This window comes from Mya arenaria, chromosome 9, assembly GCF_026914265.1.
Source record: "Mya arenaria isolate MELC-2E11 chromosome 9, ASM2691426v1".
Taxonomy (NCBI): domain Eukaryota; kingdom Metazoa; phylum Mollusca; class Bivalvia; order Myida; family Myidae; genus Mya; species Mya arenaria.
The window spans coordinates 61866802-61938890 of record NC_069130.1 but is presented as its reverse complement, the minus strand read 5'-3'; the positions used below and the strand labels follow the sequence as shown (position 1 = coordinate 61938890).

Below are 72089 nucleotides of genomic sequence, written 5' to 3'. Positions count from 1 at the left end.
TTTTTTTATGTTGTTTTTTTAACATCCTTCAGGTCTACATAAACTATTGATGTTATAACCATTAAATGCTTTAGTTATAAGAACAACAAACAATTTTATAGCAGTGGTTCAATCGGGACAGTATATAGTGTTGATACCATGGTGAAATCACACTGAAGAACAGCAGATTTGCAAAAACAAGTGCTTGTATCACAGAATTGAACCATCATTAAATTTCCATGTACACTCATTCAATTTGAAGGATATAGACTGATGTTTTAAGCGTTTGTACAGCAAATATATACTAAGCCAGATGAAAAGAGACATGACTGAATGATTTTAACACAGTTGACAATTGTACCTAACGTATCTTAGCAACAAGACGATATCATATTAATGTTACCAAGTGGAATCATCACAGAAAAGGTCCAGCAACACCAAAGATTATAGTACATGTTAATTTAAATCTTAACGTCCGTGTAATTCATAACATAAATACAATTCCATAATATAAATTTTATCTTTAAAACTTGTCTAGCTTGATGCACCAGATAGTAATTATAACTATCGTAGTCATGTTGAAACGACTTGTAAACAACTGTTTTTTTGCCATCTCCAGTGTACTTAGAACAGGCAATCCATTAGTTTTCACTCATACGTTTTCTTTATTCATGTATTTTATTTTACTGCGATGATTGTATCTGTTATGTACTTTCGGTCATGTATTTAACGCCATTGTGTCAGCTTCCAATACCATTTCACATGATAACAATAGTAACTGTGGTCAACATTGTGGCATCAACATGGTTGTCAATGGCTCTAGAATATGACAAGGGTATATGAATATAATGATGGTGAATGTAAATTCATTTGGACTACAATTCTACATTAGAGACTCAGGAATAGGATATGATGAGATCGCCGAACAGTCGGACGATGAGGGTAAACATATATTTGCTGTTTGTGAAAATTGATTTGTTGGTATTTCTTCATACCTTTGTCATATTGGTTATAATTGAACTGATGCATATACTTATATGATAAATATTCGCGCGTTTTTATTGAAATGTGTGCGTCTTACTGCTATATTGTCTTGTTTCCATGTAGTTATATTCTATTTTGTTTTGCTTCTGTCTGTTTTTAGATTTATATGATTTATGATAACTATATTTGCAAGTTAATTTTGATCTGCATGTTGCTGCTGTTGCTTTCGTGTTTGTTGTAGTTGTTGATGTTGTTGTTTTTGTTGTGCTTTTGTTGTGCTGTGAAGGGATCTGTGTAAAGTAGATATAGAAGATAAGGAGATATCAAACAAATGAAACTACCGCTACGAAACATACGTTAATATACTTAGTAGTAAGACGTCATAAAATTATTACTTGTTCATTGAAAAGCTTTGTCGAACCAAGGCTTTTAATCATATAAACGAGTTTCATTTTGTTGAAATTTGTCTGAGGACGGCCAAACATGACCTCACTACATAAAGCAAAATACCCTTTAAAAGCTGCACTCTCACAGATTGAACGTTTTGACAACTTTTTAAAAAAAAGAATTGTCTTGGAACGAGCCAATTTTTGCGAAGTTGCATGTAAACAAGTCGTATAAGACTGATTATCAAAAATAGATTGCAGATTTTTATATTTAAGTTAAAAAATTAATGTTTTATGCGTTTTTCTTAAACCGTTAGTTTAAGCCATAAAACATCAATTTTCGAAAGGAAATATGAACATCTATGATCTGATCTTTTGTCAGCCATCTTTTATCATTGGTTTGCAGATATTTACGCAAATATTTGCTCTTTACAAGACAAAAAATAAAAAAATGTTGTCAAAACGTTCAATCTGTGAGAGTGCAGCTTTAAATTAAAGCAAACGTTTTAAAACAATACCCAGTTATTTTTGTTGCGTGGGAACTTTTCAGACTTTATATCTAGACTCGAATTCTAACAATAAAAATGAAACACCAAGATTTACAAAAGTTGTGGCCAAATGTCATAATTCAATACACATATCTTTATGTTGACATTTTACGAAAGGTTGATGCATTTGAATGAAGAATAAATCAAGTTTTTATTTTTATTTTACATTATTTATATCTGAATTTCTTGTAATGTTCGTTGCAAGCTTCCAGTACACATTTCTCTTCATTACAAATGGAATTTAAGAGGCAAAGGAGTAATAAAGAATCATACTTGGTTCTACAGTATGTTGAAATCACAATTATACTCTAGATATATGCAATGCAGACGACGATGATAAAGAGGATACTATGTTGGCAATGACAGCGGCAAAGAGACCCAACACCTATATTCAAATAAATGACAACGACGTTATGTCTGCAGGTACTGCATGGTGTCTGTGGTTAAATGTCTATATTTAAATATGAATTAATTCAGAACGCAAATTCTTAGTAAGCGTTTGTATTTTTTTTTATAGAAAGAGAGCATTTAATACCAGTCTTGGTTTATTCAAACATTCCATTAACGTTAATGTTTAGCGCAAGAATGCCCCTTATGTAGACCGTTCCTTAACATAAGTCGTACACACAAGAACGCCCAAAAGTCAACCGTTTAATAACAGGTATGGTTATTGAAAGAATATACCCCTACGTTAACCGTTTAAAGGGTACGTGCAGGGACTCCCCGTAAACCGTTCAATAACAGTACGTGTAGGTGCAAAAACCCTAAAAGGTAAACGGTCCAATAACAGTTAGAGTTATTGCAAGCATGCCCCCTACGTTAACCGCTCAATAACAGTAAGGGTACGATAAAGAACGCCCCCTGGTAAACCGTACAATAACAAGTGCAAGAATGCTCCCGATGTTAACCGCTCAAAAACAAATATGTCAAGTTCACGAACGCCCAAAGGGTTAACCGTTTTATAACAGTACAGGTTGGTGCTAGAACCCCCCCCCCCCCGCGCACAAGGTTAACAGTACCATGACAGTAATGCTAAATGCAAGAACGCCCCATATGTTCACCTTTCACTAGTAGTATTAGTAAGTACATGAACACTCCCCCCCCCCCAGGTAAACCGTTTAATAACAGTAATGGTTAGTGCATGAATGCTGCGTACGTACATCATTTGATAACAGAAATGGTAATTACAAAATCGCCCCTTATGTCAATAGTTAAATAACAGTAATGGATAGTGAAAGAATATCCCTTATGTAAACTGTATAAAATTTGGTACACACAAGTACGCCCCCAAGGTTAACTGTTCAATAACAGTAATGCTAAGTACAAAAAATTTCACCAGACACCGTTCAATAACAGTAATGGTAAATTAAGAATGCCCCCTTTGTAACTGTTCAAAAACAGTGCTAGTAAGTACAAGAACGCATCGTTTGTAAATCGTGTACTGACCATAATGGTAGGTACAAGAATGCCTCCTTTGTAAACCTTGTACTAACCGTAATGGTAAGTATTAGAATGTCTCCTTTGTACACCGTGTACTAACCGTAATGGTTAGTACAAGAATGCTACCTTTGTGAACCGTGTTTTAACCGTAATGGTAAGTACAAGATTGCCTCATTTGTAAAGCGTGTTTTAATTGTAATAATAAGAACAATAATACCCCATTTGTAAACCATTCAATAACAGAAACGGTAAGTACAAGAATGCCCCCTTTGTAAACCGTTCAATAACAGTAATGGTAATTACAAGAACGCCCTTAAGGTAAACCTTTAATTAACAGTAATAGTAAGTACAAGATCGTCCAAAGGTAAACCGTTAAATAACAGTAATGCTAAGTACAAGAACGCCCACTGGGTAGACCGTTCAATGCCAGTAATGGTAAGTACAAGATCGCCCACTAGGTAGACCGTTCAATAACAGTAATGCTATGTACTAGAGTGCCCACTAGGTAAACTGTTCAATAACAGTAATGCTTAGGAATTAAGACGAAGTCATTTTTATGACACTTACTAATCATTCTGGATTAACTAGTATGCAAAAAATGTGTTATTGGAGTTAAAATGCTTGTGTTAAGCAATGTAATATTTTACACGCCATTCTTTTTCAAATGCCATATATAATGTATTTATCAAATACCCGTTTTACCATAAAAATATCCTAAATTTACTTATTTTCTATCTAATCAATGACTAATGATCGGATTCAAAATTAATCGATTAAACTGTACACATGATGATAACATATATATATATATATATGTTTTGTTATAACAAACCCTTTATTTATCAATCATTACTTTAGCAAAAACTATGTATTATCGTTTGATAATATGTAACGTGATAAAAAAACAACATTCAAGACGATACCGCCAACTGACATGTTTTTCTACTTTCAAGAATCGCGTCTAAATGGCTAATTATCTATGTTTAAAGATGACGACTGTTCTACGTCTGCTGACAACCATGGTGAAGAACCTCAATATGCAAATACACGACACCATGGAGGTTCAAGCCATTTTTTTTATTTTCTCCGTCTATATTTAAGTTGAAATGAATCAATACTTCAATTAAACTAGATATAATTTGTCCGTTTATATTTAAGTTGAAATTCCTAAATAAATCAATACTTCAATTTAACTAGATATAGATTTATGAATAGATAAAATTAGAAATGGCAATATTGCATATATCAAACATAGCCTTACGAGATGAACCAATAACGGGACGTCACAAGCAAGGATCAACTGTAGTTTTGCCACCCGCATACCCAGCAACAACACAAAAAAAGCCGCAAGCTGAGCCATTAACAGGACATGACACGCCTCGATCAGATGTGGCCATGACCCCAAATTACACTCCTGAAGGTTTGCAATAATATTTATTATGAACTCTTATAGTGTATTGGTCAGTTTGTATAACTAAGTCACTAATCATAGCCAGGATTACCAAGCCATGTTTTGATTAATGTTCAATCGTATTTATAGTTTATACTTCATCAAACACTGTTATACACTAAATCGCTATAACTTAGATTTCTTAATGGTTATGTAATTATAAGTAGGCAAACCGAATAAAAAGCAGACATTCGGAACTAGGAAGAAAACGGGGGAAACAGACGAGGAGAATAAACATTCTAAGTTTATACCCACCGACAATAGAAACTCTTTATCGTCAACAAGTTCAACGGATTCAGAAAACGCTTTCATCCTTGTTTCTGGCGGAGAAAGCCCTATTGTGCCGAAAGGTAAAAAAAATACTTATCTCCAGTGGAGTAAGGCTCAAACAAAGGCATTTGAACATCATCATAAAAACGTTTAAATTAGTTAAGAAAAGTGTATTATAAACATATTTCCCTGCTGCTGAAGATAATACTTATAAAGCAAAAATGTTGTATAACACAGGGCTTAAACGGGCTTAATCTGTATTGCATGCTGGTGTAATCGCTGATATTTCACACCAAAACATAACCATCAGTCAAAGCATGAGCGAAGCTGACCCGTTTCTATCCTTTATGCCAATATTACATAAACATATGCTTAACTTAATGATAATCATTTTAATACTATACCAATGGATTATATTGTAGTAAAGGCCGATCATCGAACTTCAACATTTGAGAATAGCTATGAAAACGTGCATCTCGAAAATGGTAAGTGCCAGAAAAAACATTCTCTGAAATAACCACAATGCCAAATTATTGTATGTTTGTTCACCATGTGAAATACTTTCAATATCAAGCAATTAATCAGTTAAATGTCAAAGCAAGCATTGTCCTTCTGAAGCAAAGTTGCTCTGGAATGAAGCATTACACGTTATCATATGTGTGTGAATTGTTCATAACATTTTATGATACACAATTCAATTTGTAGACGCTCTTGATATATCCTTGGCGAACCCCGAGAATGATGATCAACGTAAACATGGGCAGCACAACATTACCGGAGGTATATCATTACTATGAGCTAACAAACAATACTGGTATAATTTACTAAATCTATATGTAGCAGCTCCCTGAAATATGCCATTGAAATAAACTACTGTTCTTCTCTTGTATGACAATCACTAGTAAGCATTTAAGATGCAGTTTTAATATGTTGCATAAATATTCCTGTCCTACAGAACGAATACATTTCCTCGGCATTAAAAGGCTCACTGAAATCCTCAAATATTGCCTTCTTAGATACAGCTCTATGAATTTTAACCAAACAAACATCAATACAAATTGTTATTCCTGTCTTTTATAAGTGCACAAGGACCGCCGTCCAAAGACTAACACAAAAATGGAAAACAAGAACAGGTACCAAATGAATTCCGCTTCTGAAACAAATTCAGAAAACGCCATAAATCATGTATCTGGAAGAGCTGATCATTCTTTGACAGAAGTAAAGAAGAAAGAGGAGTTAGAACAACCTACACATGGGCAGCGCAGAATTCAAGAAGGTATACCAAGCCGTCTTAAATGTACATTGTTACAAACACTTATGGTAGAATTTACTAAAATTCTAGAATTACATTACCCTAGTATATGTAATATAAAGTAGATATCTGTTTGTCTTTTATATGCAGACATATACTAAGCGTTTGATGTGCATACATAAAACACGGAAGTCTTTTATCTCATTCTTTCAGAGCGAGAATTTTCCTACGAACTAAAATATTCACTGACATTCTCATTATTTACCTTCTTCGAAACACTTGTATGTATATGTACTTGAACAAACATCAATATATATTGTCATAATTGTATTTATGTAAGTGCGCAAGTATAGTCCAAAGACTGTTGTAGGAATGGATGACAATCCGGGGTACCAAATCGATACAAATTCGTTATCGGCTTCGGAAACAAAACCTGAGAACGCCATGGCGCATGTGGTTGGCAGAGAAGGAAATTCTTTGAAAGCATTCAACAATAAAGAGGCATCTCCATGGATGAAGGAGAGGATCAATGTTCTGGAACGATCTTTAAAATTCAAAACAACGATGGGGAAGGGACTTCAAAGAAGCTGTTCATCTTCAATATTGCAAGGTGCTCGTTTTGTAGAACTGTTTTTACAAAAAAGGCGGCTCCGATTGTACAGAGATTCGAGGGTTGTTAACCGTTGAGAAAAATTCTGTTCAAATCAAAAGATTCATGAATTCTGGTGAATTATATATATAAATACAACATATTCCTGTAGGTGTATACGACCTATTTATCATAATTCGATGTTTCAGATATTGCATGTTTTATTAAACCTGACGGGACTTAAAACCCCATTTAGATTTGAATAACAACTTTTCTGTACATACTGGTACATGTCTGAAGTTAGTCTGAACATATATTCGTGAATCACGACAAAGTCGGTAATATCATTTTCACAACAAGAGATACATTGTGTTTGTCTACTTTACAGAATGAAAATATGATCTAAAAGGAATAAGTACTCGCCCTAATTGTAACACTAGACAGGTTGACAAACACGTGCACGGGAAATGTGTACATGCAGTCGAATTCAACATTATTTGGAATGTTCTCTCTTAAAAGTACAACGTCCTCGTCCGATCGTTCATGTAACTCGAAATGTGTACAAAATATACATATCTGAATGGCGTATTGCATAAAAGTGATCCGCAAGAATACCTGTACAAATTGTCTTTCAAAACGTTTCCCCTTTTTTTCAAAATCGCTGCTTACAGGTTCTGCTCAGACAACTGTACCCGTGGTTCCAGGGGGCTAGAACCCCGTTACAGGACGAATCGCTCTATGAAAACTCCCAAGGTTGGGGATAACAACTATCTTATAGTACTGATCATTTTATCATTATTCCTTTATAATCAAATGGTATTGTATTGTAAGTGTTTATTTATCATTTCTTTCGAGAGCCTGTGCTTAGTCTTATTGCATAATCAAATTTCGCTTCATTTTCATATTATAAAGTTAGGCTTAAATACATGTAAATGTAAAATACAGTTTTGGGTAGTAGCCACCGTCCTTCTTTACAATATGTCAAATGAACCTAGTTGCACTTAGTTGCATTTAACGCTGTCAGTTATATAACCTGATGTGATATGATATAATTTTTTATATGAGTCAGTAGATAACAATTTACGAATAATTTAGATTTCTATACTATCTGCACATTGGTTTGGATTTCTCGGAAGAAGGTGATATTATTTTAAGGAATTACATACTTCATTGTGTGTATGTAAATTGACGTGTTCCTGTGTTATATGCTCGTTTATGACACATTTATTAATTAATCTTAGCATATAACTTTTCTCCTCAGATTTGTATGAGAATTCAGAAAGACCTTGCCAAGAAAAGTGAAATGTGACACCCAGCTACAACTAAGTGACAGTCTAGTGCGTCCACTGGTTACTTGGACTATCCCATTGGCTTATATTGCATTTGTTTCATCCGTAAATCTGTTTTGATTTGTAATAATCGGAATCATAAGCTGTACATTACCATGTATTTCTTTATTGTAACCCGTTTAAAACCGTTTTCTTTGTATTTTATCGTGCATACTTACATAGACCTTTGAGATTTGGATTATCATAACACGTATTCTGATTACCCATTCCATTTATGACTTTGACGTTAAAGCTATGCCATTAAATGGGGTTTATCTTTAACGTTTCGACTCCAGAATTTGTTTCCGTAGTTTTTTATATAAACATTTAAACATTTTGGAACTAGTTTGTACCTTGCGCAAGGTACAGACATGAGTTTACCAAGGGATATTTCGGGGTTTTTTGGTTAAAATTATATTTAAGGATTCGCATTGCAAAATCTATTCAATGATGCGTTATGGTTGTATGAGGGTACATATCGCTGTTTCATTTGTTTTACATTACTGTCTTGTCTTTTTCATAATAAGTATATACATGAAACGATATCATTTTCTTATTGAAACGAACAAATGTGTGATATGATTAGAAAATCTTCGTATGTCAGAAAACTTTGATAGCCTTCAAAGGGCAATTGACTTAAAGCTACCAAAGTCAATATGTTCTCATATTTTTCAACTCAAAACGCAATACAAAAGAGCATATTTCGAAAAACAATATTCCTTCTGGACTGACAACGAACATTTACTTTTCCCTAATAGACAAATAAATGTTTAAATAAGGAATCAATGGGTACATAATTACAGCACTGAAAATCCTGAACGGATGCCTTTAAATATGAATAAAGTATGATGTAACGGTATAATATAATTCATAAATTATTTGTGCACATATTCTTGATAAATAGCGGGATTTGTCGTTGCAAAATATTGATTAAGCGCATCATGTTAACAGTCGGCTGGGCTTTATATGTTTCCATACTATGGACAGAAAATGCAGGTTTAATAAGATACATCCAAACTCATTCTTTATGGCGTTCGTAACATATCATTTGAAGCACTGACCTTCGACCGGTCACATAAATATTTTACCTTACATAACGTCAGACATACAAAACACACCGAAATGACCATGGATGAACGTGTCGTCGCTATGTTTCTTTTGATATGTATGTACAGGAACACATTAGCTTACGTTTTTGTGTACACTTGTACTGTTTATGATAATTTTTGCGTTGATTTTTCTTATTTAATCGCTTTGTTTTGCTCATTCCACAATGTAAGTTTTGAATACAATGTCTTACTATGAATATGTTTTGTATATTTTAAGCGTCATGTTTTATATTATACCCAGTTGTGATTGGCCTGTGTCATCTTTGTATTTGCTATGTATTTTAAATGACATGTACGTGTAATATATTCTCTTAAAGAATCAACACATTCAACATTCTATGTTTGTAGTGGAAAAGTTTCAACGATTGTAAATTTATTTTTATGTTTATATGCACTTATATATGACTGTGCATTTAAACTGAGATTATTAACAGGCGTTTTCATATTAGTACTTAGTGTATTAAACATTTGTGTAAACAAGAAAAAATTGTATTTTATAATGTAAGCCTTATTATTAAGAGCTGTATGTTACTTTATGTGTATTTTTTTGTAATATAAAAAGACAATAAAAGACTTTGTTACTTAATATAAACAGTCAAGTTTAGTCACTACTTGTCACCAAGCGTAGCATATATACAATAATACATTGTTTATGCACAAAGAATTTGTAACAGTTTGTGCAAAACAATTTCCAAGGATTTATTTGTTAGATCACATAACATTTCACCATGGATACGGCATATCACAACGCTTGAGAGTGTATATCTTAGCATCTAGTATTTTTCTAACAATATTACTGAGCGAGTACCGTGCTGTTTGGGAAACGATAGCTACCATAATATATATGATTACATTTCAGTATCTATTACGTTTATTATTCGGAGTAATTAAACTAAATCAGCTGAAATTCGAACGACCACTTATGGTAGATAAACGGATGTTTTGAGAGGAAAGTTTACTGCTGAGAAGTTAAAGATATTGATATTGTGTGATAGGAAGATAAAATCTGTAATCTCTTTTCTCTTATTCTTTACGACTGATACAACGCTGAAATTTACAAAGCTTACTAGAACAGAGTTTGTATACCACGTGATATATTACGTCATATATGCTTCGTCGGAAGGCAACATTTTGCTTCAAAGGAACACTTAAAACAAAGATAACTTTTGTTTTACAACACCAAATTAAATGAAACAATAGGCAGTCTATGCCGCTGAAAGAGCACCGCCTTCGTTTTATTACCGGAGTTTGATAAGGTGATTACTTTCATCAAACCTGATTCCAAAGTAATGTTTTGACAGTGCTCTGTCAGACGGCCGTATTGTGAAAAGGTTTGTCGAAGTGTTTTAAAAAAAACTAAACTCTCTATCAAAGTCTGGTAAAAGTCTGAAGGTGGGACTCCGTAAGCGGCGTAGACTGCGCTATGTTTCATTTGACATGGTGATAAAAAAGTGAAGTTATCTTTGTTTTGAAATTTTCATTCGAAGCCAAATTTGCCTTCCGATGTAGCATTTATGACGCAATTTATCACATGGTATACACACACTGTAAATAGGTGTTTCGATATTTAAGTCTTACTAAATAGTTCCCGGGATACTGAAGTCTTACAAGATTTTCAAGAATAGGACCCCGCATAGTGATATCTTACTAGAAAAGTTGTCATGATACTGAAGTCTTATTAGAGTAGTTTATTTGGTGTTTGAACAAAAACTTGACATATAGAAAATGTTGTACGTTACTGTTTGTCGCAAATACTTTTGAATAAAAATAGCTTCGACAGCTCAGGTTTCAACTTCAAAATGATGTAGCATTATTAAAAGTAACGTTTACGCATTGATGGTCATTTAAACATGTATCATAGCTTATACTAATTTGACTACAGTGATTGAATTCCATTTTCAATAAATATTTATAGCGCTTCTTCACATTGAGTGAAAGTGTAATGCAACAGGCCTGACACGTTTTGTCTAAGAAACACTTCTTCGATAACATATCTTAAGAACCAAGACAACAAATAGCAGCAAATATAAGGTTCGAAAACAACGAGAATCTCATGTGAGAAGCTGAAGTTCGTTTACAGAAGTGGTAGTCGGAAGTGGTAGCCGGAAGTGGTAGTCGGAAGTGTTGCTGGAACACCGTCGTCGACAAGAAGCGCAAGTGGAAGAAATCAAGCAAACCTGACGAGTTATAAAATTTCATATGACTAACGATGGAGTTATAACCTATTTGAGGTTCGTGATAAGTTTTTGGCAAAGCGTTTATAATTCCAACATATTGAATCTGAAAAATATCAGCCGGCAAATATAAATGGCTTTAATAAACACGGTCAACTGTTATTCTATTAAACTGTAGGCAAATAACTCTTCTTCACTTAATAAATATATGTCCAACTACCAGTAAAGACGCACTGAATTATTCAAGGGTATACCAAAATATTTTATATTAACCGTGCAAAAAGCAGTACTATTCTACGAATGACTATCGAGTCCGATTCTCTTACAGTGTACGGTAAAGAGGCATGTACTGTAGGATCTTAGCATTGAGAAATACATATCCATTCCAGTTTAATAATTGAGCTTTATACATAAAGCTCGAAGTAAACACCTGAAGGTTAACCAACAGCAAAAATAAATAAGGACACATAAGGATAATACTTTGGAAGTATAAGTGTATGAGTGGAATAAGAGAGCTTTTAAGACATTTAGTGTTTCTTCTGATAACAATTACTTCACATGTAAGAGCCGTTCCTATTGTTTACATACTGTTTTGAGATCAAATGCCGTTCTGAAGTAATGATATATTGAGACAAACCCAAAGATTGATCACTCTTTGTTTAGCTTTCAAAATTTTGTTAGTTATATACTGTAAGTTGGTATGAAGAAATATCATTATTCTTACAATTTACAAGAATTGGTCAAATCTGTATCACACACCTAATTCAATTACATATGATTATGTTTCACTAATTGACCTCTTCCGAAAACAAAAGGAAAATTGAGACGGCAAGTATCATTCAGAGCAAATCAACGATTTGGATAATTTCTTAAAATGTCAGACGTGAATTTTGTCATCATCCATTGTCACTTTCTGTATTGGGAGGACAATGGCGTTTACCGTACTTTATTAATAAAATGTCTCAATTTCATTAAGAAATTGTAAGAGAAAAGCGTGCGCGAGTTGCTGGGAAAATATTTTTCGTCTGCATACGAAATAAAAAAACTTAAAGCTTTAAAGTACTATCTAAATGCAAATACGATGGGAACTATAGGCAAACAAACTAATAAATACCCTGCTAAAGGGCACCAAACTAAGACCTAACAAACATGTAGTTGGTGGCACACTATGTACAAAGCGGGATACTTTATTCTTAGTCATAACATCATTATGACAGAACGCCATCATCAAGTTTAGCAGCCTCCGACATGTTAAAACCTCAAGTCAAGTCTATCTTAGTTTACGCCTCTCATGGCAAAGCGGTTACCCAAACATTTACCAACGATCTTATTTTGATCTTTGTATTTTGTGTCTTTTCTTGTAGAGTGGTGTCACTTCTATCGAGTTTATTTGCGTTTTCTGCCTTTAAACATGATAAAAGTTATAGTATTCTTGGCAGGATTATCAGCCAAATTGTAACACAACTTTGTTAAAGCGTTTATCTAAATAACTTAATAAAGTTTGTGATGCGTCTGAATGATTACGTAGACACGTTACATACCCGATCAACTGAAAACCAAGTAATATTATGCTAGATGCCACACTGTTGGTCGTATCGAACTTTAAACTTTAATTAATGCCTTTGCTGTTAATGATATCATTATTAAAGTCTTCTGACACAGTTAAAGAACAATATTTTGCCCGGTTCCAACAATACATGTTCCGATTGAATTTCAGTAAATTCTAAGACGATTTTAATACTTCGAAACATAAGTTTAATAGCATTGTTACTATATCAAATTAAAAGAAATACTATGTTTTCCAATTACATAGTTTGCGTGTCTTCCTGGTGAAACTTGGCCAGGCTGTTGACCATTTACTCAATATAATCCGATAATCGCCATAAGGTCCAAAGATGATATCATAGAAATTCTGGATCCAAATCCAACTGCGTATTGTCCTATCAGCAGGTTAACCGTGTTAACACAGATAAAATTTTAACGACATTTACAACACATTGAAACGTAACTGGAGTCTTTCAGATTTTTGATGTAAAATGGAAAATGGAACTACATAATAAAAGAAAAAAAGCTATTCAAGTAAGTTTGGAAACTGAATGAAAATGCAGTTTTATATGGCTTAAATGTGCTCTCCGTTTTGCCAGGATAAATGATGCACTCTTACTCCCAAATAAGAATAACCACAATTGATACAATTGTTTTAGTATACAACAAATGATGGATAAATGTGAAATGCAATGGTTTTACGAAGGATTACGACTTTAATTTGAAAGAAATAAGCATAAAACACGGTATTTGTACCTTATGAGCTGAAAGTAGATCACAGTCAATATTTAAGCATTCACCAATCATTTAAAAAAGCATTTAAAAACACGATTTTAATATGTTTATCACTAATTCATATTTTCCATCAATGCATTATTTATTTAACGGTTTAGCACTCAAAATTTATGTTTGTTATACATGTGTATGCATTGATTTTGCGTCACTGTAAACAAAACCATATGCCGACCTATAATGACACATATGCTTCCCTAGAACAAATTGTCGCATTACGAAAATTTGCAGGGAAAAAGCAAATTCTTGTCGTAGGCATTTTTTACTAATCAGATTTCAATAACTGAGTTCTGAGGCGAGAATTACAGATATAGAATCAATACTCCCGTTCACTTAGTACGCCCACTTATGTCGAAATGGAAAATAATTTCAGACAATCTCTATGGAACACTTTTAAAAGTCTTAAATCATGCGTGCATTTGCTATTGAAGCAATATTAGAGTGGCATAACTTCAAAAGGAAGAAGTCAGCTGACAAGAACGGAGTGCCTGTTTTAACAAGTTGTTTAAGGTGCAGCTGAGATGACTGCCATCGTCGTCATTGGAATGAGGAATGGCTGTTTTCGCAATGTATTAATTGTTTTCTGAGATATGGCATTCAACATGGTGAGAAGAAAGTATGTATAATCTAATCTTTATAATGATTTCCATGTAAAGTGCAAACATTACAAACGGCAGAGAGAATCGCTTTACATAGTATTTAATGTCTTAACTTGGGTTCTTGGCTCCAGTTTGTGATAAAGATGGAGTGTGCAAAATGATAGTGTTTAATTGAAAGTCATTCTTATGTATATCTTTGTACAACTGGGATTACGTGACGGACGATTATATGTTCGCCCATTTATTATGCGCATGACGCTTATCGTGTGTTAGTCAAACCATGTATATATTCAAGGTTACTATTGAAAAATATGTACTGCCTTATCATCAACGAAGTAACCTTTCCAAGGCGGTACCTAACAATCCTTGATAAATATACCTAGTTTTTTTTACATAGTATATGTGCACTGTACTGTTTGCGGCGTTTTGTGCTGTTGTTCCATGTTTCTTGTTTGTGATTTCTTGTTTTTGTGTTCCATGTCTGTTTTGAATTGCACGATACTGGATCTGCGATATATGACTGAAGAGGTATATACGTCATGATAATGATAAAAGCCACATTCATTTTTCTACGAACATAGCGTTTTCAAAATCATTATTCATATATGCAATGAGAATTATGTACGTCATGATAATGATTAGAAAGACACATCCATTTTTTCTACGAACATGGAATTTTCAGAATTATTATTTATGCATGCAACGTTAATCAACAAAGTGATTTACATAATAATAGAAAGAGAGAAAGAGGAGAGGTCAAATATCTGATTAGTTATTTACTATGGATATTTCATGAAGTTCCTCAGATGACTAGCAACTGAAGTCACTGTTCAAGATAAGGATGATGTAAATGAATGACTGCAATCTTTGTGCCAAAGCAATCGAATGTTTATATAGAGGGATGCTTCCTCGAAGAATGTGTCATTTTTCAGTCTACGCATTATTGTTATGCATTTTTTTACGAGATGCTTCGAAACAAATGATCTTCGCATGCACAGTAAATGCATTCATCTTGAATAATTACAAGAATAATTTTTTCCCGACCGATTGTGCATATACATGTTGCAAAGATTAGAATGCTATATAGGGTGATAACAACATACATATATAAAAGATACACACTATATATTCTAAATAAACAAAACATGTATGATAAATGAATTCGCAAGTATTTCTCGTTCAGCTATACATAAATTGTCTAATTATTTCATTGTAAAAATCGCTTTTCAGCTGCACAAATGCAGTTTTCATATATCATCTTCGTGTCTACATTTCAATTTGATGTAAATTTCTATAAACATTAAAGCAGTTAACTGTACTACCAGTTGTTTGCTTATCAGGTTTGGAAAAAGAAGACATATATTTACAATTTCTAAAACGGTTTTGCTTTGCCATACAGGAATAACTTGCATGTCCTTACTCACTTAATTAACTAGATAAACTAGAATCGCTAACAGGCGGTGAACCCTTAAAGTTTGCTTGTTAAAATATACATAGTCAACCAAAATTGTTAACGTTGAGTTATACAAATCAGATATACATTGTCACATTATTTTATCACAGTTGAAATCATTGACTCGTTAAATGCCGGTCGGCAATTTCTAATTGACCATTCAGATATATGAAGTCAATCATGTTGTAATTTTTAAACAGACGGTCGCGCATTTGAGCCTGACCATTCAAATACATATGTCAACCAGAATAGATAGCAGGCGGTCAACCCTTGGAATTTGACGAGTCAACCAAGATCGTAAGCTATGAGTTTGATATGAGATGAACATTGTCAACCAAAATCTTTAAGAGGCGACCGACCCTTTGCGACCGCTTCGGATTGACTATTTAAATGTTTGACTGGCTTTCAAACGTTTCATTGGTACTATTCAGTTAGTACGGTTATATCCAATATTTGAAACATGTGTACGTCTTGCCTTACGCAGTTATTCTTAAGTTCTAGATTAATCCTAAAATTAGGATTGAGTGTTTTTAACTTCGGACTTTTGTACAGCTGTAAAGGTTATATTGATCAAATATGTGTAGGAACAGTACAGATTACCTTGAAATGAATACAGATTACTTAGATTTTAGATGGGCTTTAGCTCCTTTTCATCTGTTTTTTGTATGAAACGATCATAATCAGCAGATCCGCAGTTGTTTTATTAAGAATTGGCATTTACCAGCTTTTGGAACCACTGCTTATGACAAATAATGAAATTATAAAAGACTCGGTTTCAAACATAGAAAACTCAATCGTAACGTCCAATAACCATGCAAGTCGTAAAATACTTCAAGAATTCTTTTTATCATGTATTTGCAATGTATGGCCGCGCCGTTTCGTTGAGAACAACTGAGAGTTATACGAAAGCAATGAAATAGTCACATTATGACAGAAAACGTGTGCTAGGTCATACATAATAAAAGGAATAGCTGAAATTGAATAATTCAAATTTTTACAGGCTATTTGCAACTCCACTTCGTTTTTTATCAAAAATGAGCAGTTTGTTCTTATTAAAATACAAGCATTGGTCATTGCATCATTTTCAAATTTCAAATGTTTATTTTCTTTCCTAACTTAATCTCTGAAATGTGAATTGTGGTGTCCGTCCGTGTCCCTGGTTTAAAATTAAAACTCTCCAATTTTAACAACAGAATGATGAAAATTCAAAGAGACATTGTTTTTTACTTCTCACCTTTTTCCTGTTTCACTTGGGCAACATTCAAATTTGAAGAAGAAAATGCTTGCATTGATTTTTGGAATAAACAATATACCGTGTTATTTAAGGCAAGAAATACTTTTATCCCGTGCTACTTTGGTATAATAGTATGCGTAAGGAATTGTACGATAAGTATTTGTAAGTTGGTTATTTGTTTAAGGCATTATACTGAAGGTTATGTTTACGTTTATAACGCATTTGCTCACGTTTCCAAATGATGTACTTCACAGTTTCACAAATGCTGAAATACTGTTTCTTTTAATAGCTCGAAGATATTCGGTGTCTATCGATTCTTGTCATACTTCTTTAATAAATCAAACGCACATTAATACATGTCAATATAACACACACACTGAACAGATATGTCTACTGAATGACGCAATCAACGTATCATTGTAGCTACGTTTACTAAAATCATTTCGTTACAAATCATAACGGATGTGTGAAATAGAGATAGAGCACATACTAACACGTGATAACAATGATTGCATTTGTTAAAACAACTATTGAAAATAAACAATCATGTGCTGCTTGATTTGCATTCTGTTTCCATTAGATAACTCATCTTGGGATTGGGATAAGCATGACAAAATACGACTAAATACAATCTTATCATAATAATATTATTGCAAACTTTTGTAAAAACATGTTCATGTCTGCGTTTAACCTTCAAAATATATTTCTAGCAGAGTAAACATGACGTTTATGGATAATATAAAATGCCACCTCGAGAGTTATTGTTATACTCGATTTTTTTAAATGGTATCCAAGTATTAAGGTATCCAATTTAAAAATAATCTTGCCATTTACTCAAGTCAAAGGCCATCATGTTAATTGTTGATGCATTGTGTGATGAAAGGCTGCTGCATACTTATTACAAAATTATATGTTTAATGAATGAAAACTAAGTATCAATAAAGTCATTTGAGTTTGAGTTAATGTTCTTTATTTCAGCTGAAATCGGACGTGAAAAATCCAATTTTGCAACAGTCCAAGGCGATACGAGGTAAAGCATGTGATAATGTGATAAAAACAGGTATGTTAACTTTTTTTTGGACGTGTCTTTATGGAATTTAACATTCATTCGATATAAGATCAACTGAAACACCAAGTCTTTCGCGCTAGATGCCGCACTGTTAACCAAATTTAACTTTGAACTTGGTCAGAATGGTCTAGGCAATTAATGCAATTAAAGAAAACTCTTTTAACACACTTGAAGTAGCACAGTCTTAGTGGTAGTATGTGACGCGACAGGTTTAACAAATGTCAACCAGTTGTGTGGCAATTGAATGAAAACAAATACATAACACCAAAATGCATGGTTTTGACGTGCCCCAACTCACAACCGCGGTTTAGTTATGCAATAATGTATTTCTAATAGTCAAGTCACTTTGCCAAGTGACTGTTTATCACAACAACAATGTGGGGTTATATAATAGGTAAAACTCGCTAAAAGCATAATGGGAAATTGTGTTTGCCTCTTTTAACGTATATGATAACTCAATGAAAATACAATCATGAATTACAAAGATAAGAAAGAGTTTGCATAGCAGTGGATGATTAAATGGTTAACCATTTATACAAGTGAAGCATTAAAACTTTCTTATCATCAAATCACAGGCGTTGTCTTAATGAACTTTCAATACAGCCATTCCTAGTGTTTGTATGAAACATGTTTGCATTTTCTATTGTTTCGATATTACATCACTCTGCATATATGTAATCAATATAATTGGGGGGGGGGGGTGAATGATGTCTATGAATTCATACGCTTATTTTTCGTTTTCATCGAAATCATATTAAAGTTACCTTTACTAACTTTATTTGAATTGCATCGTTTTATTTGTCGTCTTGAAAAATTTCCTTTATTCATACACACATGTTTGATTAGGTATAGAAATATATATGTCATTATATTTGTATAGCAGCGAGCCACATTCCTTTTTCTACGAACATGGCAATTTAAAAAAAATATGTTCATATGCAACGTTAATCGCCAAAATGATTTACATAATGATATAAAAAGACAGGGAAAAGGATCAAATTTCTCATTCCGGAATATTAAAATTGATATTTCGTGCAGTTTTAAAAATGACTAGCAACACCCAATGTTGGTGAATAATATAAACGGTTATGCCATATCAGCCTAACGTTTATATAGAGGATGGCTTCAAGAATTGTTTTCGCACTGCTTGGTAATTCTGTACACTTAGTTCTGCCCCAAGAAGTGCTAAGAAAACATTTCGCTATCCATTGACAACAGTTCTTGCGCAAGGCCCATGTCCATTTCCATGACGTCAGTGATTAGACGCCACCTTTCACGCTCATGTTTGGTGCACCCGTGAATGATGTGTATATCCAAATTGTCAGTATCTGTTTGACATCCATGACATCGTTGTGGCAATTGTGGTGACCTTTTGCACCACAGTTTTGCAATAATAATTCGAATATGTTTATAACAGTTTAAGTCAAATATATCATACACTGTTGCTCTACTTACACGCGGTTGCAAAATTCTGAGTAAACTAAAATCCTCGTCTGACAAAGTTCGTGCTGACTATAATGAGGTATCTTTCAATGAAACAATAGTTTTGACTGTATGTTTCCATTGACGTCTAGAGGGAATTCGTTTTGGATTAACTAAAGCATTGTTGATAAAGCTTTGAAGTCCATATGTACATAGGGAAAACATATGCACACATATAACACAACATAAACAAAACCTATGTATATGAATAATACAATTATATAAGAGGGACAAGCATTAAAGGAAGAACACACATTCACAATTGATACTAAACATTTAAAGAGCTGTTGACCAAACAAAAGGTACAAATCCAACACACACACACACGCACACGCACACGCACACACACACACACACACACACACAAACACACGCACAGACACACACACACACACACACACACAAACTCACACACACATGAACTGCATTGGAACAGGCAGGATAATCTCCTAGAAATATCACTGATGGCTTGAGCTGATAATCAAAATATATGTAACTAAATAGGTAAGTTTTTACGGTATTGCTCCATTTCTCTGTATGATGGTTTATCATTTAATAAAACTGTTAAATGATATATTATACTTGTCTAAATCGGCATGGATGTGCGATGAATTTTTATTCCGTCACGTATTCATCGTATTCCCTGCACTTTGAATGAACATTCACATAGAACATTGATTCGAAAATAAAAATAATAAAACATAATGAGTTTAACAATCGAATGGTGAAAACTCATTAAATACGTTTTTCACTTTTTCCTTTTATTTTTCACAGGCAAGATAATAAATTTAAGATGGGTTTACTGGCATTTTGTTGGTGGAGTGGTCAGAATAGTCGGAACAAAATAGCGTGTTATTAAAGGCAACGAATAGTTTAATCCGGTGCTGTTTTAGTCAAAATTGATTTGAAAGGCGGTAGTACAACAATTATGTGTAAGTTTCATTGGTAATTGATTAGCTTTGAGGCAATATACTCCATTTTTCTGTACATTTAGAACTTATTTGCACAAATATTTCAAATAATGTAAGTTACAGTTTCCCTGAATACGAACAGTCGTTTCTTTTAATATCATGAAACCATTCGGTTACGATCGATTTCTTGTTACTCATCTATGATAAATCATCTATGTGTTCAATATTAAATGTCAAATTAACTCACACAATGAACAGATTTGTCTACTGAATGACGCCAACTTATCTTGAAGGCTCCATTCTCTAAAATTAACACTTTCCACTGCCAGATCGTAACGGATTTGAGAAAAAGAGATAGAGCACAGCGTATAACATGACTAGGGTCAATGCAATTGTTGCTTTGTGAAACAGTTATTGAACAAACAATAGATTGTTGCTTGTTTGCCTTTTTGTTTCCAAGAAACTGCTCATTTTATCAGAATAAGCGTGACAAAAGCATTTACAACGACTTAATACAATAATGTGATTGTAAATGTTATTTAAAACACTTGAGTAAACATGATATTGTCTGCGTTTACATCACTATATGGTACTGCTAGGTTTTTTTATAAAAGCAAACATGACGTAAATAAAAAATGTATAATGGTTCTTACAAGCGTTATTGTTATACACGAGATTTTTTAAAAGATACCCAAGTATTAACTTATCAAAACAAGCTTGCCATTCAATCGAGTCGATGGCAACAATGATAATTTTTAATGTATCGTGGTCTCATATAAATAATATATCAGTTTAAAGGTAACTGCATACTTAAAAATATATATATATACAATGAATGTATGAAGATTGAAAATCAATAAAGGTATTTTTGAATTTTGAATAAATATTCTTAATTTCATCTAAAATCGGACGTGAAAAGAAAATTCTTGCAAAATTCCCTGGCCAAAAAGCTTGTTTCCAATGTTTCGATATAGTTTTGAACATATGCTTTCTCTACTCAGTGGACTCTTGCAAATAATACCATTCTGCGTCCAACGGTGATCCAAAATCACGGTATTGCACATTACAATGTATTTCTTAAATAGTAAGTAATAAATAGAAGGTAATAAAACATATATGAATATTTTAAAACTCGATAAAAACTACAAAGCATTTAATAGACCCTATTATTCGATTATGTTTCTTCTTTTAGTCAAACAAACAATAAATCGCTCCATGTTTAACCCTTTGAATTATGTTAATTTTAGAATTTGCAATTGTCTGCATTATTACGCATGTGAAAGAGTTCCATAACCACAAAATAAATGTTAAATAATTCACAGATGTGAGTTTATGTGTTTGTTTTATAAATAGTTGATTACAGGTTCCTTTCCCATTATAAACACAAAGTGATCATGCAGAAACTCACAACAGCACAATTATTTGACGTCATCGATCGTGACGTAATATAAACAGGTTTGAAAAAAGGCTTCACCGTCAGGACACTTGTGTATTCGATGTAATTATTCATTTTTGAAAAATATATGATGATGGTTACATGGTATTTCGATTCATTATTGAATGAGTGTCTTTGAGCAAATTCAATCTTCCTTTAGGTGGACGTTTTCATTGTGTGTTTCTAAGCCATTCATTTCTTTCGATATCATACCATGTACTTGGTTTGTTTCAATTAAGCTTGGATAATTCAATACAAATGAAAAATGACTTTTCGAATAAAATGATATTTATCATTATAAATTTAGTGAAGAGGCAGCCTATTAAACTAGAGTAGGACTCATCAACTATATTTAAACTCTACAATGTATATAAAAGATCATATGTACTTTTGAAGAAACACACCATTCAGTCATAATATAAATATTTAAATTGTCAAATGACTTTTATCAAAACTTATAATTGAGCTTAATCAATATTAATGGTCATTTCATGCTAGTATAATTTATCCTCGAATCTCAATATAAATCAGATTGCATGTAGTTAAACATTAAAAAAAAGCAAAATCGGTAAAACCAAGTTCGTGTTTGTGTTTCCGGTATGGAAAACATAAGACACATTAACAATTTCTTTAAAGCATTTTCTTCGCGTCATCAATCTTGCAATGAGTACTGACTTACGTTTACAGACTCACAAAACTCAAATCAAAATGTTTGCCCGTCATACTGAGGTTATTTCATTGGATTGCTTATAGAAAACAGTTATTGTTGTTGTGCAGTAACCTTTGTGTGTTCTGTATAATATTATGAGATTAAATCATGTATAATTAAATCTTTTTCAGAGCAGCACGGACTTTTTTACTATTAATATTTTCACCTTATAAATGATTTGCTATCCAGCGAAACTTGTGATTTGAATTTCTGATTTGAATTTGATTTGAATGAGAACAAATGCACTTCATATATTACTAAGTGTAAGTACCAGTAAATGCGCATATTGTTAAAAATAATGCAGCATATTTATAAAAATAATATTTTAAATGTTAACTGCGTTTGAGCAGAAAATACAAATGAGAGAGATTTGTTCATTTTGTACTAAAATGTATGAGAGCAAAATGAGAACAAACACGTTTGGATTATTACAATATTTGAGGCATCACCAATTCAGATACAAAAAAATAACAGTCGTTTGTTCCTTCCAGTTTAAGGCGGTAGCCCTCTTCAGTTTGAGCATTCACAGCTCAGAACACAGTAATCTGAAACGTGGGCAACAGGTGTACGTCTTGCCTTATGCAGGTGTTCTAAAGTACTGTATAATTACGGTTGTTGAGTGTATATGTAAATGATAGTGATATCTTGGTAAATAATATTTCGATTTACTTGGCGGTACCTAACAATTCTTGATAAACATAACTATTTTTATATAAAGTATATGTATGCACTGTGTTGTTTGTGGAGTTTTGTGCTTTTCTTCTATGTTTCTTGTTTGTGAGTTTGTGTTCTATGTCTTTGGCGTTTGCTCAGTGCCACTAAACCGGGTTTATGTTTAAACATTTTGCTACTGAGCTTGTTTCTGTAGCTTTTTGCATAAATATTGGTGGTTTATTATCGTCTCTTTACCAATATATTAGAGCAAAAAGATCTCGAAAGTTTAGCAGCGATTCTTGTGTTTTGTTGAAGGACAGTGCCACTTTTATACTAACAGTGATCATACTTGCAATGTATAATCGGTGTTATGTTAGATCTAGCATTGTTAAAAATACGAAATAACACAGCACAAATGTACACTGGTCTCTAAAAAATGCGAAATATCAACATAATCATATTTCAAGAACAGAACACGACCAATAAAATATCAGACCGATTCCAATTTTGAAATTGACTTTGATTCATGATGTCTAACGGTCTGCTGAATTGATTAATTCATGATTTATGATATCTGCATATTTATGTAGTTTAATTCAGCTAAAAAATGTCAATCTTAACATAACATTCTAAACTTTCTATCCACATAGATGCATAAATGAATATGTAATTGTTTATCATCGTTGAATATTTCTTTTTTTGTGATTGTAACATTTTCTCAAACAATATTATATGAAGAGTAAGTTGATAAAATGTCAGATGATTGTCTTGCAGACAAAATAAAAACGTTGTTTCAGAAAGACAGCGTGTAACTTTTTAGCATGGCGCCAAAAGCCACATTTTGCTTTTAGGGGAAAACTAATGTTGTTTCGTAAATCAAATGTTGACATCAAAACAAAGACAAATTTATTTCTAGTTTCAAGAAAATGATCACAAAGGGGTTACACAATTCTTTAAGAACAATTTTCAGATATAGTTTGTGTGGCACAAGTGTAGATATCTAAAATAGGGTACCCTTTTTGAAAACAAACGCTTGTATACTTGATTTTGTTCAGATACATTCGCAACTTAAACATAATTGACTCTGAAAAATACTTTCGTACAAAGGTACATTTGAATGTTGCTTTTAGAATAACGCATTTTGGATCTTCGCTAACGGCTTAGACTACTGAGCTTGTCCCTGTAAAGTCCATTGATCATAAGTATAATAAATCATCGCAAGAAATAAAACTGTTTTATAATGACTGATTCCACATGAACAATTAATAGTATAATGCTTAAAAATAACTGCACTCCTTATGAATCAACATTATAACATTCACAAGCATAGAATGCTTTTTTCTCTGTGTTAAGCCCAATTGACTTCAAAAAAAGTGCTGCTTTGATTGAATCCGATAATGCCTTCGCTATACAGTTGCCTAGAGATCACTCTCCCTTGCTTGTGTATATATACTGCTGCTGCCGAATAACATATCATTCACGAAACAAACTTCTGCTGGGAACACTTATTGAACGAGAAAATTGAACTATTGGAATACTTAAAATTACATTTTGATTAAGTGTTCAAATATGTACATATGACTATTGAAATGTAATATTTATTTAAACTGTTCAGGCGAACAAAACTAAAAAGGAACGGTTAAGTGCTTTGTTCAACCTTCTTGAAGATAATCTATGGCAGCCTAAAATGGGAAGTTCTCTGTGAAACGTTTTCTTCTGGATTATCTACAATAGCACAGCATGGGATGTACATGTGAAAAATTAAAACTCAAGACGAATTATAAAGTAGGAAATCAGAGAAATAAAACGAGTCCTCCGCCACCTAGAGACGACCAGGTTGCTGAAATCAAACACACATGGCAAATATTAAAAGTACACATAGCCAATGTGGGAGTTATAACATATGTTAGGTAGGTATAACATTGCGTTAGGAATACAATATTATTTAATAAGCTTTATACAAAAAGTTATTTTTACAATGAATGTATAAAAGCCAAGTTTGGATGATGAAGTAAATGGGATATTTTGACATATTTATGAATATGTGCTTGGTCTGTGGTGTTAGTTTGGTGTATGTCACTAGTTCCGTGTCTGTTATGCTTTAGCCATGTGTCTTTAAGCAGGACCTTTGCTATGTTTCTTATTTCTTATTGGTCTTGTCTCTGTTCTTTATTAATAAACGGGACCCCTTTACAATGTACTTAAGGGTCAATGATATGTATTTTTAAAATTCTATATTAATTTTAACAAATAAGAAAACATGTCATTTTGCATAAAAGCTACTTGATTGTACGAGAATTACCTAATTCTTTACAAAATCATGTTTTACAAGCCTTTTTATCCCACCGCAAAAGTGATTTCGAGACTAGGAAACTGGCAGACGACACATTGCTCGAAATTACCTTCGAATTATTCGCGCGATGATTTTTTTTTAAAACTATAATTCCATGTTTGTTTTTAGGAAGTATATATTTGAGAACATCATTAACAATATTATATTTGTGAAAGATTAAACTTCAATGCTTGATGAAAAATGACATCTTAAAACATTTTAATTTTTAGCGTTTCATGTGCACATTTGTATTTATAAAGGCCGTGAAAAGATATGTAAATGGTAATTTCAGTGTGTGCCAATTAAAGTAACAATGGTTCAGATCCATATTCACTATATCTTGATACACAGGCTCAGAATTGTTTTAGATTGTGTTATTTTAACACAATCGTAGTCAATGGATTAATTTCGAAAGTTTCGAAATTTGTTTTAACTGTAAAAAGTAAATACCATATTGCAATGTTATTGTTAATACTGTTACAATTAATGTTAAATGTTATTCCAAACCATTGGTGCGAAGTCCGAAACTGTTGTTTGTTAACTTTCCCCGTAATAAATGGTAGCTGCATTATCCTATTGCGAGTGATTTCAGTTGTTTATATAGCAAATTAAATAATCATTCTTTCCAATTATTTATTTTAATAGGTTTTAAACTCAGTATTATTTTCAATCGAAATCTGTTGTTTTTATTTCTCTGATTATGTTATTCACATTGTCTAGAAAAGCCAGAATAAGGTTAGTGAGACTGCAGCGTGTACATTCATTTTCAATTGGGACTGTTTCTTAAACTTCAGCAAGGTGTTAGAATTAAAATTTAATTTATTGCCTTAGAAATGAATTTATTTATGATACTTTCAGGGGAAATAACGCATTACGTAGTAAATTATTAGTACCGAGTTTACAATTTTGATAGTATTATTTAACCATCTCATCTTGCGGATAACACAACGCAATAATTTCACAGATAACTTATGCCAACCTGAATTACGCAGTATTTTCATAAGCTTTTTTACCCCACCCTACCTCACTCAATCTATAGGCCAGTGCGTTTTACTTAATATACCTAATAAGGTCCTTTCCATTTTCGCTTAAACGCCATGCCTGTTTGTGTTGATATTCTTTTTCTATTATCTTTTTACTCTTTGTTATAATGTTATCATACATTTGCTATACTGTTATCTAACCATTTGTCTTACATAATGCATTCTGTATTATTTGATATGTTTTATTGGAGGGCGTTTTATTTACATCCAACTTTGTTTCGGCCATGTATATTGTTCCTTTGTAACGATATACGTCATTTAATGTGAATAAATGACATTTTTCAATTTCCTCAACTCATACTTTTAAGAGAGTACTCATAAATGTAGTTTTCATCCACTATCAGAATTGTATTAGACAGATCGTCCAAAATGCCCGCCTAGGTATGCATGACCGTAGCATATCCTATTGTTGGTTATATTTCGATATTTATTTCAAAGCCCTCTTCTGTTTCTACTTTTAGTGGCTCCATGTGTGATGGCGTTTATCAAATAACATATTTTGAAATGACACACCATGGTGATATGAAACATCATTTAAAGAGTTGTATCGGTATCAATGCGCATTTACGTATCTTTAACGATGCGCAATTAAATATTAAAAATCCAGATATTCATTACGACCAGATAATTCTAAAAACACTCTAACGCTGTCGAATTGTTTTTGTTGAAGAATATGTTGTACTTTGTTATATGTTTTGAATGTCCGTTGACGTCCTTGGTCTTCTTATCTTATTTTAAAGAACGATTGCAACATGGTTGGGTCCTTGGCTCGTAGTTATCGCCGACAATCGTTTACACACGATCAAATGTAGTTTCTTTGGTAGGAATCAAGACAGATAAACAACATAGATGCTACCATCAAGCTGTTGTAGCCGCTTAGCCTATAAACTGCGTAAACGGTTAAAACCTTTGGGAAACCAAGCTTGAGGCCAACGGTCTAGCACGTGACATCACTATAGTAGTGCATAGCATACACTTAACATAGTGTTTTGCGTTTTGATGTTTATTATGTATATCTGGCTCAGCTTAGTCGATATAATTTTAGCTGCAAAGAGAGCCGAAAAATAGAAACACTATCAGCTACACATCGCGTATAACACCAAAGTATTCATTTTCTTTATATAGATTCGTTTACAACGTAATTCAGTTCAATTGTATATAAAATTCAATATTATGTTTTCCCATTATATCAGATTTCACTTTTTATACGTAACGAGCGGCAGCTCGTAGACTTGAACTTTGGTGTCGAAAAATCAAATATGCTCTTTCTTTCAGCCAAACAATATAGGTTTACATGTGGTACCACTGGTTAGGGGCTCCCAATCGATTTTGCTTTTTATTCAAATATTTTATTTCCAGCATGTTTGAGAACCGCCCGGAGCTTATAGAGATATTTGCAAACTTCCGGGGCAGAGATGTTGGGGATCTACAAAGAAGCGGCCTTATCCGCCAACACGCCCTTAAGGTATTATACTTATCAATTTTCATTTTTCGGAATTTTATAAAGCATACACTAGAACAAAAATATACATATTTAAGGACTAACAAATGCTGCCTTAAAATTTGGATTACGGTCAAGTCAAATTTACTGTTGTTAATATCAGAACACTTTTAGCACACTGTTGATTTGGTGCATCATAGGTCAGACGCTGTTATGTAATGGCCGATTTTGAGTTGTTTATGCAGTAAAGTATTGTTTAATATCTTACCGATTAAACAAGTGAATTTCTATGATTGATCCACCAGAACCCGGTTGCTCGTGTAAGTGCAATATATTCAAAAACATGGAACACATATCTGAATTTCTATTTCTTAACTCTAAAGACAAGACTGTGAAATACACGGTTGAAGAAGAAAATGTTAAAGCAAAAACCATTTTGCTGTCCTTTGCATAATTTCACAATACCAAAAAAGCTCTTTTCAAACCCTCTCAAGGATTGTTTTTTTAAAGGTCATGTTAACTGATACACATTCATTTCCGTTTCTGTTTAGGTGATGGGAACTATCGACAAGTGTATTTCTAGAATTGATGAACCGGACAACCTAGCCAAACTTCTCATTGAAACTGGGGCCATGCATAGGAAATATAATGTTCCTCCAGATGTCATACAAGTAAGACAGATTACAGTAAAATTAACTTCAAGTAAACGTTTGTTGTTGTTACATTATAGAAAGCAATGATTTCAATTCATAGCCTGAATCGATAACCTAAAAAGCATATTTTCAAAAGAAGCGGGATAATAATTCACATCCAATTGGTTGTTACTGCCAATCGGCTTCGCTTACACCCGTCATTTTATCTCGAAAGATATGGTAGAGATCAGATGCATATTTCTCACAACCTTTTAAAGTATGTCATGTAAAACAGGTCAAATAAACGATATTGTTAAATTAGTATTAACTGTAGGAAAATGCAAAAGTATGCGTACTATTTGACGTTTCATCACAGTCGCTACAAAAATGAACATGATAAAAGTGGTCTAGTTGTATAGGTGTATTTTTTCCAGTGCATTACAAATATCGTTTGGCCAACGGATTTGTCCCTGTTGTTGCAATGTTAAAGATGCACTCTTACTCCTAAATAAGACTTACCACAATTAATACAAGTGTTCTTATATACTAAAGAGGAAGGAACAATCTAAAAAAACAATGGTTCTTATGAAGATACTAAGTTTAATTTGAAAGAAAATTTCAGAAAACAGGGTATTTCTACCAATGAGACAATATAAAATCACAGTAAATCTTTTAGAACTCACCTATTATTTAATATTTTTGCGTTTTCAGCTATTTAAAAGACGATTATAATCTTGTTTTCAGTAGATTTTTTTTTCCATAATTGCATTATTTAGTGAGTAGTTACACTCTTACTCCCAAATAAGATTTACCACGATCAATAATATTGTTTTAATATACCAAAAGAGATGAATAAATGTGTCGAAAACAATGGTTTTATTAAGGATACCGAGTTTAATTTAAAAGAAAGATACACAAAACACGGTATTGCTACCTTATGAGACGATAGTAGATCGCAGTAAAAAAAATAGCATTCACCAATCATTTAATATTTGTGCGATTTAAGCTATTAAATACACGGGTACAATTCTGTTATCACTAATGAATACTTACCATAAATGCATTATTTAGTAAGTATTTTAAGGTTCATCACTCAAAATTTATGTTTGTTATAAATGTGTATGTTTTGATTTTAAATAAGAGCGTCTCTTTACAGCATTTTGTTTGTTAATTTAACATTTAACTTTTTTGACATTTAACGATGCACGTTATTTCCATTTTCAGATAATATTTCCTCACTTCCTAAATGCTATAAAACCACATATAGAAGATTACTGGACAGAAGACATCGCTACTGCTTGGAAAACCCTCTTCCGTATTATGACGCATTACATGGAAATTGGGATGACCAGAGATTCCAATGACGTCAGTACTATAAATAGCCATTTCAGTGTTACTTGATGAAAATCGGACAATTATGCACAAGCGCAAATTGATGCAAAATAAGACGGCTGGGTATTTTGTCATTGTTATGAAAGTCCTGTGTAGAAGCAATTTGTATGAATATATTTTCCATAATGATACGAGAACGGCGTGAGTAAGTGTGTATTTATTAAAATGAAATTACATATAATCTGTGACGTACGAAATGGGTGAAGAATGTGATTAATGGATGCATCAAATTTAACCTTAAAAATAGTATTTAGTACAAAATAGCCGCTGGATATATGGTTCTATATAGAGATACTAAGTGTGAAAAAGTTTATTAAAACTGTACACGAAAAAGAAAATAACTATAATGATACATTTATGTTGGGACTGTAAGAGAAAAATGGATTTGTGATTTTCTGTCAACACAATTGATTTGCAGGTTTAAATATAAAACTATTTGACTTATATAACTTATCACTGTACAATAGTAGCAAGCAATCAGTTCGTTGTTTGAAGTAATTGTTATACGTTTTAAGCAATATACTGTGAGCTTTTCATTAAGATCTTAGTCGATTTTTGTTTTCTAAGTGTCATAGTTTCATTATTTTGCTTCATTTTTATGTGAATTAAAACCAGTTTAAAAAAATGAACATAAAGTTGACGAAATTGAAAAAAAAAATTAAATCCTAACGGAAACGGCCCCCAGGTTCAACACCTAAGTGCGTAGTCAGTGAACGACTGAATCGCATTGGAGTTTAGTTTCATAGTTACGGAAACTTATACGAGCAATAAATGAACGCAACACACTATATCATTGTGGTGGATCGGGACGACAACATGAATTCTAAGCAGGTAACATTCATTCTGACAAATGCCATTACGATATTGCGTGTTTTGCGCTGTTTGAGGAAGGAAACCGTACTTCTGGTATCACTTAGTCTCGTTCACTAAACCTATTTAGTGTCAAGCGAGCGGAGAACGACAACTGATTGGTCTCAAGTGAAACATACCTTACGTATTTATACAGCGGAAATATTACAAACTGTATGTTTAGTATACGAGAGTGTCAGAACTGCCCTCAAGCAACGACGTTACTTCGATAGTTATCTATACTTACCAGTGGATCAGGTTAAATACTTACAATTATTTATCTAGTATTTGAACACATTTCCCAGTTGAATCGGAAATAGCAGTAGTAAATAATTGTTACATGGATTGCTTTACTATATACATCTAAAGCAAACCATTCAATCTCAGACTGGAGCAGCTTTCCTTTCTTACAAACCAAAACGTCATATTACGGCATCCTAAATGACCAAAGACTAAACAAATAATATCCATTTCACAATAGATATACGCCCTGGCTCTTTATTCTTATATTTTCAATCATTTTATCTGAATCATATGTAGGTGTCATTTCTTAAAACATTATTTTCGTTTTGATTGGACCGGATTCCGCACTACAATTGAGTGAGAGAAATTGAACCAAGACCGCTTTATTTTATATATTTAAATGCATAGCATTAAACAGCTTTACTCTACAAAATGTAAATAAAAAGTTGTCTATGTATTAAAAAAGCTCTAGGTTGAAACTTACACTAAAATTATTTCAAGTTTGCTTCTTTGAAATTCAAATAGTTAAAATTGACACTGACTATTAATGATCTTTGTCTCGATTGTAACGAAACCGGATAGAGGCGGAAATCTTTATACCACTCTCCATGCCACAAATCAGTAAAATAAGCATCTGCGTAGTTGTATTGTTAAAACAAATGTTAATTATGTACTGTGGTTGTCAAAGTAAAAAGTACATCTGAAACTCCATGACAAAATATATGAAAGATGGGACCATTTATGTCCATGCAGGACAAAATGTGTGTCGAAGACCGTGCAATACCTCAGCCGATGAATAAATAATTATTAAATATTGCGGTCGACTTCGACTGTTAATTGTGGTCACACAGACACAACCTTCATTTAGTATCTACTCCGATATGGCATTTCCCAGATATTAGACAACTCAACAACATGAATATTTATACGTTATTAAACCGATGAAAAGGCTTTTGTTAGACATTGAATCACTTAGTTTGCAAATGTTGTAATTTTCTTGTAAAAATAATTCTGGATCTACAATGTCGACACAATCTCTTACATCGGATGTCTGCTTGTCACTCAGACATGTTTGAAAGTAAGTATAACTCCTGATAATCAATATTTACCGTTAACATCACCCAACAACATTTTATCACATTTCCGCAATAAAGGACATAATGTTGACCTTGTTTTTCTCATTTCTCTTACCCAAAAATTGAACACGTTTTGCTGTTGGTCGAGAGGAGTTTGTCACATCCAATTCACTTCCGAAGTATTTGCTTTCAATGACTAGAAATGTAAGTGTTTATATGTCGATAAAACAAACTTTGTAGGATATTCAATTCTTGAATAACAGACATGCGTTTCCGTATATTAACTATATCCTGAAATCTCTGTATAGGTAAGTCAACTCAAGACATATTTCATTCCAATCATGTTTCGACCTTAGGAGAGAAACTTTTAAGAGGAAATGAACATTACTCGTATACAGTGACGTTCATACTACGTCTACGTCGTTATTGCATCGCGGTTGACCGGTCGCCGAAATTTCCGAATTTGAGGGGAATGTGGGAAATACGCAATTATGATTAGTGTGTTATTATACATATTTCAAATACACAAACACAAATGGAAGATGTATGTTTCTGCTTCAATTGACATCAGGGAGTTTTGTCTATTGAATCGGAATGTTTCTATGTTTGTCTAGACTCATGTAGTTGAACCTTACTCTAACACTCACCCTAACCCTATTGACATGAAAAACAATAAAATACCCTAATTAGCACTTTGCCAAAGTTTGATTCAAACAGCTATATTGAAAAAAAGTAATTTCATTATTTAGAACACTGCCTTTACAAGATTAATGTCAATAAAGACTCAAAGTATCACAGGACATTGGATTCGTTGTACAAACTTTGATATAATATAAATTAAAATTGTGACCTTTCACCAACAATCATTTCACACGAAACTGCATACTTGTTAATGAAAGAACACAGACGTAATGCACTACATACAAACAATATACAATTTCTGTAACATTTGTTAATATAAATGTTATCGTTGATTTAGCATAGAAAAGCAACGTACAGACCAAAATCCACCAAAGCAAGCGTTTAAATACTTCTTTTTATTTTGCATCTAGTTATGTATAGAAATCTTCAGCATACGTTCATTAAGTATGATCTACATTAATTATCTACATATGCAGGTTTTACATAACAGTGTGGCACCATATAGTAATTAACGAATCGCGGAAGTAAATCTCTCAAACTAGTCAGTCTTTATCAGGGACTAAAATATGAAACAGAAACTTTATCTAGTGAGGTGACTTAGTTATAGTCTGCACTGAAATATTAAAGTGACACTCTTATAAAAAACAAAACAACAAACACATGCTTAACAAACATAAATATTGAGTGATAAAACTTGAAGTACTTACTAAATATTGCATTAATGGAAACTATTAATTACTGATAACAAGATTAAAACCGTGTTTTTAATAGCTGAATGTCTTAATATATTAAATGATTGGTGATTGCTAAAATATTTACTGTGATCGTCTCATTAAGTAGAAGTACGTTTATTTCAAATTAAACTCGGAATTCCTCATAAAAAACAATTGTTTTCGAAATTTATTCATCCTTTTTGGTGAATTTAAACATTAATATTTTCAGGTAAATCGTAGTTGAGAGTAAGAGTGCATCTTAAATGTCACTAGCGACAGCATAGTTGACATTATGTTTTGCCAAGGATAATGCGTAACTCTTAATTGAGAAATTCTCTTTTTTTAAATTAACGATCGTCGTTGACTGGGAAGCGAGCCTTTTTCGCACGGATATGGAAATATATCTTCAATAACTTGAGAAAAATTGAATGTTACTGAATGAAATTTTAAAGAAAATCTAAATATCAGTATGATAATATTAATGATATAGAATTATATAAAAGAATTGACTGACGTGTCAAACATGATCTGTCAGTGAACTCCACTGAAATGACTGTACAGTTACAATAATTCATCAAATTTAGAAAAAAAAATATATAAATAATCCGGACACACAACACAATATTTATTTCTACGTTCTATAAAATTTAACATGTAGCTCTTTTTCTACGAGCGTTTTGGAAGGAACAATCGACTTTTGTGCGGACTGGTAAATGTCGATAATCTTCTGCTGGAAGAAGTATGGCACAATCAATGGAATTACTATATTGCTGATAAATTGCTAATTTTTAGAGAAAATTATTCCTATTTTGAAACTTCATTTGAACACAATATATCATTTGAGTGAGCAACAACATACTGGAATTGCCTAATAATATTTACAAGATGTCGAATAACTAATAAAAAAGTGGTCCCTAACCAATAAATTCCATCCAAGCGAGATCTAATTACCTTTTAAGAAGCATCTGAGGAAAGAACATCTGTATCTGAATCATATTGTTCTTAATAGAAGTTTGTATTAAATTCAGATATATTCAAGTTCTACTCATTTTCATTTTCTTTTCTGCATATTCTTCATTTTCGGGTTATTTACTTACAATTAGCTTCCCTCTTTCTCTCCCGTTTTGTCTTCTCAGTTTATGTTAACATGATGCCGATTTTATGATCAAGACTTCTTGAGCAAAAGTAGATCAACACGTTTTAGTTTATTAAAATTAATTCGTATGAAATTATAGGACATATCTTCATTGGCTTCTTATTTACCAACCATCAGTTGTATTATTATCGTTGTATTATTTACTCTTCTCAATTTTTTACATGTTGCCGAATTTCCGTTACATGTTGCCGAATTTCCGTTACATGTTGCCGAATTTCCGTTAAAAGCTTTTTGAGCAAAGGTAGATAAGCATAGGAGAAATGTTTTTTGTGACATTTGTCTTGGACAACCATCTAACGTTGATGATTGTCTTACGTGTCTACACCTTCTCCGTCATGTGTTTTAAGTAAACAAATGTTTAAATAGTAAGTAAGTTAGTAAGGCCGTTTGAGGACTTGAGATTGGAGACTTTAAGTTCTATTTCAACACCTAACGGTCATTTTTCTTTTTTCTAAACTAGGAAATGCATCAACAGATAAAATCATGCGTGAATCGATATTTTCGTCGTAAAACAATGAGAACTATAGGCAAATAAACTTATAAATACTCTTTTTTAAGGCACCACACTTAGACCTTACACACATCAAATTGGTGACACACAATATTAAAACAATGCAGACAAAACACACATGCATCGAAATTTCTCTTTTAATAAATGTATATAATATAGGAAATGTTTATATGTATAAAATCATAATATTCAGACAACTTTGTGAGAAAACAAATCACTCAAGAACAACTCCAACACAATTTGATTACAATTTTTATATATCTTAGTAACAGCAATATAAAAAAAAGCTTTGCAATCACAGGCATGTTAAAACCTAAAACCATTTCAATCTTAGTTAGCTAACCTTGCCAAAGGCGATTACCCAAACATTTACCTGCGATCTTTTTTAATATTTGTATTTTTGTGTTTCATGTTGTCTCTTCTATGGTGTTTGTTAGCCCATGTTTATTCTGCTTTTAAACATCATCTTGGTAGAATTATGGCCTTATTGACATAATCATCAAACCAAATTGTGATGCGACTTTGTAAAAGCGTTTAGCTAACTTATTGATAACAATATACGTTCGTTACCCGACCGACTAGAAATCAACTATAATTGCGCTGGATGCCACACTGTCTACCGAATATATCGTTCAACTTGGATTAGAGACTAGGCAATCATTGAAAACTCTTTAATAACACTTAAACAACAATATTTTCCAAAGCCTTAGTAAATTGTGGTCTGTTTGGAATTTAGTTAATTCTTGAATACTGAAAAACAGGAAATAAATAACATTGTTTCTAGGTCAAATTAAAAGAAATAGGGTGTTGCGTTTTTCCAATTTCATAGGTCACGTGTCTGTCCTGGTAATACTTTGTCAATATAATATGATAATCTTCATAAGGTTCATAGATGATATCATAGAAAATCCTTGTTTATAACCTGGAGCCAAATCCAACTGCTAATTGTCCCATCAGCAGGTAAAACAAGTAAACAGAGATAAATGTAAACGAATATTCCAAAACTTCCCGTATACATGTCATTCTTTAATGTTAAAACGTACTACCTAATATAAGTAAGAAAAAGGTTCAAATAGGTTTGGAAAGTAAATGTAAATGCAGTTTCATGACACTGACAGGTACTCTTCTTTTTGCCATGATTTAGCAAAAACATATGCAGACCTTTAATGACACCTTTATACGTTTTCCCAGAACATAATAATTCTTTGTGAAAAATTGCGAGGAAAGAGCAAATTCTTGTCACATACAGATTTTACCAATCAGATTTTAATAAATGAGGTCTGAGGCAAGAATTACAAAAGGAAAATCAATACTCCCATTCACTAAGTACGCCCGCATACTGATTTTGTCAAAATAGATGAAAGAAACAAATCTCGAATCAAGATTTTAGATTTCCTCATAGAACTTTGTAAAAGTCTTAAATCATGAGCGCATCGGGCTATTGAAGCTAAATTAGGACGCATTAAATCAAAAGGAAGAAGTCAGCAATTCCTTATAAGAACGGAGTTATTACAATTTGTTTAATCTGTGTTGTTAAGACGACTGCCGTCGACGTCCTTGGGAAAAGGAATGGCTTATTTCCGCAGTTAATTGATTTGTTCTGAAAACGTCATTCCGAATTGTAAGAAGAAAGAATTATAAATTGAGACACATTATGATTTCCATGGAAAGTGCAAAATGATTTGCAAAGGGTAGTGAAAATCGGTTTATACAGGAATGCATTATTAAAGGTCATTGTTATTACTATATATGTATAACAAAGATAAGGTGACGGACACAAATATGACCGTCTATCAAATATGCGCATGGTGTTCATCGTGTGTTTGTATGTATTCAAGGTAACTATTGACAAAAATACACTGCCTTATCATTTCAGTACAGAAAATTCGAGTTGTTGTAGGACACATTTACGCAATTTCTATCAGTTAAAACATTCATTAATCCAGCAACTCCCACGTGTGTTTCTCGTTTTGTTTTACAATTAATATATTCGAATTAACTAGTTCAAAATTAGAATTATTTATTAATTGAAATCGATATTATCTAAAATAACGGTTTTCAGTTTTGTCTTACTTCTCTTTGTTGAATTGTATAGTAATATTTGGTGACGTAGATATCCTGTTTATTTCAATAAAAGGATATGAAATATGTGATATTTGGCTAAACAAATATCTATGTCAGGATAATAAAACAGAATTCAGCCACATTCCTTTTTCTACGGACGTCCAATTTTCAAACGTATTATTCATATATGCAGCGTTAATCAGCAAAGTGATTTACATGATAATAGAAAGAGAGAAAGAGAAGAGTGCTATTGATACTTTATGAGGATTCTCAAATGAACAGAAGTCACTGTTCATGATAAGATTGATGTGAATGAATCACTGTAGTCTTTGTGCCATAGCAATCGCATGTTTATCTAGAGGGATGCTTCCTTGTAACCTCTGTTATGTTTCGGTCTTCGCATATTGTTATGTATTATTCCTCGAATTGATTTTTTTGCCTTTACAGTATTTAATTAATCTTGAATATTTAAACTTTTGCACACGTCACGACGTCATTCAGTAAAGGGACAACGTACATATATACATAACAAGTACATAGATAGTTTCGGCTCTACATGTTTAAGGTCACTGCTCACAATACGTTATGATTGGCTTTTCTAATTATTGAATCTCAGTATTGAAAAAAATCGCAGATTCTTTTATATATTTACATACATTTATCAGGTTACAATAATGCGACGCAAAACAAACATTTGATTAAAACAACGATTTTTTTCAATATTGAAATTGACAGAGCCAATCATGATGTAGTGCGAGCAGTGACCTTAAACTATGGAGCCGAGGACTAACCAATAGAAAGTCAACGCGAATCCTGCAATGAATATTTAAAACTAAACATAACTTTAACATGTATGTATATATACGAGGACTGTTTCAAAATATTCGGAAAAGAGCTCTAGTTCACCACTTTATTAAGTACTGAAGATAAATTCTATACATCACATATTGCCGTTTAATCAGTATGTACCCTTTTTATCAATATAAATGAAACATTAATGAAGTTATTAATTTTACGAATTTCCTACTTACTATCAATCACTGAAGTTTCAATAATTCGTTGTGGGTTTTATTTTTAAATTTAAATACAATGTGATGTTTATCTCATATGTCAAACTCATTCAATTTTAATGTTGTATATTCCTTATTAGCCTTTGTAAATTATTTGCAATAAATAGCTACGTGGCCTCAAATTCCCCATTTAAAATCGCCAATACAGTAGATAATATATTTTTCTGTACATTAATATGTTGCTTTTTGCGTTTTGATCATTAAACCGAAATAAGTAAAACATAATATTGCATTAAATTAACAACAACAACAACAACACCCTGAATGTTTGCATCAACCAGTTGTGTGCCCCTTTAATGCAATAACTATATAACTGCTTCTATTTCTTTATGCAATAATTGCGTTTTAGAACTAGAGTGACGCATACCTTATGTGCAAACGGAGGTGGACTATGCGAATCCCGATTGTTTAAAATTGTACACTCTTCAGCTTTAATCTAAACCACTAGAGAATGCTCGTAATCTGATGTCAATTGGTTGGAAAAATTCAAGCCATCAAACATGTTTGGATGTAAAAGACATTCTATCTATATCCCACGTATAAGATAGACAGCTGTCGACAGCCGTGCAATGGCTGGTAAACATTATAATATGTGTTATTGTAACGTGTTCTATGATCAAAAACGTCATTTACTAAGAAACGCAAAATCCTTTTATGTGGGGAGAGATAAACGTTTACTGTCAAAACGACGTTCCATATTAATTTTAGGTCTCGTCACCATTTCTAAGTTCTCCTGATTTGAGCGCCCCCTATCAAAATGAGGCGTTGTCGCAATTTCCTGCTCTTGCAGCTTCATTCCATTTGGACATTGTCTCGCTTTTCTGCGTATCCTGCACCTCGTTGCGCGCTCTTGCCTTTTCTGATACCAACTCAGAATATCAGATGCAATCGGTAAAGCAAAAGTCGAGGCTATGACAAGTATTGCTACAATACCCGCTGGAAGAGCTCTCTGCTCGTATCTACTGAAGTGTCTTTGTCGGTATTTCAGTGTCGAATTTTTCGGAATTGTTAGAGTTTTAACAAGCTGGGCAACTTTTTCCTCTAACTCGTCTTGGCTAATAGTCTGGTTGAGTGTATCATGATTACTACTGATCTCGACAGTATTAAGTTTTGTGGGGATAATTTTAAAATGGCAATTAGTTTTTATGCCAGAAATTCTAGATGTTTTACCCATGTTTTCTTCTATGTAGTAATATATCGGTGCTGTGATGTTCATTCTGCATGTATCGTTCACATCGAAAAAATCAAATGCAACGCATCTGTGATCTTTACAGCAGCTTTGCTGACACAACGATATATTTGATATGCTTAAATGCTTGGATTCAGGTTTATCGACCAAATACTTGTACCTTGGAATAACGTATTTCGAGTTTGACGAATTATAAACTTTGAAGTTCACTTCTTCTCCTGTTTTGTTAACACATACAAAATTATGTTCTTCATCGCATGGTCTAAAATTATTGTCGATCGTTTTGTTCATGCTGATAACAGAACAGAGTGTCATTGACCAGCTTCTCCATTGTTTTTCCACGTCTTTTGTGCTGTCTGTGTTATTTCCAACCGGGAGTGACGTGTTGTTATCTCTTGTTATATCAACATTGTTATACCAACTTACTCTACCGTCCCAAAATGTTAAACTCGACGTTATATTCTTCCCCATAGTAGAGCTGTATATGTAACTCCAAAGTCCAGAAGACGTAGGCGATGTTATTAGTCCTTCCAAATAACCATTATCCTTGCATATTTGGTCAGCTTTGAATCGGTTTACTCTTGTACTTGAAACTACACCAACGCTGTATGCCTCCGTACCAAAGCACGGAATATAAGGGTATTGGCTGCCTTCTGAAGTGGGCACTAGAAGAAACATGCAGAATACGGCAACAAGGTAGCACGGATGCCTCAAGCGCAGATTATCCATGATGGTATGTTTCCACTTTGTTGATACTATTGAGAAATCCTAAGAGATATTAAATGTCAACTGTGGTCAAATTATGGTCGTATATAATTCACTTTATTCACTGTAAAGAACCGTCATTTAATATACCGTGCCATTCGTTTAGCTAGATAGTTGACCAGTGGACAAATGCATTATAGCCAATTTTTAGGAACATATGGCTGTGTTATACCAATGGAAAATGTTATCGTGTCCTTTTATTTGTTCACAATGCAACGTCCTTTTATTGGTCATCTGATAGATTGATTGACAACTGAGGATTGATCAATTCCTAGATTATAATAAGACCAACATCAAATACGAACATATTTTTATTAACGTACTGTAGTCAACATTAAACCCGTTTTATAAGGGGGTTTCCGTATTGATTTTCGAGGAATTTCTGTACTTTGTAAAACCAGTAGCATACAAATTATCATGCCAACTATTTCAATGACACTCTACCTTCCATCAAACATTTTATAAAGTACATTTATTTTCCTGTTCAAATTAAAGAACTTGATTTGTTTCTAGAAATGTTTTCCACGATAACAAAAATCAAATAAGGAACTGTTTGTCTACTATGATAAAACTGTAAACAAGGAAAGGAATTAAAGTATTATGCCCATTGTTAATATTTGGTATTTAATAAAACCCACACCGAGTTCTATCTAAACATTGTCATTAATATACATGATACAAATGAATACTCCTGATGGACTTTGAGTGATTACTCAATCACGAATAATGAAAAAGACACCAATTGTTCTGATGATCTTTTGTTAGCATTAATCTTTATTATATTTGAATTCAGTTTTAATTATTTTTCTGTGTTCATCAATTCCAATGCTGTTGATTTATGCATTACTGTCTTAAATTGATATTGGTTAAACCAATCACGAATTACTAAGCTAATATCATCTCGGTAAACCTTATTGAAAAAAAACCCTATATTTCAGATTTAAAACCGTAAAAGACTGAATTATGGGGAAATATAATTGAACATGTTACCATATTGTAAAGAGTTTTCTTTCTATGTTTTCATTCGTTATTTCTCATAGCAGTAAACAAATCTATAATCGTGAATATCGATGCAGAGCGGTAAACAATTGATATCGCATACCGAACTTCCTACTTTATACTGATTTATTAGAAAATGTAACAAACGTTACATGGGCGATGGATTGAAACCTAGTTTGATTTATTGGCAAGCCTAAAAAGAAACTGTAAATCTGTTTGATTTCACGGTAAACGTTTAAATGTTTCGTTGTAAATAATTTTAATATTTCCCATTTATGTCATTATGTCCTCTGCATGTTTGTGTTTCAATGTCCTCTGCATGTTTGTGTTTCAATGTCCTCTGCATGTTTGTGTTTCAATGTCCTCTGCATGTTTGTGTTCCAATGGCCTCTGCATGCTTTTGTTCTAATCGCATCAGCGTTTTTGTGCTGTAATGTCATCTGCATGTTTTTGTTCTAATCGCATCAGCGTTTTTGTGCTGTAATGTCATCTGCATGTTTTTTTTTCTAATGTCCTCTGCATGGTTGTGTTCTTATGTCCTCTGCATGTTTGTGTTCCAATGGCCTCTTCATGCTTTTGTTCTAATCGCATCAGCGTTTTTGTGCTGTAATGTCATCTGCATGTTTTTGTTCTAATCGCATCAGCGCTTTTGTGCTGTAATGTCATCTACATGTTTTTTGTTCTAATCGCATCAGCGTTTTTTTGCTGTAATGTCATCTGCATGTTTTTGTTCTAATGGCCTCTGCATGGTTGTGTTCTTATGTCCTCTGCATGTTTGTGATCTAATGTCCTCTGCATATTTGTGATCTAATGTTCTCTGCATGTTTGTGTTCTAATGTTCTCTACATGTTAATGCTCTAATGTCCTCTGAATGTCTGTGTTCTTATGTCCTCTGCATGTTTGTGTTCTGATGAAGTCTGCATATTTGTATTCTTATGCCATTTATATGTTGTGTCTGTTCATTTTCTTAAGGGTTCTGCATGTTTGTGTTCGAATGCACCCTGTATATTGTGTTTTAATGTCCTCTGCATGTTTGTGTTCGAATGCACTAATGCATGTTTGTGTTCTTATTTCATCTGCATGTTTTACGATCTGTAATAAGTATACACTGAGGTGCATTATTGTTTCCCATTAATCATAATTAATTGGTATTTCTATTCAAGATGTGTTTTTTGAAGTAATCACTTCGATCTGGAAATAAAGATACGCCTTAGTCAACAATATTTGGACTGGAACAAAAATGCTAAGAGGATCGGATAATCCAAAACAATCAATTAAACTAGTTCGCCTAACTTTTAAAATAGAAATGAAAAGACAATTAATTTTGTTCATTGAAACACAACACATGAGAAGATCGATTCAGATGGCTAATTATTATGGTAATTAAAATACTACCATCTTTTAAACCATTACTTAAACAGTAGGTTTTGTGATGAATTACAATATATTGAGAGTAATGTAAGTTGACAACACTTGTTTGTCATTGCTCCTCGAATACTCTTGAAATAATGACCATGTTTATCAAAAGTATTTACACAAGTTTTACTCTGTTGGTTGTAATGGACAGCTGCTACATTGGACGGACAAGTAAGTTGTTATTCCTTACGCTTTTGTCAAAAAATAAAGAAAAATCGACACACAAACTTTACTATGGATAATGCATTTATTGAAATACGAACTAAATTCGAAAATTATTCTCCGTTTTTAAGGTAAAGTGCAACAATTGTTTGTCATGGTAAAAAAACAAAGAATTCGAGGTTAGATTATTTAAGTATCTTCCATGGCCAGGATTGTAAGATAGGTTCATCCCAACCCGAGCGTAGGGTGTTTTGCGGAAACGAGGTTTACCGAGTTATCGCAGAACACCTTGCGCGAGTGTTTGGATGAACCTATCATACACGAGCGGCTATGGTCGATGCATTTTCTCCCACCTCAGTTAAACAAAATAAGGTAAAACTGTATTTTTTTGTTGGAACTCTTTTGTGCCTAGTGAAAAAAAAATCCGTATGGATATGTGATAATTCGTGGTTTTCATGGATATGCGCGCAGTGATTCAGATTATGTTTATAGTCAAATCGTTCTTGAAATAGTTATGAGTAGAGTGCAGCACTATTCCTTGAATAGAGCGTAAACACTTTTCTATGGTGCCATTTGAGGCCACAAATACAATTAGGATTCTAAATAATGCCACAAGACAAAGTTTCCATGATGCTACAGACGACGGTCTTCAAAAAGGGTGGATATTGTGTGATGACAATAAAAAAGGAGTTCAATGCGGGAACTTGTTTTTATCTTTGCTCGTAGGCAAGATTATAAGTATCTTCCATGGCCAAGAGTGTAAGATAGGTTCATCCCGACCCAAGCGTTGGTGTTTTGTGGAAAAGAGGTTTACCGACGGTTTTCAACAAGGGAGGTAATTTTGTTGTAACAATAAAAAAGGAGTTCCATACGGGTACTTGTTTTATCTTTGCCCGTGGGCAAGATAGGAATTTCTTTCACATCAGATAAGTAGATCCAAACATTTAACCATGCTAGAAATTCATCTACCATAGCCGCTCGTTTAAGATAAGTTCATCCCAACCCTCGCGTTTATTCGAGCCTTACACTCTCGGCCATGGAAGATACTTTTATTCTAGAATCGTTAAATTCTTGGATCCACTTATCTGAGGTGAGAGAAAAGAATTTCTAGCATGGTCAAATTTTTGGATCTACTTATCTGAGGTGGGAAAATATTTATCTTTAATGCGTCGTAATGATTCAAGAAAATGTATAAGTATAACGATAAGTATAACAATATTCTAGTTTGCTAAACGACAAACACGTTTACGAGCTAGCTCAGCTGGTGGCTTACATAGCTTATAAACCGACGTTCGTTCATTCAAGCCTTACACCAACTGGTAGCGAGCCTAGCTTATAAACCGACGGTCGTTTATTCAACCGACGGCCGTTTATTCGAGCCTTACACCAACTGGTAGCGAGCCTAGCTTATAAACCGACGGTCGTTTATTCGAGCCTTACACCAACTGGTAGCTTACATAGCTTATAAACCGACGGTCGTTTATTCGAGCCTTACACCAACTGGTAGCTTACATAGCTTATAAACCGACGGTCGTTTATTCAAGCCTTACACCAACTGGTAGCGTACCTAGCTTATAAACCGACGTTCGTTTATTCAAGCCTTACACCAACTTGTAGCGAGCCTAGCTTATAAACCTACGTTCGTTTATTCAAGCCTTACACCAACTGGTAGCGAGCCTAGCTTATAAACCGACGGTCGTTTATTCGAGCTAGCTTATAAACCGACGGTCGTTTATTCAAGCCTTACACCACCTAGTAGCTTATATAGCTTATAAACCGACGGTCGTTTATTCGAGCCTTAAACCAACTGGTAGCTTACCTAGCTTATAAACCGACGGTCGTTTATTCAAGCCTTACACCACCTAGTAGCTTATATAGCTTATAAACCGACGGTCGTTTATTCGAGCCTTACACCAACTGGTAGCGAGCCTAGCTTATAAACCGACGATCGTTTATTCGAGCCTTACACCAACTGTTAGCGTACCTAGCTTATAAACCGACGGTCGTTTATTCGAGCCTTACACCAACTGGTTGCGTACCTTGCTTATAAACCGACGGTCGTTTATTCGAGCCTAACAGCAGACGTATTTTTCATTTCATGAGACCCAAATTTTATTGTATTTGAGCTGTTACATGAATTTGTCTAGATCAAAAGAACTTTTGGTGAAAAAAATACACATGAAAGGAGGTTTACGTGCGGATTCATTTATTAGAATTTATAACAGAATATAATTATACTTCGAGTTATATCATTAAAGACAATATTGAGAATGGCACATAGTTTTTAATAAATACGATATACGTTTAGAGAGTTGAAGTTTGTTAGCATATTTTAATATGTGAATTGTTCATATTGTCCCATATTCAAAAAGCCTGTATTCAAATCTGACCTCGAAGTTGATACAAAAGCTAAAAATGCCATGGAACAATAAATTCCGTTATATGTTTTAAAGCTGCACTCTCACAGATTGAACGTTTTGACAACTTTTTGTCTTGGAAAGAGCAAATTTTGGTGTAAATATCTACAAATCAATGATATAAGATGGTTGAAAAAATTCAGATCGTAGAGTTTCATATATCCGTTCGAAAATTAATGTTTTATGGCTTAAACAGTTACTAACGGTTTAAGAAAATTAATAAAACATCAATTATTGAACTTAAATTTAAAAATATGCGGGTCAAAAATTCTGTCAGCAGTCTTGTATCACTGGTTTCCATGGATTTTCGCAAGAATTGGCTCCTTCCAAGACCAAAAAAATAAAAAAAAGTTGTCAAAACGTTCAATCTGTGAGAGTGCAGCTTTAGTATCAAAACTAAGTCCATACCACTAACAAGATGTTTAACTATTTTTGAATGCATTGTAACGCTAATGTACTTGTTCATAGCATTCGGAATTATTTTTTGTTCAATAATATTTTAGAATCTACGCTGATGGAACATCAAAGACAGACATTGGTGGATTTCTTTGACGAGGACGTTGAGAGCGAATACATCATTAGGTGTGTTTCTTTACAGACAATTATTTAACCGAATACTATTCTAACACGTATTATCAACTAATTAACAAGATCGTAAATATTGTCCGTCATAAAATAATTATACATTTGGTGTCTTTTTTTTTCTTTAAAAGGGTTAATGGATGGAAAGAGTGGGTTTAAATTTGGGTTTAAACAGGTTGTGCAATACGTGTTGACAATTTAAACATATCACTTTAATATTGCTGCAATAAAAAAAAAACACTATGACATGTAAAACAAGATTGCAAACCATTTCAAAAATGACCAGTCAGTCGTAATTTATATTAGTATGAGTAAATCGTTTTAAACAAAGCTTGGACATATTAATTTACTCCCTTGACTTAATATGTTTGAATTGTGTTTGATAAGCAATCCATAGGTTATGTCACTTTTTAAAATACTTTTAACTGACTGAAAAGTTATTGTTACGCATGCATCTTGATTAATTCCAGAATCACTGTTACACTGTTCTGTGTTTTTAGACTTGTCCTTAAATAAAAAAAAAAGTTTTAAATATACACATAACGATTATGTACATCTATTCTCTATGCTTAAACGAGATATAAGTGTTCCATCTCTAAATGAGGACGGGGGCGCTCGAGCTACAGGACCATCAAGATGACAACACCCCCTGTGACTTCAGTTGAAACCACTGCAGCTGAAACCACCAAATCAACCACCACTACGGCAACCACTACTACTACTACTACTACGACAGCTGCTCCAACTACTACATTAAAGAAGATAATATGGTCGACCATTTTCAGAAAAGGAAAATTCCAAATCCCTAATTGGCCATTCAGAATTGACATTACACCATTTTAATATACATGCATAAAGACAACATGTGTTTGGGAATGTGTGAGGTTGAGTATCAATTAATTAGTTTAAACCCCAGTGATCTCCTGCTGTGCTGACCCTTTAGGTATAATCGTTTTGTCACAAGTCCGTTTGACCTGGAGTCGCTTTCTGTTGAAGTGAAAACAAACACTTAACACGTTATTTGCTTTCTTACACAATTAATTTGGCTTGTAAATTGAGATACATAGTAATTTTGTCGACGTTTCAAAGCGGTATCGCGATATCTTCTGTTCACTATATGCCTTACACTGAGACGTACAATCTTCTGTTCTCTATATGCCTTACACTGAGACGTACAATCTTCTGTTCTCTATATTGCGACCTTACACTGAGACGTACAATCTTCTGTTCTCTATATGCCTTACACTGAGACGTACAATCTTCTGTTATCTATATGCCTTACACTGAGACGTACAATCTTCTGTTCACTATATGCCTTACACTGAGACGTACAATCTTCTGTTCACTATATGCCTTACACTGAGACGTACAATCTTCTGTTCACTATATGCCTTATACTGAGACGTACAATCTTCTGTTCTCTATATGCCTTACACTGAGACGTACAATCTTCTGTTCACTATATGCCTTACACTGAGACGTACAATCTTCTGTTCACTATATGCCTTATACTGAGACGTACAATCTTCTGTTCTCTATATGCCTTACACTGAGACGTACAATCTTCTGTTCACTATATGCCTTACACTGAGACGTACAATCTTCTGTTCTCTATATGCCTTACACTGAGACCTACAATCTTCTGTTCACTATATGCCTTACACTGAGACGTACAATCTTCTGTTCACTATATGCCTTACACTGAGACGTACAATCTTCTGTTCACTATATGCCTTACACTGAGACGTACAATCTTCTGTTCACTATATGCCTTACACTGAGACGTACAATCTTCTGTTCACTATATGCCTTATACTGAGACGTACAATCTTCTGTTCTCTATATGCCTTACACTGAGACGTACAATCTTCTGTTATCTATATGCCTTGCACTGAGACGTACAATCTTCTGTTCACTATATGCCTTACACTGAGACGTACAATCTTCTGTTCACTATATGCCTTACACTGAGACGTACAATCTTCTGTTCACTATATGCCTTATACTGAGACGTACAATCTTCTGTTCTCTATATGCCTTACACTGAGACGTACAATCTTCTGTTCACTATATGCCTTACACTGAGACGTACAATCTTCTGTTCCCTATATGCCTTACACTGAGACGTACAATCTTCTGTTCACTATATGCCTTACACTGAGACGTACAATCTTCTGTTCACTATATGCCTTACACTGAGACGTACAATCTTCTGTTCTCTATATGCCTTACACTGAGACGTACAATCTTCTGTGCTCTATATTGCGATCTTACACTGAGACGTACAATCTTCTGTTCACTATATGCCTTATACTGAGACGTACAATCTTCTGTTCTCTATATGCCTTACACTGAGACGTACAATCTTCTGTTCTCTATATTGCGACCTTACACTGAGACGTACAATCTTCTGTTCTCTATATGCCTTACACTGAGACGTACAATCTTCTGTTATCTATATGCCTTACACTGAGACGTACAATCTTCTGTTCACTTTATGCCTTACACTGAGACGTACAATCTTCTGTTCACTATATGCCTTACACTGAGACGTACAATCTTCTGTTCACTATATGCCTTATACTGAGACGTACAATCTTCTGTTCTCTATATGCCTTACACTGAGACGTACAATCTTCTGTTCACTATATGCCTTACACTGAGACGTACAATCTTCTGTTCACTATATGCCTTATACTGAGACGTACAATCTTCTGTTCTCTATATGCCTTACACTGAGACGTACAATCTTCTGTTCACTATATGCCTTACACTGAGACGTACAATCTTCTGTTCTCTATATGCCTTACACTGAGACCTACAATCTTCTGTTCACTATATGCCTTACACTGAGACGTACAATCTTCTGTTCACTATATGCCTTACACTGAGACGTACAATCTTCTGTTCACTATATGCCTTACACTGAGACGTACAATCTTCTGTTCACTATATGCCTTACACTGAGACGTACAATCTTCTGTTCACTATATGCCTTATACTGAGACGTACAATCTTCTGTTCTCTATATGCCTTACACTGAGACGTACAATCTTCTGTTATCTATATGCCTTACACTGAGACGTACAATCTTCTGTTCACTATATGCCTTACACTGAGACGTACAATCTTCTGTTCACTATATGCCTTACACTGAGACGTACAATCTTCTGTTCACTATATGCCTTATACTGAGACGTACAATCTTCTGTTCTCTATATGCCTTACACTGAGACGTACAATCTTCTGTTCACTATATGCCTTACACTGAGACGTACAATCTTCTGTTCCCTATATGCCTTACACTGAGACGTACAATCTTCTGTTCACTATATGCCTTACACTGAGACGTACAATCTTATGTTCACTATATGCCTTACACTGAGACGTACAATCTTCTGTTCTCTATATGCCTTACACTGAGACGTACAATCTTCTGTTCTCTATATTGCGATCTTACACTGAGACGTACAATCTTCTGTTCACTATATGCCTTATACTGAGACGTACAATCTTCTGTTCACTATATGCCTTACACTGAGACGTACAATCTTCTGTTCTCTATATTGCGATCTTACACTGAGACGTACAATCTTCTGTTCACCATATGCCTTATACTGAGACGTACAATCTTCTGTTCTCTATATGCCTTACACTGAGACGTACAATCTTCTGTTCTCTATATGCCTTACACTGAGACGTACAATCTTCTGTTCACTATATGCCTTATACTGAGACGTACAATCTTCTGTTCTCTATATGCCTTACACTGAGACGTACAATCTTCTGTTTACCATATGCCTTATACTGAGACGTACAATCTTCTGTTCACTATATGCCTTACACTGAGACGTACAATCTTCTGTTCTCTATATGCCTTACACTGAGACGTACAATCTTCTGTTCATTATATGCCTTAAGTAGTATAAATTGATATTTTAGCATCGTTTTTCAGAAAAGCGAGCCAAATTGTATAAGAGGGAACGTCATGTACGTTCATTTAAAAAGGGTTAATTTATTTCACCGGGCTGGGTTTTCCCTATGAAAAAGGTGCCCATGTCTTGAGGTTGGGTTTATCCTGCCCCCGGAAGTGATGTCACGTAAACATATAAAATTATAACCCATTAACTGATTTGCTCCCTTGTGTGTGTTTACATTAGTAAGATTTAAAGTTATTTTATTGAACATGAGTTCACAACTTGTCAATACAATTACACAATATATCCAGTAAAGAAATGGTAGAAATAAATAAATCAAGTTCCCTCCTTGTATTAATATTACGTTTGATATTATATACAGGTAATACCTGTGCACTCACAGGCTCACTATAAAACATATAACGTGCCAGGAAGATTGATTGGAATGCGGCTCATGCAATTCAATATTTTAAAGAAAAAATGTTCAAAACACAATAAGACTGATAAAAGTTGAAGTGGTTAAGGGTTTGGCGAACAATAAGTAATGTAGTTGCTAAACTTAATTTTATTTTATCCTCAGTTTTGAATTATAGAAATACTGTGTATGAATGAGTTAAGAATTCAACCATTCATTTTTACCCTAAGCCTCTAGGGTTTCGTTGTGAGTCGTTGTGCGTATCGAAGTTCATAATTAATATCTGTATCCAACGATTTTGATAAACATTATCTAATACACTTTTGATTATTGAAAACTCAATAGTGTAACGGTTTTATTAATGTACCATTGAAAAGTCACGTGAAGTATAAGGATATGCTTTTTACTTCAAATGAAAATAACAGCCTTAGGTACCACAGTGTTTATGTGTACTGTCTTAGTTATGTTAAATTGTGGTTTATCATACGAATTAGACCACATATGTTCCGTAAAAGTAAATCTAAACTGTTCTTCTTTGGAACGTGATTTTCGTCTGGCCAGTTCATTACATCCTCTTTTCCACATGTCAGGATTTGCATTGTATTCATTCACGCATAGTTTTGTGAAGTTGCTCTGTCTACACGTGTTCTTACCATCAATCTGAAACGCTTTGTTTGCAAGAATAACTTTACACAGTCTAATAACACCATCGTCATCAAATCTATTAGCAAGCGTATTTAGAAAGAAGTGCGTATTCGGAACAAAGACATGGTTTTCATGAGTAATTGGGTATTTTGATATCTCTTGTAGGTTGTATGGCACTAATCCGTTTACTGAAGGAATATCTTTGAATATTCTAAATGCGAATTGATTTATATTATTGTACTTTACAAATACACGGTTGACAAAAACAGGCCCTGCAACGACCAGTATCCCGTTCCTGTCTTTCGCAGATTTTAGACTGTCCATCAAAAGCTTAAAGAATGGGTGTCTAGGGCGACTCATCATGATAGCGTTGTTAGTCAGGAACGGCATCTTCAATCGGAACATGCTGTGTTCAAACGGTTCAATGGGTAGGATTGCGGAAAACACTTAAGTAGCTCTGTCCAATGGGCGTAAACACCTAACATCACAGTCTGTATAAACACCGCCGTATTCATAAAGTACAAAATATCTTAGAGCATCTGCTCTATTCATGTAATCTTTATAGCCATCCCATACCGGTAAAAAATATGGGTATTTCTTTGCTAGTAGCCTTCTGGCAGAGTCCTCTGTCCAGAAATAATAGGTCCAATTTGGGTGTAGCTCGAGAAAGGAGTTAATCATAGGAACGTAGTGAGTAGGGATCTTTTCCGATGTGTATGTTTGATGAAAAATATGCGGAATCTTCGGAGCAGCATTCTTTAGTGTTGGAAAATCTTCATGCATTTCAGCTTCGAAAAATGGAAACGTCATATTTGGGAATAACTCCGGAGATATTTCGTATGATGCTTCATTGAATGTATTTCTAAAATTCATCCGGACGTCCTCTGTGCTTATAACTTCTTTATCTGAAATGTATTTGCAAACTGCTTTTGAATATATTGTGGTTGGTGAAGAGAAAATTGAATTAAGACATATGGTGAAAATCAACGCAGAAAGTTTGTACATTTCACTAAAAGCGCTTGCGGTGTTTGTTTACTGACGTCATGACGCGTAAGAATTCTAGTAAAATATTGACGCCAAAACGATTCTCCAAAACAGCGGTTTTCAGAATATTTACCTTATTTTTGTTATAAAAGTGTTTGTATAAAATTAATAACTCGGTTTTGTTCGATCAAAATGTCCTTCTCATAAGCTTTAAAAATAAAAGGAATACCACTATGCGCGTTGTTTTGCGTGATTCATCGGAAATGTCAGACGAACTTTTCAAGCACGGCTGAACTAATCGATCAGAAAACGCCTGTTCTTTTCAGAAAAAAAATAATGAATAAACATATTTACCTCCAATTCGAAGTATTATTGCCATTAGCGCGTAACCCAAACATACAGCAATTAATAAAAACACAAAAGTACACAATTTGATTTTTCTTGTTATCATTTTAGTTAAAAGTATATATCGCAGCGTATCCAAATTTCACTGTAATACGTGAGAGATTCGAGTGATTTAACATACATTTCATATACATTTTACACTAAACTACATGTATAACGATGTAAAAACGGTTTCCGTAAACGAAATCGCCCAAGGTTGAATAAATATCTCGATAAATGCGATACGTTTTGTTAACATGTAACTTTAATCGTTCATAAAAGTTTAAATGGTTATATATACAAGTTTCATCTACATGCGAGTTTTATAGTTTGGTTTATTCATGCATTTACACTTCAAAAAGTCAAGTCGAATTGCAGTATTAAAAAAATGTACAGAAGCTTATTACGGCCGTCTTGACTCAGAACTTAAAGTAGAACTGAACTGATATTAGACATTTAATTATTACGTAACGATATAAAGATTGATAATTTTCAAATTTAATATGAGCTATTATTGAGTATAAGTCAGTTTCATTATCTAGCAGTTTTGTTTCAAACTACCCCCTGTTACGCATTTTACGAAAAACTCGATTGACTTGCTTCCCTTGACGTTGTTTTAAGTGCGTAGTTGCTTCCCTTTGTATTGCCTCTCGTGTTTGATAAAGAAAGAATATGAAACGGGAGCCAGTCAATCGACATATCAACTCCCGCGTCCGCGACAATTCAATTAAAACATGGCCTTTCTGAGGCTTCAAGTTCACTTACATGGTTTATCACCAAAATAACGAGTAAAACATATGGATTCTTATTTATCTTACGAAGCATTTCAATGACGCTTATCATGAAAGTGAACAAAAGGAAATGAAACGAATGTTCAACCAAGTCAAACACTGAAAGTTTGAAACAGTTTCAAACTAACGATAAATCGTGTGTTCCTGAACCGGCTGAATTCTGAAACTAAATAATTTAGTGTACTGGTACCACTACAATATGCAGGGGCGGTTCTAGAATTTCAATTGGGGCTTGGTGTGTTACCCCTAATTATCCTCCACCGCATATAACCAACAGCTTTGCCTCTGTCTATTCCATTCCTTTGACCAGATGTGATGTTGAAAGACCAAGACAAGAAATGCCTGTCATCAAAATTTTAGCCACTTACATTCTCATGAAAAACTCATGATTTAAATTGGCATAATGAATAGTAGTGCCACGCAAAAGAATGACAGAGCCAAGCTGATACGATGTGCCAACGAACTTAGTGAAAGTCATTTGACTGACAAAAGGAATGTCGAACTATGCTAACAACGAAAGTGGCTTAGAAAACCTAGGTATATATCGATTGAGTACAACTCATTTTTGTATTTAAAGAAGGGCTGTCTCTAACCTTCGCTTGACAAAAGAGTAACATCCCTTATATATAAATTAGCCATGAAATAGATGATTTGCTAAGCAAAAGTTCTTAATGTCAACCGAATTTTAGATAAAGGCTAGCTAGATAAAATATTTCACAAATTGTAAAATCATTTAGCAGAGCCTTCATATGCATGCATCTATATTTAACATTATGCAAAAAGATATATTGTGAAATTTGCAAATAAGTGCATATGTTTATCATTCTAGAGATGAGAGAATTGCATCATGGTTCATGCTGGTTTTGACCAAAGGCATTTATTCTCTATATACCGAATTGGTGATAATTACTACAGACATATGAACATGACCAGCATGCCATGAATTTACTATGCACTGGCAGTTCCAAACCAGTGCATTTGTGTTTGTATCATTTTAAAACAAAATCAGTTTAATTTTAAATAAATATTGCTTGCAGGGACATGCACACTAAGTACCACGTCCACTAAAAGATCGGGACATGCAACGTCATCTCCGTGATCTCAGAGCTTCCCATCGTAAGTTACCGCATGAGGGCGACGCAATTTTAATAGACTCATAATGACCAACCTTAACGTGGCTTTCCTTCTATTACCCTAGACGACATCCCAGTCGGTCATTTGGAAACGTAACGGATAACCAACTCACAAGAATCGCGGAAATGACATGTTTATCATCTTTGCAGATAATCATGAGATGATTCTTAGCCACGCCGTAAAAGCCGTATGACCGTTAATGCAGATTACTTTATTAAGCCAGGATTATGTTTTTGTTTTTGATTATTGACTTACGACTCTAAATTATGATATAACTATTACTACTTTTTTTCAATTTTTTCATTATGCAAACATCTCAGTACATCATAAATATTAAATGACTATATATTTAGCAAGTCAAGCATGTCCCGCTAGATTTCATTTAATATGAACACAACTACTTTTCTCAAAATATATATACTCATATGCGGTTGTTTTAATATTTCAGCATGGCATATCACTTGCCAAGCGCTACTGCCGTTACTGACTGTAAACTACAAATATAAATAAGGTTTAGATTAACCTATTCATGTAGCCATTTGCTTGTTTTACGAGACAAAGATTCTGCAACAAGATCTAAACTTCCGGTATGATTTCTTGATTTTATTATTGGCATGGACCTATAATAAGTTTTGAAGACATTTCGTGTTGAAAAAAATGTTGCACAAATAATACCCTTGAGGTAAAATGTATTCATGCGTTGTGACATTTTTAATATCGACTTTTATTTTACTATAAATTAATTTGGTTACATACCACTATTTCAAGACAGTGCGGTCAGAAAGAAGTTGTTGAATAATGTAAATGTAAAGTTTTGCAGTGGTCAGAAAGAAGTTGTTGAATAATGTAAAAAATGCTTCATGCCTTTAAAACGTACAGATCTTTACCTCAGGGATGACATCTGAGAAGATTACAAACCTTTGGAGCAGTTTGTCTAGTCTCCTGCAAATTAGGAAATGATTTAATATTAGTTTATTTTCCTTTTAAAAGACCCAAAAAATATCAATCCTTGGGGTGTAAATATCTATTGCAATAAATCATGACAGTTTATATTTCATACTGATCTCTGAATGTGATGAAAATCAATGATTTCCAAGTTCAATTATCATGACCCAGTACAGGTAAAAAGACTTTCTACAAAAAATAAAATTTGATTGAGATTTTTTTCTGAAGATTGGGAAAAATATCTTATATTTTGCTTTGGGAATGGGTCCGATAGTCGGACCAGTGGGTACTATAGAAAAAGCCCTGAGCCCCCAAGCAAACATTTTACTACTGAAGGACTTGTGAAGGCCTGGCTTGCACTCGGACTATGGGCTAATTTTTAACGGATTTAAATACATAAACATGTAGATGTATTGAAACAGTAATACGTTGATGTAAAGTAATATAAGATACAAGAATCTTATTTAAAGTTGGGTATATGATGACAAAAAAGATTAGCTCATTATATTGAGCTATTTTCTTTCATCAGGAAAATGCCTATTGAGCAAATTGTATTTAACAAAATTTAGTTAATTGACCCATGTCCTCTTTCAGCTGTCCACTGGTGACCAAAAAGGCTACTTCAATCTGCTAAACCTGTTTGCCTATGGAACACACAGGGACTACAAGGGTAGGGGGACAATTCCTGGCATTAAATAACATATTATTATTATTGTTATTAATTTTATTATTATCACCCATAAATGGGAAGACATATTTGTTTTGCTCCAGTTGTCAGTTGTCCATCTGTCTGTCTGTCACAAATCATGTCATGTCGATATCATTTGAACTGTTGGAAGGATTTTGAAATTACTGACCGCAATTGTTAAGCATATTGAGATGAGCGGATGTTACAAACAGTTCTGTTCAAAAGCAAGGTTATACTTAGGAGGTCAAAGGTCATATGACTATTTAGTGTCCTATCCATTTCTCTTCAACTGCTTGAAACTGTCAAACTGGGAAACTGACAATCGGAAAACTGTCAAACAGAGATACTAGAAAACTGATAAATGGTGAAATCGACAAGCTACGGAAACTGACAAATAGGAAAATTGGATACTGACAAACCGGGAAACTTTCAAACTGACAAGCCAGGAAACTGACAAATGGGGGAACTGTAAAAGAAGAAAACTGACAATTGGGGAAACTGTCAAATGGAGTAACTGACATAATATTATAGGGAAACTGGTAAATGGTGGAACTGACAAAATGCAAAAGCTGACAAATTGACAAACTGCGGAACCAATGCAAACCTGGACACTGACAAATGGGGATTTGACAAAAAGGAAAACTTTCAAATTGGGAAATTTTCAAAACTGACAAACAATAAAACATACAATGTGAGAAACTGACAAATGGGAAAACTAACAAACTGGGACACTGACAAATGGGGATAATGTCAAACTGGGACACCGACAAATGTGGATAATTTCAAACTGGGACACTGACAAATGGGGATAATGTCAAACTGGGACACTGACAAATGAAGATAATGTCAAACTGGAACACTGACAAATGGGGATAATGTCAAACTGGGACACTGACAAATGGGGATAATGTCAAACTGGGACACTGACAAATGAGGATAATGTCAAACTGGAACACTGACAAAAGTGGATAATTTCAAACTGGGACACTGACAAATGGGGATAATGTCAAACTGGAACACTGACAAATGGGGGAAAATGTCAAATGGAGTAACTGACATAATATTATAGGGAAACTGGTAAATGGTGGAACTGACAAAATGCAAACGCTGACAAATTTAAAAACTGGAGAACCAATGCAAACCTGGACACTGACAAATGGGGATTTGGCAAAAAGGAAAACTTTCAAACGGGGTAATTTTAAAAACTGACAAACAATGAAAATTACAATGTGAGAAACTGACAAAGAGGAAAACTAACAAACTGGGACACTGACAAAAAAAGATAATGTCAAACTGGGATACCGACAAATGGGGGATAATGTCAAACTGGGACACTGACAAATGGGGATAATATCAAACTGGGACACTGACAAAAGGGAATAATGTCAAACTGGGACACTGACAAATGGGGGACAATGTCAAACTTGGACAGTGACAAATGGGGGATAATGTCAAACTGGGACACTGACAAATGAGGATAATGTCAAACTGGGACACTGACAAATGGGGGACAATATCAAACTTGGACACTAACAAATGGGGGATAATGTCAAACTAGGACACAGACAAATGGGGATAATGTCAAACTGGGACACTGACAAATGGGGGGATAATGTCAAACTAGGACACAGACAAATGGGGATAATGTCAAACTGGGACACTGACAAATGGGGGGATAATGTCAAACTGGGACACTGACAAATGGGGGATAATGTCAAACTGGGACACTGACAAATGGGGATAATGTCAAACTGGGACTCTGACAAATGGGGGGATAATGTCAAACTGGGACACTGACAAATGTGGGGATAATGTCAAACTGGGACACTGACAAATGGGGGATAATGTCAAACTGGGACACTGACAAATGGGGATAATGTCAAACTGGGACTCTGACAAATGGGGGGATAATGTCAAACTGGGACACTGACAAATGTGGGGATAATGTCAAACTGGGACACTGATAAATGGGGGACAATGTCAGAGTTGAACACTAAGAAATGTGGGATAAAGTCAAACTGGGACACAGACAAATGGGGATGATGTCAAACTGGGACACTGACAAATGGGGGGGATAATGTCAAACTGGGACACTGATAAATGGGGGACAATATCAGAGTTGAACACTAAGAAATGTGGGATAATGTCAAACTGGGACATCGATAAATGGGGATAATGTCAAACTGGGACACAGACAAATGGAGCTAATGTCAAACTGGGACACTGACGAATGGGGATAATGTCAAACAGGGACACTTACAAATGGGGGAAAATGTCAGACTTGGATACTGAAAATGGGGGATAATGTCAAACTGGGACACTGATAAATGAGGATAATGTCAAACTTGGACACTGACAAATGGGGGACAATGTCAAACTTGGACACTAACAAATGGGGGATAATGTTAAACTGGGACACAGACAAATGGGGATAATGTCAAACTGGGACACTGACAAATGTTGGATAATGTCAAACTGGGAAACTGACAAATGGGGGACAATGTCAGAGTTGGACACTAAAAAATGGGGGATAATGTCAAACCGGGACACCGACAAATGGGGATAATGTCAAACTGGGACACTGACAAATGGGGACAATGTCAAACTGGGACACTGACGAATGGTGATAATGTCAAACAGGGACACTGACAAATGGGGGACAATGTCAGATTTGAACACTGACAAATGGGGGATAATGTCAGACTGGGAGACTAAAAAATGGGGGACAATGTCAGACTGGGACACTGACAAATGGGGGATAATGTCAAACTGGGACACAGACAAATGGGGATATTGTCAAACTGGGACACTGACAAATGTGGGACAATGTCAAACTGGGACACTGACAAATGAGGATAATGTCAAACTGGGACACTGACAAATGGGGACAATGTCAAACTGGGACACTGACGAATGGGGATGATAATGTCAAACTGAGAGACCGACAAATGGGGGATATTGTCAAACTGGGACACTGACAAATGTGGGACAATGTCAAACTTGGACACTGACAAATGGGGGATAATGTCAAACTGGGACACTGACAAATGGGGATAATATCAAACTGGGACACTGACAAATGGGGATAATGTCAAACTGGGACACTGGCAAATGAGGGACAATGTCAAACTGGGACACTGACAAATGAGGATAATGTCAAACTGTGACATTGACAAATGGGGACAATGTCAAACTGGGACACTGACGAATGGGGATGATAATGTCAAACTGAGAGACCGACAAATGGGGGATATTGTCAAACTGGGACACTGACAAATGTGGGACAATGTCAAACTTGGACACTGACAAATGGGGGATAATGTCAAACTGGGACACTGACAAATGGGGATAATATCAAACTGGGACACTGACAAATGGGGATAATGTCAAACTGGGACACTGGCAAATGAGGGACAATGTCAAACTGGGACACTGTCAAATGGAGATAATGTCAAACTGTGACACTGACAAGTGGAGACACTTTAAAACAGAAAAATGGACAAACCGGGACACTGATAAATGGTTAACCTGGCAAACTGTGGGTGTTGACAAAACGAAAGAAAATCAAACTATGATACTTGAAAATGCATAAACTTACAAACATGGAGCTGGCAAATAGGACAACTTGGAAACTAACAAATGGGAAAACTGACAAACAGGGAAAATAGCAAACTGGAAACTTTTGGAAGTTGACAAATCAGGAAAACAGAAAACTAGGGAACAGACAAATTTAGAATCTTTAAACTGACAAAATGGGGAATTTGACAAACAAGGAAATTGACAAACAAGGAAATTGACAAACATGGGAAACTGACAAACAATCTAAATGACAATCAGGGGAAATGACAAAAAAGGAAAACTGACAAACTAGGAAATGTCTCATATGACTTGAACTGTGTTTTTTATTGCTTGTGTCATATGAATTCATTTGTTAACTGATAATGATTTTTAGGAGAAGATATTAGTTTTTATTTGAAAATATGAGATGATGCTTTAATTACTTATGGTATATTGAAAACTTGACAATTTTCGATGTAACCGATGTAACCAGTTGTAACCAATGTAACCGCGTAACCCGCTATTTGAGATAGAAAAAACAACAACACTTTTTCAAACTTTTCAAAAACTTTGCTGTAACTCATTGTAACTAATGTAACGGCATACCTCTAATCATATGTCGACCACAAAACTCGATATTTTGTAGTTGAACTTTGAAAATCTTCGATGTAACCAGTTGTAACACAATTTTCACCATACACGCCGTACAATAAACCAGTGTAACCACTGTAACTATGGTCGTATAGGCGTTACAATATTCAAAGGTTTCATTTTATGGGCCAATTTTGTTATTGTTTTTTTTTTCCTGCATTATTGTTTATCCTTTAGGGCATTTGGAGAGTGAAACAAACATACTCGTAATTGTAGAATTCGTCTCACGAGAGCGATGTATTTTGACTCGACACAGCTCATGACATTAATATGGAAGAAATTCGTTTTCAAAATTTCAACTCTCGCAATGATTTTACCAACTGAATAGTGCAAATTCAATAATTCATCGTAATTTCACTTAACACTTTTAAGTATTTCCATTTGGGGAAATTGCAAACTTTAAGGCGATTGGTGGACTAGTTGGAATTGTCGGCACATAAGACCGTTTTATTAAATCAACACACACAACAATAATGGAGTCATTGCCTTTTGAAACATTTATAAGGAAAAAATTCACGTGTCGCTTAATTTACATTATGTTTTTGTTTTGTTAAACACACATATTTTTATATAGTAAATATGCACTGTGTTGTTTGTGAAGTTTTGTGTTGTTGTTTCATGTTTCTTGTTTGTGACTTGTTTTTATGTTCTATGTTTTGGCTTTTACCCTGTGCAACAAAACTGGGTTGATGTTTATACCTTGAGCTTGTTTCTGTAGTTGTTCATATAAATATTCATAAGATCGTTTATCTTTTTAGGATAAACATAACAAAAACATTTACCATGGCTAATACAATATTTTCATTGTAAATTATATTGAAAACACTTGTGTTCATGTCTGCGTTTACGGTTAACTTTCGAAGTATTGTATTGGTAGTATAATTTTAGCAGAGTAGACATGACGTAAATTGATAATTTATATTGCAACTTACAAGCGTTATTGTTATGCGTGATTTCGTAAATGGTACCCAAGTAATGCGATTAAGGTATTCAATGTACAAATAAGATTGCCATTTATTCGAGAAACGGCCATACTGTGTTGATGCCTGGTGGCCACATATAAATTAGGAGTCAGTTAAAATGCCGATGTATACTTATTACATATATGTTTAATGAATGTTCGAAACAAATAGAATCAGTAAAGACATTGGAGTTTGAATATTGTTTTCTTTATTTCAATTACAACCCATTTGAAAGAAACGGCTAATACTGTTTTTACATAATGTATATCAAACGGTTTGATTTCTGTCTTTCTTGTTTCACTATTTTCTTGAAATTTGGATTATTTATGTATTTTGATATCTTGCAATTATCACTATAAGAAATCGTGCCATAAGTTACTATTCAATATAGGAGATTGATTTGCGATCAAATTTGTGATATTTGTTTTTCAAATAGTTCTTTAAAATAATATATGAAACCAAAACATCACTTTCGCCATGTGATGCGAATAGTTTGAAACATGTTATATGGCAATTAAATGAAAACAAGGACATAACACCAACATGCTTGGTTCTGAAGTGGCGTAATCTTTTACTCACAACCGTGGTTAATTTGTGTAATAATGTATTGATAAGAGTCGAGTCTTTGTCAAGTGCCTGTTTATAACAAAACAAATGTGGGGTTATATATGTAATATGTAAAGCTAGCTGAAAGCATGATAAGAAAGTGTGTATGCCTCTTATAACATATTTGATAACTCAATGAAAATACAAAACATGAATAACAAAGAGAAGTTCTAATTGATTTACATAGTACTTAATGCTTTAACTTGTGTTCCTGATTCCAAGATAAATGAAAATAGCAGTAACAATATATAGAGACAAACAAAACCATGATCGTCCATCAATTAATCGCATGATATTTATTGAGAATTTGTCAAAGCATGTATTCAAGTGAACTATTGAAACATCCGTACTGCCTGATCATCAAATTACAGGTGTTGACTTGATTACGGATAAATACAGCCATTCCGAGTTTTGTTCAAACGCTTCTTTCTCGTTTCGTTTCAAGTAAATATTTGTTTAAGTGTAATTTAAATCGAAGTCATAATAAAGTGCCTTTAATTGAATTGTATCATATTATTTGTCGTAACGTGAAATACCCTTTATTCATACACATATGTTGATGGAGACGACGTTGGATCTGCAACATTTGGGTATAAAAATATCTATGTCAATATAATGTTAAAAACGAGCCACATACTTATTTTGCATTCCGCATTGCATTTTCAAATTTAATATATATACATGCAACGCAAAGCAGTAAAGCGAAAAAAGAAAGGAAAAAGACTCAAATATCTCATTCGGGATATTTGATTGATGTTTAATGCAGTTTTGAAACTGACAAGTAACTCGAATCACCGTGCCTGTTATGATCGATGTGAATGAATCATTCAAACGGTTGTGCGAAATAAATTTAACGTTTTTATAGAGGGTTGATTCACCGTAACAAATGACATTTTTCGAACCGCTCATTTTTGAAATTTATTATTTCTGGAGTTGTTTCGAAACCGACGTGTTTTATATGGACAGAAGCTTTATTCCCTTAAGATACTTTTAATGAAGTACATACTGACCTGATGCTGAGCACGCCATTTCACATGATTCCTAAAATAAAACGTTCAGTAACAAGCCGGTTAATAATGGTTAGACTCACATAACATTATGAAAGTCAATAAATGTAAACAAGCCAGACAGGTAAGGACAACACATTCAAACACATAACACTAAATGAACAAAACATTTCATACGAGGATTAAATGTATCAAATACAATTTGCAACGACCCTGCTTATAGGCTAGACCACCTTTTCTCACAAACAACATTCAGACTACAAATGAACAAGCAATAAACGTACAAAGACAGGATCCATCTACATTAACTGCATTGGAACAGACAGGACAATCACCGTGAAATATCGCTGATGCCTAAGCTGATAATTTAAAAAAATGTAAGTAAATGTAGTGGTCCATTTCTCTGCATTATGGATTATCATTTAGAAACCTGGCAAATGATATATTATAATTGTCTAATTCGGAATGGATGTGCGATGGATTTTGATCTCGTCACAGTTCTGACTATTCTCCACAAAGGTTGATAAGCGTATTCATCATCTAACTTCGCATAGACGTTTCTATGATGGCATTTATGCAAAACTATTTTGTTCATAATGAGTTTAACCATAGAATTTCTGCAAACTCAGGTTTTTTCTAATTTTTACTAGGCAGCATAATAAATTATAGATGAGTCTCCTAGCATTTAATTGGTGGAGCTGTCGGAATAGTCGGAGCAAAATACTGTGAAATTAAAAGCAACGAATAGTATATGGAAGGGGTTGTACGAAAATTATTTGTATTTTTAATTGGTAATTGATTAACATTGAGGCAACACACTACAGTTGTATATGTACCTTACAACATATTTGTATATGTTTTCATAATAATTTTATGCATTGTTTCACTGACGCCGAACACTCGTTTCTTTTAATATCATAGCGACATTCGGTGGCTATCGATTTGTCTTACTTCTGTGATAAATCATACGTAATTAATAAATGTCAAAACACTACGAACAAAGTAACTGATTTGTCTTCTGAATGACGCCAAAACTCATATTTGTAGCTGATTTCTGTAAAACTAATTCGTTGTATAACCAAATCATTATAGATATAAGAGACGAGATGGAGCGCACAATATCACCTGACTAGGGTGAATGAAATATGGACTTTTGTACAGTTATTGAACAAAAAAGAATCGTGTTTCTCTAAATGTGCATTTTAGTTTTTCAAAAGCATTTACCACGACAATTCAATTCTTTAATTCTGAAAAATATTTAAAACTCTTATGTTCAGGTCTGCGTTGACGGTTAACCTTCAATATTAGATATTGGTTATATCTTTCTAGCAAAATTACCATGACGCTAATAAACGATATAAATTGCCACTTCATGCGTTATTGTTATACGCTATTTCGTAAAAAGGGAATCTAAGTATTCAGGTACCTAATGTAAAAATAAGCTTGCCATTTATTCGAGTCAGTGGCCATAATGTCAATTATTGATGCCTGGTCACCTCATTTAAAGTTTGTGTCAGTTGAAAGGCTTCTGCATACTCATCACATATATGTACAACGAATATCCAAAAACAAATCAATAAGGTCATCGGAGTGTGATTAATCGTTCTTTAGCTAAAATCGGACGAGAAAAAGGCCAATCTTGCGATATTCCAAGACCAAAAAAGCTTGTTTCCAATACAAATGTTCGATATAGATTTTATATATTCCCTTTGTACTCAAAATATCCTTTCAAATAAAACCATAATAATATTTGTCCATTTACCGTCCAAAATCACATTATTATATATTAGATACCTTAAATAGAGAGAACTAGATAACTGACGAATGTAGATGATGTTTATCATGAGGGGCTTACAAACAAGTAAGAATCTTTAAAAACATTCATCTGTATTCAACAAATGCATTTCTTATTCCTAACAAAATGTTAGTTCGAAAAAACTAACATCAGCCTTAATATTTGAGTGATCGATAGATCGTTTGAACAAAGGGCTTCAACTAAGTGTGACACCTGTGTTGTTTTCTCCTTAATTTAGTTTAGATCAATTTTATGATGTTGGTTTTATGTTTAATTGGCTCTTCGAATTATTGAATAAGTTTTCCCTATCAAGAAGGTCGATAACAAAATCAACACCTTTAAGAATATTAACCAAAATGAAATGGCGATGGATGAAGAACGCCTATTTTATTAAAGACTGCTTTAAGTGTCTTAAAAGCTGGGAAAAAAACACAATTATTCAAATTCAGATGCCTTTATTTATTCTAATTGTTCGGTCATTTATCGTTCATATTTTTTGTGATAAGTATAAAGCAATCTTGCAACTGACACATAATTTATATGAGGTCACCAGGCATCAACAATTAATGTATAACAATATGCGGCAATGTTATTTTACATAAACGTCATGTTTACTCTGCTATCAAGATATTTTGAAGACCGGACATGAACATATTTATGCAGGTGTTTCAATACTTTTAACAATGAGAATACTGAATTTAGATGTGATAAATGCGTTTGTCATGCTTATCCCGATAAGACGATTCGTCCAATAACTGTTTCGAAAGGCAACAAATGCAATCATTTTGGTCGATATTTAGTTCTCTATCTCTTTCTCTCTCGTTCTCTCACATCCGTTACGATATTGTTTATCGTAATAATTTTAGAAAATGTTGTTCAAAGATACGTAGTTAGCTCATTCAGTAGACAAATCTGTTCATTGTGTGTGAAATGATGAAAGTTATTATTGTGAGTTTGATTTATCAAAGAAGTACGACAAGAAATCGATAGCCTCGGATGTCTTCAAGCCATTACGAAAAACAATAATTCAGCGTTAGTGCCAGTGTGAATAACATTATTTTAAAACCTGAGCAAATGATTTATATAGTATATATGTACTGTGTTTTTGTGGAATTTTGTGCTGTTATTCCTGGTTTGTTATTTTTTCTTTTTGTGTTCTATGTCTTTGGCGGTTACCCTGTATCATTAAATTGGGGTTATGTTTAGGATAGTCTCCTTTACGTTCTTAGGTGTTTACCCCAAAATTCAATTACTGTGATCTTTGCTTGTATAAAAGTACTTCTGCCCTTCAACAAATCACAAGGAATGCTGCTCTTCCTTTGAAATACTATTTGCTCTATTTTCTGTTACGTCGAATACTTATTTACAATTAGAACAGGCATTAGACTATAAAATTTTTATTGAATTCAGAATAATTTTGAAGGACACCACATTTCACATTTTAGAGATTATGTTGGAGAAAAGGAAAAAAAAAAGGAAAGACAAAGGAAAATGGAAAATTATGCAATGACTGACACGTTTATTCGTCTATGATAAAACTTGTTATATTTGATAAAAACTGCAAAGCATTATTGATAAATTATGTGAAATATTGAATTTCAGCTTTTCATTTATGTTTGCCTTAGCACACGTGTTCTGTTATGATATGACCATCACATTGTGTTCGTAAATAACGAAACGGCGTGGCCATGAACTGCAAATATTTGACCACTTCCCTTTCTATTATCATGTAAATCACCTTGCTGATTAACGTTGCATATAAGAAAACTAAATTTGCAAATGCTATGTTATTAGAAAAAGAAATTGGTCTGTTTTCCTTATCATGACATATATACCTCTTCAGCCGAATATCACAGGTCCAATATCGTGCAATTCAAAACATATAGGAGTTTACACACGTTTCAAATATATATTAATATCTATTTAAATATTACTAATTCATTCAATAAATATTAACCGTAAAACAAAACGAGACAAACACGTAGGAGTTGATGCTGGATTCTTTTCATCCCCCAAATAATTCTTTCTACAAACATGCAGAGTGTATGTTCACATCAATAAACAGTAATAATATGTGTCATAAAACAATTAGGAACGACTGTACAGAAAACGCACGTGAAAGTATTCTTTATTTGATGATAAGGTGGTATGTTTTGTTTTCAATAGTAACCTTGAATACATATATGGTTTGCAAACATACATTTAATAGCATGCGTATAAATTGGGGGCTCAGATTGTTGTACACACTTAATCCCAGTAATACAAATAAAGTAATTACACTGACTGTAAATAATACACTTCCAATTTGCATACTCCATCTCCATTACAATTTGGAATCAATGACACAAGTTCAGCCATTAAATGAGATTTATGCTTATTAATTTATACATACTTTCTTCATACAGTATAGAAAGGCATTTTAAGAATACAATAAAGAAACTGCGGAGACAAGCCATTCCTCATTCAAATGACTATAACGGCAGTCATCCCATGAACACCTTAAATATATTGTTTAAATAAATACTCCATTCTTGCCAGGAAGCACTGACGTCGTCCTTTTGATTTTATGTGTCTCTTATTTTGCTACAATAGCCTATTGCGCGCATTAATTAAATCCTTTAAAAGTGTTCCGTAGAGGAAATTTAAAATCTAGATTCGAGATGTTTTGTTTGACATTATTTTCGATTTTAACATTATGAGTATTTGGGCATACTAAGTGAACGGGAGTATTGTTTTTACTTCTGTTTTTCTCGCCTCAAACCTCAGTTATAGAAATCTGATTAGTAAAATCTGTCTGTTACAAGAATTTGCTCTTTCCCCGCAATTTTTTACTATAATGTTATTAATTAGCTAATTTCATATTGGCCTAGTTATTTGTCCGAGGTAAGCTGCATTTGCCTGAGCCCGAAAGCAAATACAGCTGACCGAGGACAAATAACTTGGCCAATATGAAATCACCTAATTAATAAGTATTTTATTAATTAACTATTACCATTTAAGTTAAAAACATTCTTATATCACTTACCTTTAGTTCACAATGCAGCCGTATTTATCCCGTATTCATTCATGGTGTCTGTTTTTCTAGACTTTACTTTGCTGATTTTGACATGCATCCTTATAGTGACATTGGACATACATAAGAATAAAGCACTGTACATTGTAAGGAAGCAGGTCTTTTCGTCTTATTTTTGTAAATCGTTTGCCAACACGTCAAATGTTTCACCTTCGTCGTCCATTCCGTCGGTGTACAAAATCATAATAGTCGTAAGATCCACCAACGGGTTAAATACAACTGTTATATCAAACCGTACAAAGTGGTTCATTCATTCAATAGGTTAAAGTATCCCAAATAGGTTTATACATAGCACGAAATTTTCAATACAGTCGGAAACGGAAAACAAAATGGCTACCTTTAAAATTAATTTCCAGCGTATTTCTCATATTAGGCGAGTTTCGACAGCCAATGAAAATGGCTCATTTCTCAAATCCTATATTAGGCGAGATTTGTAGCCAATGAAAACGGAGGAAACTCATATTAGGCGAGTTTTGTTGATATTGGCCGAGTTTGGTCAATATTGAACGAGTTCTGGCATATATTGTCTTCAAATGTCTGGTATTGATACCGCAATTGTCTCTGTATCTCGTCAAATACGTAATAGTTGATTAATAAATAGCGATATTTCGTTCTGGGAAAACGTATTCATGTGTTATTAAAGGTCTGCAAATGGTTTTGTAAGATCATGTCAACACGAAGAGTACCTTTAAATGGTATAAGACTGCATTTAAATTTCCAAAATTACTTAGATATACTATTATGAGCTAATAAACAGAGAATTTCTATGATATCATCTATGGACCTTATGTAGAGTAATTCTTTTTATTTGACCAGGCAATATTGTTATTTAGTGCATGTTTCCCAGTATTGAATCTGTCTTAGAATTTACTTAAATTCAATTGAACCATGTTTTGCTAAGACCGGGCAAAATATTGAGATACAAGTATGATAAAAAGTTTTCAATACACTGATAGCTTTAATTGCATAGGCTCTAATCCAAGTTTAAAGTTAGATTAGGCCAACAGTGTGGCATCTCTCGCAGTGATATTTGATTTAAAGTTCATTGGGCATTGAACGTGTCTTAGTTATCATTAAGACGCTTCACATACTTTATTTTATTTAGGTAAGTTTTAACATTCCGTATTCAGACGATGGAAATTTGATTACTGATCGATGCATTCATGTTTTTCTCTTACAATTGTTTTTACTGAACTTAAGACATATAACCAATTAAGTACGGCAAACACCATTGTCCATCAAAAGAATGATGACCCGTACGACAATTTTAGAAACTATAAGAATCGTTGATTATATCTGGATGATTCTTGTCGTCTCTATTTATCTGATTTGGTTCCAGCTTCATATAAATCAATTGTTTTTATATGTAACGCTGATTTATTGTCGTGTTTCCCTAGTTTTACCTCTCAATAATTGAAACAAAATTAAATATGTAATTTTATCAGATATATGAGACAGATTTGCTAAATCTTTGTAATTTGTAGAAATTTAATCCTTTGCCCAATATGTTAAGTCATCATTATCTTTGATTCCAGATCCGAATGATATCACAACCAATACTTTCGCAGATTATTACTTCATTACATCGGAAAGCGTGTTGCTAATATAGGTTTGTAAGCCAAACACAACATATGGTTACCTAAGAAAACCCTTGATCGCAAAATAATATGTAGGAAAACAGAACAGGACTCTGACATGCGGACGTTTTGTTGTCAATAGAAACACTAAATGACTTGTCAGCTTATTCAACAAACGTATTGTCCTTTTTGCAACCGATAACATCTGTTAGAGTCGTTTCAGGAGATGAAGTCTAGCTTTATGTATAAAAAAAATACTTAATTAAGATCTTAGGTTACATGCAAGGACCCTCTATTAGCATTCAGTTTAAAAGAAAAATAATTGATTGACTTTTAAGGCCAATTATATATATACGGCTGGTGTCCTTAAGATTCAAAATTTGGAATTATAATTTCAATAAATTACCGTAATCCAACGTTATCCATATAGTCTTAATAACTCGCTATGTTTGCTTGATACCATCCTCTTGCGCTTCTATCAACGACGGAGATTAAGTTCTATTCTTCGATAATTTGAACTCTGTATCATGCAACAGCTACTTATCAACCATGTGTTGTCGTTAGGACTTCACTAAAACAAAACGTGACTTTGCGACATAATTAAATATTTAACAAACTGCGTAAATAAATGTAAGTGGTACTGAAATGTAATCTGGTTTATTGCGGAACGATTGACAGCTATAGTTTGGTAAATATTTCAAGTATTGGTCACGCAGAATTATAATAACTATAGCTGGTGACGTCGCTTTCAATTTTCTATTTCCGACATGTTCAGAAAAAGTTCTCCGATATTGTCTCTTATAGTTTATATATTTTATAAACAGTTATAAATGAAATTTTATGATTTTGCATCTATGTTCCCAAAAATAACTCCCGATATTTTTTGACATTTTAAAGCTAAACAAAGCTACATAAATATACACGTATCATTAGTCAAGAAACATGACCAATCCAGGGGACCGTTAACCATCATAAATCATAGCCAGTATTGCGTAATTGGGATCAGTCTGAACATTTAAGTGACTTGTGCTGTTTCTGTATTACGATTTCTTTGCAAACTTCGCAATCCATAGAGACCAGTTTATATCTTGTTCTGTTTTTGTTCTTCTTATTATTAATAATGTAAACGGTTGTGCAATGTAACTGTAATCACTAATTGTATAAAAGTAATACTATCTTTCAACAATACACAAGGAACGCGACTATACTTTCGAGATCTGGTTTGCTCTAATATATTGGTAAAAAGACGAAAATTGAACAGGCAAAGTAAGTCGAAATATTATTAACAAACAGAACCTTTAATTGACAACTATTGAAGGACGCCGTCTTAAGACAAATTCTTACAGCTGGTAATTTGCCAATCCTTCAAAAAAAACGCGGATGCGCTTGCCCATGAGGGTGTCAAAACCGGATTAAAAGTGTTTAGACCCTTTTTAAAAATTGTTTCCAAAGTAGTTTATTTTTATTTAACATATTTTCTACTGTTTTGTTTCAAATGTCTGATCAAAATATTAAATCTTCACAGCTAAATAAATTCAGTACTTTAGAACACATGCATAATGGAAGACGTACAATTGTTGCCCACATTTTACATTGCAAAATTCTAGTTTGAGATGCTCAAACGACAAGGGGTGACCAACTGCAAACGATTGGGTTGATATATAATTCTGAAATATCAAACAAACAGGACCGACCGCCTGTTACAGATGATGGTTGATCTGTATATCTGAATGGTCAGTTAGAAAGGGTCGACTGCCTGTTAGTGGTTTTGTTGACTATGTTTATCGGAAAAGTAAAATTTCATTAGTCGACTGCCTGTAAACGATTGCCGTTGACTGTGTGCATATAAATTGTCAAACTCCAACAGTCAACTGCCTGTAAACGATTGTCGTTGACTGTGTACATATAAATTGTCAAACTTCAACAGTCGACTGCCTGTAAATGATTGTCGTTGACTGTGTACATATAAATTGTCAAACTTCAATAGTCGACCGCCTGTAAATATTTGTCGTTGACTGTGTACATATAAATTGGCAAACTTCAATAGTCGACCGCCTGTAAATATTTGTCGTTGACTGTGTACATATAAATTGTCAAACTTCAATAGTCGACCGCCTGTAAATGATTGTCGTTGACTGTGTACATATAAATTGTCAAACTCCAATATTCGACTGCCTGTAAATGATTGCCGCTGACTGTATACATATAAATTGTCAAACTTCAATATTCGACTGCCTGTAAATATTTGTCGTTGACTGTGTACATATAAATTGTCAAACTTCAATAGTCGACCGCCTGTAAATGGTTGTCGTTGACTGTGTACATATAAATTGTCAAACTTCAATAGTCGACTGCCTGTAAATGATTGTCGTTGACTGTGTACATATAAACTGTCAAACTCCAATAGTCGACTGCCGGTATTTGATTGTCGTTGACTGTGTACATATAAATTGTCAAACTTCAATAGTCGACTGCCTGTACATATTTGTCGTTGACTGTTTACATATAAATTGTCAAACTTCAATAGTCGACCGCCTGTAAATGATTGTCGTTGACTGTGTACATATAAATTGTCAAACTCCAATATTCGACTGCCTGTAAACGATTGACGTTGACTGTGTACATATAAATTGTCAAACCTCAATAGTCGGCCGCCTGTAAATGATTGTCGTTGACTGTGTACACATAAATTGTCAAACTCCAATATTAGACTGCCTGTAAATGATTGTCGTTGACTGTGTACATATAAATTGTCAAACTTCAATAGTCGACCGCCTGTAAATGATTGTCGTTGACTGTGTACATATAAACTGTCAAACTCCAATAGTCGACTGCCTGTATTTGATTGTCGTTGACTGTGTACATATAAAT

General features: G+C 33.8%; 2 protein-coding genes across 2 annotated transcripts in view; both read left to right on the top strand.

Moving 5' to 3' along the window:
- Positions 1 to 9825, top strand: part of LOC128245654 (uncharacterized) — a 15499-nt gene extending 5674 nt beyond the window's left edge. Inside the window, exons 7-17 of the mRNA XM_052963863.1 lie at positions 872 to 921; positions 2210 to 2320; positions 4327 to 4398; positions 4593 to 4757; positions 4952 to 5137; positions 5480 to 5542; positions 5763 to 5837; positions 6139 to 6333; positions 6680 to 6919; positions 7570 to 7651; positions 8160 to 9825. Coding sequence (XP_052819823.1) covers positions 872 to 921; positions 2210 to 2320; positions 4327 to 4398; positions 4593 to 4757; positions 4952 to 5137; positions 5480 to 5542; positions 5763 to 5837; positions 6139 to 6333; positions 6680 to 6919; positions 7570 to 7610 — 1198 coding nt within the window. The 3' untranslated portion in view covers positions 7611 to 7651; positions 8160 to 9825. The remainder of the gene's footprint in view (positions 1 to 871; positions 922 to 2209; positions 2321 to 4326; positions 4399 to 4592; positions 4758 to 4951; positions 5138 to 5479; positions 5543 to 5762; positions 5838 to 6138; positions 6334 to 6679; positions 6920 to 7569; positions 7652 to 8159) is intronic.
- Positions 9826 to 24976: 15151 nt separating this feature from the next.
- Positions 24977 to 56000, top strand: LOC128246247 (globin-2 A chain-like). The gene is made up of 5 exons (XM_052964439.1): positions 24977 to 25302; positions 28127 to 28232; positions 28760 to 28879; positions 30065 to 30205; positions 55896 to 56000. The coding sequence occupies exons 1-5, from the start codon at positions 25133 to 25135 to the stop codon at positions 55998 to 56000; spliced, it is 642 nt and encodes a 213-aa protein (XP_052820399.1). The 5' UTR covers positions 24977 to 25132.
- The last annotated feature ends 16089 nt before the right edge of the window (positions 56001 to 72089 follow it).

What these genes read in the sequence shown, in the direction of transcription:
- LOC128246247 (XM_052964439.1), top strand. Translation starts at nt 25,133, where the DNA reads ATGGGATGTACATGTGAAAAATTAAAACTCAAGACGAATTATAAAGTA. An exon ending in TCCGCCAACACGCCCTTAAG is followed by an intron (nt 28,233 to 28,759) that starts GTATTATACTTA and finishes GTTTCTGTTTAG; the next exon opens with GTGATGGGAACTATCGACAA. An exon ending in TTCCTCCAGATGTCATACAA is followed by an intron (nt 28,880 to 30,064) that starts GTAAGACAGATT and finishes TTCCATTTTCAG; the next exon opens with ATAATATTTCCTCACTTCCT.